Genomic DNA, 71,124 nt, shown 5'->3' on the forward strand with positions numbered 1-71,124 from the left:
TGTGGTTAGAAATACAGACTCGGGTGCCGTTCGTCCAGAAGTTACAGTGATACCCAGTCACATGTTGCTGGTCTGGAGCTTGGGGCAGCAGTGTGTGTTGTAGGGTATTGTCGGACTAAAGTACTGAGCCATACAAGAACATATGCTGTGTGTAAGTGTGCATTTGGTAAGTGTTAAAATGTTATATGTGTACTGGTAGTATTACAATTGTAGAACGAAGGTCAGGCTCTGCTTAATTGAATAAACCTTATACTCTTATTACCAACTTGTGTGGGGAAAAACTTTAGCTGAGGACTGTTTGGGTTGCTCTTCTCAGAGAATAGTTAGGGAGGCACCTGAATCGACCAATAATATGCAGAGTGGCCTCAAACTCATGCTGTGACTGTTGGCCTTCCCCAGATAGCCACCCGAGAGACTGCAACATATCCCACAGAGCCCAGGGAACGTCATTGCGGGCTTGAGAGGCCTTCGTGGCCGTCCAGTGCTTTAATTCCCTGCTGTATTTTAGAGCCTGTAATTCTTTAAACAGTTCCCCATATGTGAGTCGGTGACGGTATCCTTGCCGATTACCGTGACCCCCTCTACACGGTCCCTGAGGTGTATCTTGATTCAACTTCAAGGGATTGTTAGCAAAATAGCCCATTTTGATCATTTTTATAGCCTCAGCCTCTCCCACTTGTTGCTAGATAAAATGGAGGAGATCTCTAGCCCACGTGAACCGTCATTGCATGTAATGTGGATTTGGGGGATCAATTTGTTTTTGATCAGTTTGATTTTCAGATTTGTCCTTGCTCTTTAGCTGGCTAATTTCCGCCACCTTTTGTATTTTTCTTTATTTTGGGATGTTTCCCAGAATAGCGTCATTTTGTGAATGACATCCGCAAGCGGCTCCTTGGATCATACCATATATTTACGGTTTTATGCAACCCTGGGAGCAAATTTCCAATTAATAGTGTTGGTAACTGAATTGGCGTGTCTTTGTGCTTCTCACTGCCGTTGAGTAAAAACAGGTGCTGTATAGATTTGGATGCCCCCTGACTGCTGTCTCTATTCTACTTATTTTTCAAAAAAGATTCTCTGGTTTTATTTTTAATCTTGTTACGTAGAATTACATAGAATATACAACACAGAAACAGGCCATTCGGCCTAACTGGTCTATGCAAGCGTTTATACTCCATCTGAGCCTTCTCCCGCCCTTCCTCAACGAAGCCTATCAGCATAATCTTCTATTCCTTTCTCCCTCATGTACGTATCTAGCTTCCCCTTAAATACATCTATGCTATTTGCCTCAACAACTTCTTGTGGTAGAATGTTCCACATTCCCATCACTCTCTGAGTAAAGAAGTTTCTTCTGACTTCCCTATTTGGTTTATTGGTGACTATTTTATGTTGATGGCCCCTGGTTTTGGACTTCACCACAAGTGGAAACATCTTCTCTGTGTCTACCCTATCAAAAATTTTCATAAGACCTCTATCAGATTACCCCTCACCCTTCTTTTTTCAAGAGAAGAATCCAAGCCTGTTCAGCCTTTCTTGATAAGCTTTTAATTCTTGTAATAAACCATTTATTTTAATTCTTTATCGATGTCCGTTTGGTTTTCGATCCATCATCTTTTGTAGCATAACATGGTTAATCATCGTTCCCAGATAACAGTGGGGAGGCAGGAAGGAAGACGAAGGAGAAAATTGGGTATAGGACAGGGGATGATTGGTTAAATAGGTGTTAGTAATGCAAAGGGGGGGTATTGCAACAAAACAGGGTTGGAAAACAAATCCAACAAATATTCCCGCCATTTCCAGCACCTCGAGCGTGATCTAAGCATACCTTTTCCTCCCTCCACTTGACTTCCTGGTTCATTCCTCCATCACCGATATCAAATGCAAATGCGCTACATCAAATGCAAGGATTATTATTATTATTATTATCACCACCACCAACAGTTGCTGTCCTCTCCCTGGCACCTTCCCATGCCAGCACAGGAGATGCAATACCTGCCCTTTCACCTCCTCCCATACCACTGTCCAGGGCTCCAAACACAGATTTCAAGTGAGACAATGATTTACGTGAACTACTACAAATGTAGTTTACTGCATTTCCTGCTCACGACGTGGTCTCCTCTACATCGGGGAGACAAAACACAGATTGTGTGACCGATTTGCCGAACATCTCCATTCTGTCCACAAGCACAACCTGAGCTTCCGGTTTCTCGCCACTTCAACTCTCCCTCCCACTCGCACTCTGATCTCTCCATCCACAGTCTCTTATGCTGTTCCAATGAGCCACAGCGCAAGCTCGAGGAACAGCACCTCATTTATGTCAAGGAACTTACAGTTCTCTGGCCTCAACAACAACAACAAGATTGCATTTATAGAGCGCTTTCACGTCGGGAGGACGTCCCAAGGCGCTGGACAGTTGGGTCAGGACCCGAGCATTGGGGGGAAATGGTCAGGGTGAGGGGAGGGAAGGGAGGGAGCGAGGAGGGGGTAGAGAGTCGAGAGGGGAGCTGAAGGCACGGTCGAAGAGAAAGGTCTTGAGACCGGCCTTGAAGGAAGAAAGGGAGGAGGCGGCGAAGGCACTGGGGGATAGAGTTCCAGAGCCTCGGGGCTGAGAGGCTGAAGGCCCGGCCACCAATGGTAGGGCGGTTAGGGTGGGGGATGTGGAGCAGACCAGAGCCAGAGGAACGGAGGGTACGGGCAGGTAAATAGGGGGGTAATAGGTCGGAGAGGTAGGAGGGAGCGAGGCCGTGAATGGCCTTGTAGGTGAGGATGAGGATCTTGAATTCAATATTGATTTCAACAATTTCAGACCATAACAGCTCACCTTCTCCCACCCCCTCTTCTGTGACTATTACCACATCATCTGGATCCCAGACACATCTATTCTCTCTCTCTGGTCTGCCTATTTTGTTGCAATTACCCACCATATTTTGTTTTGCATCATTAACACCTCTTTATAACCCATCATCCCGTCCTCTACCCCATTTTCTCCATTATCTTCCATTCCCATGACTCCCCCCTCTCTGTTAGCCCTTAAAAGCCTCTCCCTCCCAACGTGCCCCAATTCTGATGAAGGGTCGTGGACCCAAAACGTCTACTCACTTTCCTTTCTCCATAGATGCCGCCTGACCTGCTGAGTGTTCCCAGCGACTTCTGTTTTTCTTTCAGATTTCCAGGACCTGCAGTATTTTGCATTTTATCTTAAAATTAGACCGAGTAGGCCATTTAGGACTGAAATCAGGAGGATATTTTTCACCAAAAGGTAGCGGAAATCTGGAACTCTCTGCCCCTAAAGGCGGTAGATGCTGAATTCATTCATATTTTCAAAACTGAGGTGAATAGATATTTGTTAAGTCAGGGTACCCAGGGATATGGGGCAAAGGCAGGTAATTAGACTTGAGGTGCAGATCAACCATGACAGAATGGTGGAACAGGCTTGAGGGGCTGAATGGCCTGCTCCTGTTTCTACGTTGCTAACCCTGACCTGGGAGTGTGGACGGACAGTGCAGAGGGAGCTTTACTCTGTCTCTAATTAACCAGAGGGAGAAAATGATGTTCTTATAATTCATATATTTATTTGAAAAGTTATTTTCGAGGTTGGAAGTATGACTACAATTTTGAAACAGGCACAAAAGACAGCAGGCGATAGAACTGCGTGTGTGTGTGTGTGTGTGAGAATGCACGTGTGAATGCGAGAGAATGCATGGGTGTGCACGTGTGCATACATGTGTTTGTGTATGAGTGTGCGTGACAATGGGTGTGTAAGTGAATGTGTTAGTGTGTGTATGTGTGAGCGAATGCGTGAGGGTGACTGTCTGCGTGCGTGTGTGTGCTTCAGATGTGCCTGTGAGACAATGCATGCGTGAGTGTGACTGTGTGCGAGAATGCGCAAGTGTGAGCATCAGTGTGACTGTGCGTGAGCGCTTGTAAGTGTGCGCGTGCAAGAGGATGTGTGTGCGTGAGTGGTTGGAGATAAAACCGGCAGTGGGGTTAACATCTCAGGTGGATTGGGACTGGCAGCACCAGGCACTGGCGTTCAGGAACACCCGGAGCCAGGGGGAGACAGAGTGGGAGCGGTTCCAGCCAGGGGGAACCCAGGCCCATTGCCAGAGCCGGACACACCGCTCCGGGTGGGGCATCAACGCCAGGTGCCGGCCATCGGCCGAGCAAAGCCCTGCAATGCCCAGCTCTGAGCCGTTGGGGTTCAGGGGGTAAGTTTCCGTGGGAGACCCCTTATCGTCAGCGTAGCGTAACGGGGCGAGAGATCCAGCCAGCACACGGCTCAGCGTGTCCGGGGAACGGAAAGACATCCGGCCTGCGGGGAGGAGAGAAAGTGAAAGAGACTGAGAGAGTGTGTCTGTCTATGTGAGTGAGACTGAGAGAGAGCGTATGTGTGTGAGAAAGGGAGACTGACAGTGTGAGAAGCGCTGAGTGTGTGAGAGAATGAGTGTGAGAGAGCATGTGAGAGGTGTGAGAGAGAGCATGTGAGAGGTGTGAGAGAAAGCATGTGAGAGGCGTGAGAGAGAGCATGTGAGAGGTGTGAGAGAGCACGTGAGGTGTGAGAGCATGTAAGAGGTGTGAGAGAGAGCATGTGAGAGGAGTGAGAGAGAGCATGTGAGAGGCGTGAGAGAGAGCATGTGAGAGGCGTGAGAGAGAGCACGTGAGAGACGTGAGAGAGAGCACGTGAGAGACGTGAGAGAGAGCACGTGAGAGGCGTGAGAGAGAGCATGTGAGAGGCGTGAGAGCGAGCCCGTGAGAGGCGTGAGAGAGAGCATGTGAGAGGCGTGAGAGAGAGCATATGAGAGGGGTGAGAGAGAGCACTNGAGAGGGGTGAGAGAGAGCATGTGAGAGGTGTGAGAGGGAAGTGTAAAAGTCTGACCTTCGCCGTGAGCGACCCAGACGCCCAGCGTGGAGCCCTCCATCCCCCTAAGCATCAGGCTGGGGCTGGGCAGCACTGACACTGACACAAAGCGAGACTCAAAACGGCCGGAGCGGTTCGGTGTCAATAACACTCCCTGAGGGAGAGCGGGTCCTGCCACACAGGGAGACAGACACAGAGTTTGTGTGTGAGAGAGAGTCAGCTGCAAACGAAGTTTAACAACAACAACAAATGACATTTACACAGCGCCTTTCATGTTGGGAGGATGTCCCAAGACGCTGGACAGTCGGGCATTTTCCGAAGAGGAGCGTCTTGAGACATTAACACACATTAAATGCAAATGTGTTTACAGATAGGAACCGGACGACAGAGAGAAAGAGAGATAGAGAGATAGAAAGAGAGAGAGAGAAACTGAGAAAGAGAGAAAAATAGAGAGACGGAGACTGAGAGAAATAGAAAGACAGAGAGGTAACGTGCCAGAGGGTGGACTCGATTCCCACACTCCAATGCCTGGAATGTGACGCGGGCTCGTCAACGGCAAATGAAGCTTAACGCAGATTAAATGCTGACCGGTAGGAACTGGGGCCAGAGAGAGAGAGAGGGGAGGGAGAGAGAGAGAGAGAGAGAGAAACTGAGAAAGATGGGAGTGATGGAGACTGAGAAAGAGAGTGAGATGGAGACTGAGAGAGAGAGAGAGAGAGAGAGAGGAAGCGGGAGGGAGATGAAGATAGTGACCTACCGTCCACGTTGCTGGGCTCAGCCTCAGTCTCGGGAGCCACCCAGCCCAGCAGGGCCAGCAGCTGACAGCCATTACACACCCCCAGAGAGAAGGTGTCCGTACGCGATCGGAAACTCCCAAACTGTGCCCGTGCTCGCGGGTTATACAGCACCGTGGCTGCCCAGCCTGTGGCCAGAGTCACAGTCAGAGAGTCACCGTCTCACACACACACAGCCCGACACGCACCCCTCACTCTCTCTCGCTTTGTGCGAGTGTGGGCAAGTGCGCGCGTCTCTCTCGCTCTTCTTTCTTTCTGGCTCTCACTCTCTCGCGCACGGCCTGAAACACGTACCCTCTGTCTCACACTCTCACGCACTCAAGTCTCTCTCACACTCAGTCTATTTGACATTCGCACATTCTCTCACACGCTCACTCTCACACTCACTCGCAATCTTATCTCACTCTCTCACACACACACACACCTCACGCGCTCCCACCTTTCGCTGACCCCAGGACGTCCGCGTAGCTGAAGCCCCCGACGAACACGAGACCACGGAACATGTCAAGCGTGATCGACCCGTGACACACGTCTGTCATCGTTACGTCCCAGACCTGAGAAAACACGCAATCAGCACACGCCTGCTCTCCTCTCGCTCACTTTCTCACGCTCCCCCTCTCTCTCTCTCTCTCTCTCTCTCACATTTCCTCTCTCTCTCACACTCCCCCCTCTCTCTTGGGCTCCTCTCTCCCTCACACTCTTCCCCTCTCGTTGTCTCTCTCACCTCGAATCCCGCCATGTACAGCGCGGCCGCCATTTCTCGGTCTCCATTGCTCCCCTCCTCGCGGATCACGGCGACACGGGGAGACACATCTCCTGTGTAACACACACGTGTGAGTGCTTTTTTTTTACTTGTGAGGTAGTGCCTTTGTTTGTGCGAGTGTGGGCAAGTGTGCAAGCAAGCATGTACGGATGTGTGTGCACAAAGGTATGTATAAGCCAGTGTGCAAGCTAGTGTGTACGTGAGTGAGTATGCGAGTGTGTGAGGAAGTGTGTTTGTGCACATGTGAGTGTGAGCAAGTGTGCAAGCAAGCATGTGTGCATGCGTGTGACCAAGCATGGGGATAAGCCACTTTGCAAGCAAATGTGCACGAGTGTGCAGGCGAGTGAGTGCGAGTGTGCGAATAAGAAAAGTGTGCGAGTTGGGGTGAGAGCAAGCGTGAGAGCGAGTGAGTGTGCAACTCACCGATGTGCTTGGGGGGCCGGGGGTCGTGCGCGGGGTCGAAGGAGAGGCTGTAGCAGGGTCCCAGCCGCTGACTCAGCCCTGCCTCCTCCTCTTCCACACTCCCCACGTCTGTCTGCAGCCGCTCCAGCAGGAAACTGGGCCGTTCCCACACATTCCGCAGACCAGAGAGAGGCTCCTCTACAATTGTCTGCCCGTCCACAGTCACACACACCTGCCGAGAGAGAGAGAGAGAGAGACTGAGAGAGACAGAGAGCCAGAGAGAGAGAGAGAGAGACTGAGAGAGACAGAGAGCCAGAGAGAGAGAGAGAGAGACTGAGAGAGAGACAGAGAGAGAGAGAGACTGAGAGAGAGAGAGACTGAGAAAGAGAGAGAAACAGAGAAAGAGAGAGAGAGAGAAGGTGGACTCAATTCCTCCAAGTCTCAGACTCGAGCAGAGCCTAATGGAGTGAGCTATGAATGGAGTGAGGTGGGAACAGAGTGAGACTTTGGTGAAGGAATTTGGTGAGAGTGGGAATTCGGTGCAGAGGGGAAGGAGGTGGTTATACTTCTGGGAATATGGAGAACCAATGTCCTTGCGGGGAGGTTAGCTGGTGCTGCAGGGGAGGGGTTAAACTAATTCAGTAGGGGGGAGGGAACCAGGATGTAATCAGAGAGGAGAAACAAGGAACAGCGAAGACTGTGAGAGACCAATAATTTGGGAAAAAAGAGTAGTTCAGAAAGAGGAGGGATCAGACAGGGGAGAAATGCAAAGCAGACAAAGGCAGTTTGGGAATGCAAGTGCGTAACAACAACAACAACAAGATTCCATTTATAGAGCGCCTTTCACGTCGGGAGGACGTCCCAAGGCACTGTACAGTTGGGTCAGGACCTGAGCATTGGGGGGAAATGGTCAGGGTGAGGGGAGGGAAGGGAGGGAGCGAGGAGGGGGGAAATGGTCAGGGTGAGGGGAGGGAAGGGAGCGAGTTGGGGGGAAATGGTCAGGGTGAGGGGAGGGAAGGGAGGGAGTGAGCGAGGAGGGGTTAGAGAGTCGAGAGGGGAGCTGAAGGCTGAAGGTCAAAGAGGAAGCTCTTGAGACCGGCCTTGAAGGAGGAAAGGGAGGAGGCGGCGAAGGCACTGGGGGATGGAGTTCCATCTGAGAGGCTGAAGGCCCGACCACCGATGGTAGGGCGGTTGGGGCGGGGGATGTGGAGCAGACCGGAGCCAGAGGAACGGAGGGTACGGGCAGGTAGGTAGGGGGATAGTAGGCCAGAGAGGTAGGAGGGAGCGAGGCCGTGAGTGGCCTTGTAGGTGAGGATGAGGATCTTGAATTTGATCCTCTGGGGGATGGGGAGCCAGTGGAGGCGAGCGAGGGTGGGAGTGATGTGGGCGCGGTGTCTGGTGCGGGACAGTACACGAGCTGCAGAGTTCTGAATGACCTGCAGTGTGGAGGGAGGTGCCGGGAAGGCCGGCGAGGAGAGAGTTCCCATAGTCCAGGATGGTCAGGATGTCATTGGTGACCTTGACCAGGGCAGTTTCTGTGCTATGGGCAGCACGGAAACCCGACTGAAGGGGTTCGAATAATGAATGGGTGGAGAGGAAAGAGCACAGCTGGGAGGCGACAACTCGTTCCAGGACCTTGGACAGGAAGGGGAGGTTGGAGATGGGCCGGAGATTGATAGCTGCGACGCATCAAGAGAGGGTTTCTTAAGGTGGGAGTGATGGAGGCAGTTTTTAAGGGAATGGGAACAGAGCCTGAGGAGAGGGACAGGTTGACGATGTCTGTGATATGTGGGGCAAGGAGGTGGAGCTGGGAGATAAGGAGTGGAGTGGGGATGGGGTCAAGGGAGCAGGTGGTGGGTTTCAGGGATAGGATGAGTTCAGTTACAGAGGGTGGGGAAACGGGTACGAATGTATGTAGGGGAGGATGGGTAGGAGTCGGAGTGTGGGAGGGGGTGGGTGGTGGGTGGATGTTGGAGGGGAAGTGACCGCGGAGCGGATTCCCTTGATTTTGGATTCAAGGAAATCCAGCATCTCCTCGCAGTGAAGGTTGGAGGAGATGACCTGCGCGGGGTGGCGGGGGGGACGGAGGAGTCGGGATGTGGTAGAAAACAGTAGCCTGGGGTTGTTCTTCGCCTCCAGGATTATCCTGGAGTAGAAGGACGACTTGGCCGAGGCTAGAGTGGAGCGGTAGATTTTGAGGAGGTCCAGCCAGATTTGTCGGTGGACCGTTAGGCCAGATTTGAGGCCGGTGCGTTCAGCGGCCCACACCTGGCTCTTCAGTGAGCGGAGGTGGGTGGTGAACCAGGGGGAGGAGTGAGAGTAGGAGACAGTACGGGAGGTGATGGGGGCAAGAGTATCGAGTGTGGAGGAGAGGGTGTTGTGGAGGAGGGTGAGAGGAGAAGAGGGGTCAGTGAGGGTTGAAGGCCAGAGGGAGAGGAGTTCAGAGGACTCCAAGGCAGCGGTTAGGGATTGTGGGGGTAACTTCTTCCAGGGGCGGTAGAAGATGGTGGTGGATCTGGTGGAGGTGGGGAGGGGGGTGGGGGTGGTGAAGGAGATGAAGTGGTGGTCAGAGACGGCCTTGTCGGTGATAATAATAATAATAATAATAATAATAATCCTTGCATTTGGTATAGCGCTTTTCACGTCGGGAGGACGTCCCAAAGCGCTTCACAGAACACACTGTAAAGTGAATTGACTGTATATTTGTGGGCGAACGCGGCAGCCAATTGCGCACAGCAATGTCCCACAAACAGTCGTAGATTGAAAATGACCAATTTAATTATTGTTTTGTTTTTTTGGAGGGAATATTATTAGGCTCTGTGTGGAGTAAGGAAACTTGCCCAAGGTTGATAGTGACATCCGAGACACTGAGGCCCCGGGTGATCACCAAGTCGAGTGGGTGGCCGTGACTGTGAGTGGGGGAGTTGATGTGGAGGGAGAGGTTGAGTGAGGAGAGCAGGAAAGAGAAATCTGAGGAGATGGAGCAGGAGGGGGTGAAGTGCAGGTTGAAGTCGCCCAGGATGATGAGGCGATCAGAGCAGAGGCAGAGAGATGTAAGAAGTGTCGAAATAACGGAGATGAAGGTGGGAGAGGTTTTAGGGGCCGGTAGAGGAGGAGGATTTTGAGTGAATACACAGATTATGACAAATAAGGTTGGTGAGCTGCAGACTCAAGTTACCACATCAGATTATGATGTAGTAGCAATAACCTATCATGGTTCAAACAAGGGCAGGATGTTACCAGCCCAGCGAGGAAAGGAAAATACGTAAAAGGAAACTTATAATGAATATCAGGTTCAAAATACATTAGAGAATCAAGCAGAATACAGAAAGTTCAGAGGAGGTAGAGAAATTGGATAGGATAAAAATAGATAGAGGAGCTACTTAAAAGATGAATAGTGCTAAATGGTTGTTTGGGACGTCCTCCTGACGTGAAAGGCGCTTTATAAATGGAATCTTGTTGTTATTGTTGTTGTTGTCAGACTAGAGGGAAATATACAGTGGGGTCTCCCAGGAGTCAGTATTGAGTCCACTGCTCTTATTGATATATGTGAATGGCCTGGATATCAATAGCAACATTTTGAAGTTTGCAGATGACACAATACTTGAGTAAACAGTGTGGAGGATACTGGCAGACTGCAGGACATAGACAGACTGGTGAAATGGGTAGACACATGGCAGATGAAGTTGAATAGAGAGGTGAGGCAATATGCACCAAATGGTAGTTTTAAAGGGGGTACAGGAGCAGAGAGACCAGGGGGTTCACATACACAGGTCTTTGAAGTGGCAGGACAGGTTGATAGAGCTGTTAGAGGCACAGAGTAGAAAAGCAAGTAAGTTCTGCTATCCCTTTATAAGTCACTGGTTAGGCCTCAGCTGGAGTATTGTGTCCAATTCTGGGCACCGCACTTTCGGAAGGATATCAAGGCCTTGGAGAGGTTGCAGAGATGATTTACCAGAATGCTACCAGGGTGAGAGACTTTAGTTATGTTGAGAGACCAGAGAACCTGGGATGGTTCTCCTTCAAGCAGAGATTAAAGGGGAGTTTGATAGAGGTGTTCAAAATTATGAGGGGTTTTGATAGGGAGAAATTGTTTCCATTGGCAAGTGAGTCAGTAACCAGGGCACATAGATTCAAGATAATTGACATCCTAGGGAGAGAGACAGAGAAAGAGGGTTACTAACCATAGCAGAGGGACCAGCTGCTCCTGTGTGTCCAAGAGTGAGACACCGCAAACCCACGTCCATGTACTGACACCGGACTCGCTCCTCATCCCCCGCTGACACCTCCAGGACCAGCCCCAGCTCCTCCGCAAACAACAGCTCCAACACTAACCACACACGTACACACACTCAGACATACACAGAGTAACGGAGAGAGAGAGAGAGAGAGACTGAGAGAGAGAGATAGAGACTGATAGAGAGACACAGAGAGAGAGTGTGTAACACAACAATAGGGAGAGAAACTGAGAGAGAGGAACAGACAGACAGACACACTCACCACTCTCGCCTTCGGTGCTGAAATCCACATTGACTCCAAAGTTGCCGGCGAAAGCCATCTCGAGCAGACAGACCAGGAGCCCCCCGTCACTCACATCGTGGCCAGCCCACAGAAGCCCCACTGTCACATAATTATAATTAACAATATTAATAATAATGTCAGAATTGAGCCAGCCCTCTGTGATGGTCTTGAGCCGGGCGAGTCCGCAGTATTCCAGGGCACTCACTGCTGATGATAGCACAGCCCGGCTGGAAGGGCAGACCAGTCACTGGGGGCAGAGAGTCATCCCACTCTGCTCCTGTTACCCTAACGGGTAGGGTGGTCCCAGCTGGACAAGCAGCGGAAAAGCTTGCCAGACAGACATATATGGCAAGCTTTGTGGTGTTGGCTGGTTGGAATCCAAACCAACCTACGCCTAATACTCCACAATACTCCAGCTGAGGCCTAACCAGTCACTTCCGGAATCAGGAAAGCAGGATTCGTCCCTCCAGATAAACATCTCTGGGATTTCCATGTGTAGGTGCGAGGCATGGAATTCTCAGTTTGGTTTGGGGACCACTGTTCAGCGCCTTGGGACGTCCTCCCAAAGTGAAAGGCGCTTTACAAATGTCATTTTAGAATGCATTGACACTCTTAAGCATCGTGATGGGTTTCCACGTGTGTCAGACACCCCAAAAAATGTTATGTTGTCTCTCTATGGCTACGGATGTTTACAGCAGTCAAATACCTGATAATGCCACCGGGTGCAATATCACACAATATACAGTCAGACATCATCACTCAGTGGCTCGATGTGCACTGCGCATGTCATACACACTTCCAGCCACAGCGACTGAGCCAGGCTGACACACAGCGACTGAGCCGGGCTGACACCCAGCGACTGAGCCGGGCTGACACCCAGCGACTGAGCCGGGCTGACACCCAGCGACTGAGCCGGGCTGACACCCAGCGACTGAGCCGGGCTGACACCCAGCGACTGAGCCGGGCTGACAGACTTAAATAGAGTCAGACAGAGATACAGAAGGAGACAGACTTACTTTGTAATAGTTTCTGTGTGACGTTGAAGCAGGAGCTGAGGTTTTGTGCATTGTCCATGTCAGGGCATTTGTCTCCCAGCTGAGAGAAGACTTGAGCGAGCGCTCCCCCACCCAAACGGTGGTGACCAGGGGAGATTGGGACATAGAGCAACACTCCTGCGGGGCAGAGGGAAAAGAGACAAAGAGAAAGAAACTGAGCGAATGAGGGAGAGACTGAAAGACAGAGAGAGAACTGAGACCGAGAGACTGAGAGAGACCTGGAGAGACAGAGACATAAACAGAACGAGTGAGAGACACAGAGAGACAGAGACTGAGAGAGAAACTGAGAAACAAAGAGAGAGAGATTGTAACCTTTCCCTTCTGGGTTTTTGAGGTCAGGGGTGACGGTGGCAGTGATGTCGGGACAGACAGCGTAAGCTGAGATCACCAGCGACCCTGTAATACAGAGAGACAGAGTGAGTGAGAGAGTGAAGGACATTAACGTGTATGTGGGGGGAGAGAAACTCTCTCCCCTGCCAACCACCCCCCGTTCCCCACTTTGATGCTGACGATATTGAACAGACTAGAGCTGTGCGAGTGGGAGCGTGTGTGTGTGGTGGGCGTAAGAGCACAGTTGACACTTGACCTTTCTCCACTCTCACCAAGTAGGTGGTATGTTCGATCGATCTCTGACCCCCTCCCTCCCAGTGTGCCACCTTGTCCCCTTCCCCAGGGCTGGACACTTACCAGGAGCTTTGACGGTCTGGGAGCCCACTCTGGCAGCCATGCTCAGGGAGTCTTTCCCACCGTCCAGAGCCACGCCGAGCTCCTGCATGGCCTGGCACATGGCCTGACACGCTTCGTACAGAGACGTCCCTTCCCCTGGCAGCTTGGCCGGCCACATCCAGTTCCCACTGCACTTCACGTCCTAGGGAGAGAGAGCGAGAGACAGAGAGATAACGACACAGAGAGAGAAAAGAGAGAAGACAGACAAAGAGAGACACAGAAAGAGAGAGAGAGGGAGAGACAAGGAAGGTCTTTAGGCGGGATTTCCCTTTCGTAAAGCCATGTTGACCCTGCCTAATCATGTTGTGATTTTCTAAGTACCCCACGATGACGTCCCTAATTAAGGACTGTAGAATTTTCTCTACCACCAATGTCAGACTAACTGGTCTATAGTTCCCCATTTTTTGTCTCCCACCCTTCTTAAATATCGGTATTATGTTTGCAATCTTCCAATCAATGGGAATTGGCGTTACGTTTGCGATCTTCCATCAATATCCCCACACACTGCCCTGATATCCCCACACACTGTCCTGATATCCCCACACAACCGTGATATCCCCACACACAGCCGTGATATCCCTACACACTGCCCTGATATCCCCACACACTGCCCTGATATCCCCACCCACTGCCCTGATATCCCCACACACTGCCCTGATATCCCCACCCACTGCCCTGATATCCCCACACACTGCCCTGATATCCCCACACTGCCCTGATTTCCCCACACACTGCCCTGATATCCCCACACTGCCCTGATATCCCCACACACTGCCCTGATATCCCCACACACTGCCGATATCCCCACACACTGCCCTGATATCCCCACACACTGCCCTGATATCCCCACACACTGCCCTGATATCCCCACACACTGCCGATATCCCCACACTGCCGATATCCCCACACACTGCCCTGATATCCCCACACTGCCTTGATATCCGCACACACTGCCCTGATATCCCCACACACTGCCCTGATATCCCCACACACTGCCCTGATATCCCCACACACTGCCCTGATATCCCCACCCACTGGCATGATTTCCCCACGGTCTCTTACCTTGAGGTGGGTGACACGGGCGAAGACCAGGTTGGTGAGGGCCTCGGCTACCGCCATGCGGGCCCCGGCAGCAGGGTTGATCATCCCCTTCACCGGCTGCTCCCCCAGTGCGGTGGCCCCACCAACCGTGTCGAAGTGCGAGAGTGCGACCACAGCAACGTCAGCCAGTGGCGTGTGCAGCGGCCCCACACACTGCTGCTGGGCCACCAGCCCTGTCACTGAGCGGTCAACCTGCTCAGAGAGAGGGCTATCAGCTCCCAGTCACGCACATAGTCATTCAAATTATTAATAATTATCATAATCCTTATTTCAGAACTTAAGAATTTTAGAAAATTCTTAAAATTCTGTCCAAAACCAAAAACAATAATAAATTGGTCATTTTCAATCTACGACTGTTTGTGGGACATTGCTGTGCGCAATTGGCTTTACAGTCAATTCACTTTACAGTGTGTTCTGTGAAGCGCTTTGGGACGTCCTCCCGACGTGAAAAGCGTTATATCAAATGCAAGGATTATTATTATTATTATAGACACACACAGCAGCCGCGCACACACACACACACAGCAGCCGCGCACACACACACACACGCGCACACACACAGCAGCCGCGCACACACACACACACAGCAGCCGCGCACACACACACACAGCAGCCGCGCACACACACACGTGCACGCACGCAGCAGCTGCGCACACATACACTCATACAGCAGCCGCGCACACACACACGCAGCAGCCGCGCACACATACACTCACACAGCAGCCGCGAACACACACATATATAACAACAACAACAAGATTGCATTTATAGAGCGCCTTTCACGTCGGGAGGACGTCCCAAGGCGCTGGACAGTTGGGTCAGGACCCGAGCAGGGGGGAAATGGTCAGGGTGAGGGAGGGAAGGGAGGGAGCGAGGAGGGGGTAGAGAGTCGAGAGGGGAGCTGAAGGTACGGTTGAAGAGAAAGGTCTTGAGACCGGCCTTGAAGGAGGAAAGGGAGGAGGCGCGAAGGCACTGGGGGATAGAGTTCCAGAGCCTCGGGGCTGAGAGGCTGAAGGCCCGACCACCAATGGTAGGGCGGTTGGGGCGGGGGATGTGGAGCAGACCGGAGCCAGAGGAACGGAGGGTACGGGCAGGTAGGTAGGGGGATAGTAGGTCGGAGAGGTCGGAGGGAGCGAGGCCGTGAATGGCCTTGTAGGTGAGGATGAGGATCTTGAATTCGATCCTCTGGGGGATGGGGAGCCAGTGGAGGCGAGCGAGGGCGAGGGTGCGAGTGATGTGGTCGTGAAGCCTCGTGCGGGACAGTACACGAGCTGCAGAGTTCTGAATACACATACACATACACACTCACACGCAAACACAGACACCAGCACACTCACAGGGCCACCAGCAGACACAGAGATCAGCACCAGCCCCCACCACAACCACCCGCACAATCTCTGACCCGCTCCGCCCTGGGCCACTCACTCACCTTGTTGGTGAGGTAGCGTTTGCTGGCCACACTGGGCAACCTCAGGACCCGAGAGAGCGCGTCACGTACACTCAGGTCTGCGGGGAGCGTCAGAGGGAGAAGGGTGGGCTTCATGCCATTCAGTACAAACTTCTGAACGAGAGAGAGTGAAAGGGAGAGAGTGAGAGTAGGAGAGAGACTGAGTGAGCGAGAGAGGGTGTGATGGAGAGAGAGTGAGGTAGACAGAGAGTGAGGTAGAAAGAGAGTGAGGTAGAGAGATAGAGTGAGGGAGAGAGAGGGCAGGAGAGAGTGAGGGAGAGAGAGAGTGAGGGAGAGAGAGTGGGGAGAGAGAGTGAGGTTGAGAAAGTGAGTGAGTGTATGAGAGACTGAGACTGAGAAAGTAAGAGAGAGAGGGAGAGAGACTTGCTCTCAGTTGTCACCTTCTGTGGCATTTTTCCAATCACCCAGTCCAGTTCCAGGTCCACAGGATGCCGTGTTTCACCGCATCGCGGGCTCGTGTCAGGCTCCCCGCTGCCCTCTGCCCCAGCCTGCTCTCTGTCATCCACAAGAACAATCTGACGGAGAGAGTCGTCGGTGAAGCTCTGAGACGTGCATGGGGTGCGTTGGTGCAATGTGAGCGCAAGGCGTTGTGAAGCTCCGAGATGTGCGTGCGCTCTGCGTTGAGCGCGCGGCTTCGTGAAGCTCTGAGATCACACACCTTGCCGTCACCGGTTATTTTCCCCACAAAGTCGATGGGACACTTCTCTCGCTCACACACACTCCGCAGGAATTCTCTGTCCTCGGCCCGGCTCAGTAGCGCGTTGCTCTCCTGATATTCTGCTCCCCATATCTCCATCACGCTCAGTGTGGGGTCTCCCACCTCAAGAGGAGAGCGAGTTACTTTACAGTAATAGCAACTATCGCCCCCCCCACCACCCCACCCCTCTCACACTCTCTCTTTCTCGCTATCACACACACTCACACACAATCTCTCGCACACTCCTTCTCTCACACATGCTCCCCATCTCTATCGCGCACTCTCCCCCTCTCTATCGCACTCTCTCTCTATCGCACACCCTCCCTTTCTATCGCACGCTCCCCCTCTCTATCGCACACCTCTATCTCTCTCTCTCTCTCTCTCACACTCTATCTCATGCTCTCTCACACACACTCTCTCTCACACAAGCTCTCACACACTCTCTTTCACACGCTCACACACACGCTCTCTCACGCACGCGCTCACACACACATGCTCTCGCACACACTCTCACACACACGCTCTCACACACGCCTCTCTCACACACACTCTCACACACACTCTCACGCACGCGCTCACACACACACCCCCCTCTCACGCACACCCCCTCTCACACACATACACCCTCTCTCTCACACACAGTCTCTCACAAACACTCTCACACAAATGTGCTCTCTCTCATACACACTCTCACTCTCTCGCACACATTCTCTCTCTCACACACACACACACACTCACTCTCACACTCTCAGTTACCTGGAATTTACTAGTATAAATTATCGCTCCTGCTGGCATACTCAGCTCCTTCAACACATTCCCTGAAAGAGAGAAAGAATGTGATAAGAGCGTGAGAGAATGAGTCTGAGAAAGAGAGGCTGAAGGAGAAAAAGACTGAGAGTTAGAGAGACTGAGAGACAGAGAGACTGACTGAGAGACACAGAGTGCAAGAGACTGAGAGAGCGAGACTAAGAGAATAACGGAGAGAGAGTGATACTGAGAGAATAAGAGGGAGAGAGACTGAGAAAGAGAGAAAGCGAGTCTCCTCTCTCACCATTGCCCCCCGCTCCCTGATCATGGATACTGCAGATAGGGTTCCCCCGGGATGTCTCGATACACGCTCTCACTGCCCGGTTCATTCTCTGCTCCATCTCAGGGTCTCCTCGCTGGACAGCTCCGAAATCCAGCTCCGCAGAGCTGTCCCCCTGGACCTGAGAGAAAGAGAGAGACTGAGAGCAAGACTGAGACTGAGAGCGAAAGCCTAGAGAGAAACTCAGAGTGAGTGACAGAGAGAGATTGAGAGAGACACAGAGTGAGAGAGAGAGAGACTGAAAGCGAGACTGAGAGAGAGACTGAGAGTGACACAGAGAGAGAGAGGCTGAGAGCGAGACAGAGAGAGACACAGAGAGAAAGAGAGAGAAAGAGAAAGACTAAGAGCGAAAGACGGAGAAAAAAATTGTGAGAGAGGGAAAAAGAGAAGAGGGGGATATATATATGAATATATATAGAAAGAGAGAGAGAGAGAGACGGACCTGAATAGATGAGGCAGCTCCTCCCCCCACTCCGATGCGATACACAGGACCCCCGATCTTCACCACGTCCATTGCTGGGCCACGGGGCGTCCAGAACCACAGCAAGGGCCACCCAAATCACAGCCGGGGAAATCGGGGCCAGACATCAAATTGAAATCAGGCGACAAATCAGGGAAGAAAATCAAAAATCAGGGCGAGGGACTGTAAGGATTCGGTTATTAATGTGTTAAGTATCATCCAAAATGTACAATGCCAAGGTAAGAAACAGACCCTGGACGAGATAATGCCAAGAAATTTTATTTCAGCCTGTCAATAATTGTTGAAATAACAGAAACCACATTGCAAAAGATGAAGTAGATGAAAGGTCATGAACCAACTGGATGAAGAGAGATCGATTCGGGAAGAGAATCAGAAGAGACAGGGAGTTGGAAAAATGAAGTTGCAAAGCATATTTCAGCTTCTAAAGAAGGAAGATCAAGACAAACACTTAGACAAATGTCAACATCGGTATTGATGCCCACTGACTGGCAACAATACAGCAGTACCTGAGTAACTTTTTGGTGGACATTAAATTAAACATTAAATCGGACATTACTCCTCCATCTCTTCCGCAACAGTTGGTTTGGCCAACCTTAATCGTTGTGAACTGTATCTTTTATCACCCCCTCTCAACTCTCTACCCCCTCCTCGCTCCCTCCCTCCCCTCCCCTCACCCTGACCATTTCCCCCCAATGCTCGGGTCCCGACCCAACTGTCCAGCGCCTTGGGACGTCCTCCCGACGTGAAAGGCGCTCTATAAATGCAATCTTGTTGTTGTTGTTGTTGTACATGAATACGTAAGTATTATTCTGTTGTATTCTTTTAACTACCTATAACCATTATTAATCTGAATTAATAAACCTTTTTTTAAGACAAGATTTATATCAGTCTTTACTTCACCACGGGGTTAAAATGAACATCTTACAAATTGCCACCCAAACCAGGGACCTTTTGCGCTGAAGTTGGACAACTACAAATTTTAATATTGTTTAGAAATTGAGTATTTGTTCCAGTTGACCTGTCACATTTTGTACAGTTGGTGGAGGATCAGAAAAGTATTCTAAATTCATGGACGATTCAATGAGAGCATATGTGGAGAAAAGGTTACCCAAACATGAGGAGGGACTAATGAGAGCTCAAAGAAATGGAATCTGCCATACAAAAAATACACAGTTTAGAGGGACGTACTGATTATTATCAATCTCAAACAGCTGAGCTAAAAGACATAGAAGGATTAAATTAATTCAGAGTTCGGAAAATTGCGAGTGGAACTAAAAGCGATGCAAAGCCAGACAGGGACAAGTCCTAGTGCCCCAAGGGTATGCCTCCAGACCAAACAGGGAGATGATTCATTGGCTCATCTCGAGGCACTCAAACAGTTAAGTCTGCGTAATACTTGTGAGGAGTTAAGAGAAAATCAAATTGCCCTTAACTCTCTCCACAACTCTTCGCAGCTCTCCTTGGCAGCACAAAAGTAGGATGATGCCGATTACGTGGGGTAACATAAATGAAGAGATTAATGGTAGTAGTGCCGGATAGTTAAAAAATGATCACAGAAACAAAGTATTAAACAAAGGAAATAAGAAGCTGAGGGGAGGGGGGGGATTGTTGGAGAGAGCTGGATGGGTTAATTGAGCAGTAAAGATAAACTAGCAAAAGAAAGAGATTCACGTGAAACTGATAATGTCAGAAATCACAGAGGGAAAACAGCGTAGGGAATAACAATAATCCTTACGATTGATATAGCGCCTTATCACGTCTTCGAGACGTCTCAAAGTGCTTCACAGAATATAATAATATAATAATAATAATAATAATCCTTGCATTTGATATAGCGCTTTTCACGTCGGGAGGACGTCTCAAAGTGCTTCACAGAATATACTGTAAAGTGTATATTTTGTGGGCGAAACATGGCAGCCAATTGCACACAACAGTGTCCCACAAACATTCGTGGATTGAGTGACCGAATTATTTTTCCTTTTTTTATTTTGAAGAGATTATTAATCCTGGAAAAGCGATCCGTTGATCGACTAACAACCGGATTCCTACTGACTGCTAGGTAAACAGAGGTATGTGGAGTAAGGAAACTTGCCCAACGTTTCGCCCTGCCTGGGAATCAAACCCAAGTCCTCTCACTTGCGAGGCACGTGTACTCTAACCACTGAGCTACAGGACTCCATCGGGAATCTAAAATCACCACAGTAAATCAGGGCTCGGATATCTAACATCAGAGCACCATCACAGAGGTCAGGCACTCACCAAGCTCCGGGGTCTTTTTCTGGACGTGTTCAGCCTCGATCGTTCCAATTCCCCCGCTGAACATTATGGGTTTAACCCACTCCCTCCGCTCACCCGTCGGCAAGCTCATCCCAAAGGAGCGGGCAAAACCTGGGAAAGAGAGAGAGAGAGACTGAGAGAGAGGGAAAGGGAGAGACTGATAGAGAGAGAGAGACTATGAGAGAAACAGAGATTGAGAGACAGATAGAGAGGGGGAATGGGGTGAGAGCTAAAAGACATGGAAGGACAAATTAATTCAGAGTTCGGAAAATTGCGAGTGGAACTGAAAGCGATGCAAAGCCAGACAGGGACGAGTCCTAGTGCTTCTGGGGTGGTGTTTAACCCTTTACCTGCCAGGACAGGTTCCCCAAATTTATTGCCGTAATCAGAGGCTCCGTTGCTGGCCTGGATGGCGATCTCCAGTGGACGGGCAAAATTCCCCGGATACGGGAATTCCTGATCTTCCCAGGGCTCCTCATGTCCTGTAATCACATGAGAGAGAGATTCCTCTATTGTCCCTCAAATACACACTAAGAGTCAGAGAGAGATCGCTCTACACGACCCCTCACACAAACACAGAACATAGAATCATAGAATATTACAATACGGAAGGAGGCCATTCGGCCCATCATGTCTGTGCCGGCTCTTTGGAAGGGCAACTCAATCAGTCCCACTCCCCCACTCTTACCGATATCCCTGCAAATATTTCCTCTTCAAGTACCTATCCAATTTCCTTTTGAAATTTGTTATTGAGTCTGTTTGCACCACCATTTCAGGCAGTGTATTAATAACTCTGTGTAAAAAAAATTCTCCTTTTCTCCCCTTTGGTTCTTTTGTCAATTATCTTGAATTTGTGTCCTCTGGTTACTGTCCCACCTGCCAGTAGAAACAGTTTCTCCCTACCTAGTCTATCAAAACCCCTCAAAGTTTTGAACACCTCTATTAAATGTTCCTTAACCTTCTCTAAGGAGATTCAATCCTAACTTCTCTGGTCTCCCCACATAACTAAAGTCTCTCATCCTTTATACCGTCCCTGTATCTCAACCACACACACACAAGCAGAGACATACCAGAGAGAGATACAGACACAAACACACAGACACCCACAGAGGCAGACACAGACAGAGAGAGAGATACACACAGACAGGCACACAGACAGAGAGAGAGAGAGAAATGCACACTCACACACAGACAGAGAGACAGACACAGAGGGTAGGGGAGCGAGGGCCGACTTACCAGGGTAGAGAAGATTACCGAAACAGTAACCGGCCGTTCCCGCGATCACATGTGCCCCGCGACCGGTCGCCTGGACATCGCGTATTCTTCCCCCCGTTCCGGTTGTCGCTCCACTAAATGGGGCGACACCTAAACACAGTGTTAACATCAGCCGCGCTCACAAATCTCAGAGTTTCACAACTCCTCGCACTCACACGGCGCAGCTCATCTCTCTCTCACCTGTGGGGAAGTTATGAGTCTCTGCGGTGAAGACTAGATGCCTGGTTGTGTGTCTCTGGCTGTAGTGACTGGCCTGAGTTGGGTTGTTGGGATACAGACAGGTCACAGATCTCCCTTCTATGGCACTGCGGGGTCACAGAGGGCGAGAGATTAGAAACCCATTCCACACAACACATGCAACAATATTAATATCCTCGCACATGATGCAGCGCCGTATCATGTCACCAAGACATCTCAAAACGCTTCACAGGATACACTGTAAAGCATCGTGGTGTGTCTTTTGTTGTTGAAATGAAGCAACCACTTTGCACACAGCAACGACCCCGTAAACTCACGGAGTGAGCGATTTTATTTGGGGGATTGTCGGCCACGACATCGGGAGAGAAACTCCCTTCTCTTTTTTTCCAATGGCGCCCCGGGAGATCTTTAACGTCCGCCATGAACAGGGCACGGAAGGGGAGTGAGTGCGGTTTAAAATCTCATCTGAAGTACGGCGTCACTGGAGGACAATGTGGCACTCTCTCTCTCTCTCTCTCTAACCCCAGCGCTGTGTTGGAGCATCATCTTAGACTGTGATTCCAAGTCCCTGACAGGGGGGACTCGAACCCACAACCTTCTGACTCAAGGCAGCTCACCTGCTGTTGTCTGAAAACTTTATGATGTTGTTGGTGTTGCTGTGATTCTGGGTTTTCATTATCTGATCGAAAAGACTGGCTTTCATTTCCTCACCATTAACCCTGAGCTGGCCTTTAAAAAACCAGTGTCGACTGTGCTCACTGCGGAGAGAAAGAGATACTGAGAGAGAGAGAGAGACTGAGAGCGACACTGAGAGAGAGTGAAAGAGAGACTGAGAGAGAATGAGAGAGAGAGAGAGAGAGAGAGAGAGCGAGAGAGGGGTGGGGGGGAAAGAGAGAGACTGAGAGGGTGGGTGAGAGAGATGAGAGAGACTTTGAGAGACAGAGCTAGAGCGTGTGTGAGAGAGAGAGAGAGAGAGAGAGAGAGAGAGAGAGAAAGGGTGGGAGAGAGAGAGAGAGAGAGACTGAGAGGGTGGGTGAGAGAGATTGAGAGAGAGACTGAGAAAGAGAGACAACAACAACAACTTGCATTTCTATATAGCGCCCTTTATGCCTGGTCGGTGTCCCAGAGCGCTTGACAAAGGTGGATCCCGATGCTGAGCCGGGGGGAGGGGGACGGTGATTGTAGCACGGTCGAAGAGGAAGGTCTTCAAGCGCAATCCAAAATGGGAGCGAGGGGGCAAAGCAAAGGGATTGAGTCAGAGCTCCACAGCTTCGGCGTAGTGGCTGAAAGCACGGCCACTGATGGTGGGGCGGAGGGTCTGGGGGATAAGGAGGAGGTCGGATCCAGTTGAGCAGACGCAGCAGGTAGTGGTGCTGGGAGAGATCAGGTTGGAGGGATACGGGGGGAGCCAGGGGGTGACAGATTTAAATACAAGAGTGAGGATCTTGAAATCGATCTGCTTTGTGACAGGGAGCCAATGGAATTTGACAAAGACTGGGGTAATGGAGGCACAGAGTTTAGTACGGCTGAGAATGCGGGCGGAGGAGTTTTGAATTAGTTGAATTTTCTGAATGGTGGAGCAGGGGAGACCAGTGAGGAGGAGGTTTGAGTAGTCGAGGCGGGAGGCGACAAAAGTAGGACAGAGAGAGACTGAGAGAGATAGAGAGAGTCTGAAAGAGAGAGAAACGATAACAGTTTGTTGAGAGACACATGCACACAGATGTATATGTCTCTCACCTATTGGATTGAGCCAGGTCGAAGCACTCCACGCTGGTTGGATTCCTCCTAATCTTCTGAAAGAGATTTGTGTAAAAGTCCACATCCCACTCATCAAACGCCAGACCTGAGATAGAGAGAGAGTGTGAGTGAGAAAGAGAGTGTGTGTAAGAGATTGTGAGAGAGACACACACACACTCAGACACACAGTTACCGAGCTGTTGGTTCGCTCTCTCGAGCGCCAGCTTCCCAGTCCCCACCACATCGATCTCGCTGACGGGAACCGGTTGAGCGCTGACTGAGAAGCTGGTGATGGGCTGAGCATAAACGCACTCCGTCATCTGGTCATAAAGTCTGGCCGTCATTCCCGTTCGCTCCCCCGAGCTCAGACACGCTCCCTCACTCAGCTGTGAGACACAGAGAGAGCGAGAGAGACTGAGAGAGAGGCAGAAAGAGACAGAGAGATTGAGAGAGAGAGGTACTGAGAGAGAGAGAGACTGAGAGACACTGAGACTGAGAGAAAGATTGAGAGAGAGTGAGAGAGATTGAGAGAGAAACTGAGAGAGACTGAGAGAGAGAGACTGAGAGAGGGAGATTGAGAGAGACCGCAAGAGAGAGACTAAGAGAGACTGAGAGAGTGAGAGAGAGAGACTGAGAGAGAGAGTGAGAGAGGCTAAGAGAGACTGAGAGAGAGACTGAGAAAGAGAGAAAATGAGAGTGAGAGACTGAGACAGAGACTGAGAGAGACAGACTGACAGAGATGTGGGGGGTAGGGAGCTGACCTGGATGAGGTAACGTCGAGAGCACTCGACACGATCGATGGCTGGGAGACCGAGAGAGCGACAGATTGAGACAGCATTGGTCGACCAGGCAGTGGAGAAATTTAACCTGAGAGAAAGAGAGAGTGTGAGACACACAGAGACACACACACTGAGATGCACATATACTCAGCAACACATAATAAACCTTGCATTTGATATTGCGCCTTATCACATCTTCGAGACTTCTCAAATGCGCTTCACAGGATACACTGTGTAGTGTAGTGACTGTGCATTTTTTGGGTGAATCGTACACTGAGGTGCACACACACACAGACTGAGATGCGTATACACACACACTGAGACACACGCAGACAATGAAACGTACAGAGATACACACACATAGACACACATGCACAGACACTGAGACGCACGCACACATTAAGACTCACGCAAACACACACTGAGACACACATATACATTGAGACGCGTGCACACACACTGAGATGCGCTCACACTGAGACGCACACACACGCTGAGGCACGTGCACATACACTGAGATGCACACACACACACACACAGGGACGCACACACTAACTGAGACGCACACACACCAAGACGCACATACATGCATTGAGACGCACATAAGCATATTGAAACGCACACACACAGTGAGACACGCACACACTGAGACACAGACACACACAGAGACACACACACTCATCGAGATGCACACACACACTGAGAAGCACACACAAACTGAGACTCACACACGCACACACACACACAAATGAACACACACTCTGAGAAGCATACACTCACCAGACGCGCAAACAACAACAACTTGGATTTATATAGCGCCCTCCACGTCGGACGGCGTCTCAGAGCGCTTTACAGTAACGGATCCCGGGGCCGAGCCAGAGGGAGGGAAGATGACCAAAGGCGCGGTCTAAAAGAAAGGTCTTCAGCAGAGGCCTGAAAATGAGAAGGGAGGGAGCGAGACGAAGGGAGTGAGGAAGGCAGTTCCAGAGCCTCGGGGCATAGTGGCTGAAGGCACGGCTGCCGAGGGTGGAGCGGAGGACTCGGGGGACGAGGAGGAGGCCAGACCCGGAGGAACGAAGGCAACGGGTACTGTTTTGAGGAGAGAGGAGGTCAGAGAGGTCGGGGGTGTAGAGGAGTGCAGGGACTTGAATACAAGGGTGAGGATCTTGAAGTCGATCCTCTCTGGGATAGGCAGCCGGTGCAGTCTGGCCAGGACTGGGGGGATCGGGGAATGGAGTTTTGTGCCGGTGAGAATGCGGGCGGCAGAGTGTTGAATGATTTGTATTTTATGGATGGTAGTGGATGGGAGACCGGCGAGGAGGGTGTTATAGTCCAGCCGAGAGGTGACAAAGGCATGGACCAGGGTTTCAGCAGCTTTTGGGGAGAGGTATTGGCGGAGGTGGAAGAAAGCAGTGCTGGTGAGGGACCGGATGTGGGGGAGGAAGGATAATTGGGGGTCAAACCTGATGCCTAGGTTGCATACGGGTTCGGAGAGTTTTAGGGGGAGGTCGGGTAGGTGGAGGAGGTGAGAGCCGTGAGATTTTAGACGTTGACGAGAGCCAAAGAGTATGGCTTCCGTCTTGTCAACGTTCAGCTGAAGGAAGTTTGCGCTCATCCAGCCCCTGAGGTCTGACAGACAGCTGACAGAATATCAGAGGACTGGGGGTCGCAAAGAGAGGTGGAAAAATAGAGTTGGGTGTCATCTGCATACATGTGGAAATGTGCCCCATGTCTGCGGATGACATCCCCAAGAGGGAGCATGTAGATCAGAAAGAGGAGGGGGCCAAGGATGGATCCTTGGGGTACCCGCAGGTGACCAGGTGAGAGTGGGAGGAGAAGCCGTTTGTGCAGATGTACTCCTAGCGGTTTGTGAGGTAGAACTCAGGCGAGTGCGGTCCCATTGAGGTGGATGATGGAGGAAAGGCGGTGGAGGATGGAGTGATCGACTGTGTCGAATGTGGTGGAGAGGTCCAGGAGGACAAGGAGGCAGAGGAAGCCCTGGTCACAGATGTCGTTTGTGACTTTCACAAGCGCAGTCTCTGTAATGTGGGCGGAAACCGGACTGGAGGGGTTCGAAGAGGGAGTGGGAGGAGAGGTGTGCGCGGAGTTGATTGGCAACAACGCGTTCTAGGACTTTTGAGAGGAAGGGCAGGTTAGAAATAGGGCGGTAATGGCTGGGGTTTGAGGGATCCAGGGAGGGTTTTTTCAGGAGGGGGGTGATGACAGCAGTTTTGAGGGAGGCAGGGACTGATCCGGAGGAGAGGGACTGGTTGATGACTTAGATATCAACACAGAGACTTAGACACACACACACACTGAGACACGTACACTGAGACACACATACACTGAGATGCACACACAGACAGAGACACACATACACAAACTGAGACTCACACAGAGACAACAACAACTTGCACTTATATAGCGCCCTCCATGCAGGATAGAATCTTAGAGTGGCTTAACAGTGGCAAAGCCTGACTCCGAGCTGGGAAGGTGAGGTGGGGGGAGGTGGCCGTAAGAATGGTCGAAGAGGAAGGTTTTCAGGTTTGAAAAAGGGGAGGGGGCAAGACGGAAGGATTGAGGGAGTGTGTTCCAGAGTTTCAGGGTGCAGCGGCTGAAAGCGCGAGCTCCGATGGTGGGGCGATGGGTGGGAGGGACGAGCAGGAGATTGGTGCCAGTCGAGCAGAGGCGCCGGGTGGTGGATTGTGGAGTGAGGAGGTCGGAGAGATAGGGAGGTGCCAGAGAGTGAAGCGATTTGAACACAAGTGTGAGGATCTTGAAGTCGATCCATTCAGTGATGGGAGCCAGTGGAGCCCGGGCCAGACCTGGCAAGATGTGGGTACGGAGTTTGGTCCGGATCAGTATGTGGGCGGCAGAGATCTGAATGAGCTGAAGACACATACATACACACACATGTACACACACACAGACTGACCGAGGTCCGATTTCCACCAGGAAGCTGTTGGGAACATCTCTCAAGGAGGGGTCGGTGCTGATAGCTTCTGGGTCAAAGGGGGAGGTGAAAAGCCATCGTAGCCTCTGTCTCTGCTCATCGCTGGGGTCCGTGGCCTCTGTTCCCCCAAAGCACAGTGTGAGAAACCCTTGAGACACCAATCCACTCCCATTAACCCTGCAAGCCAAAACCCTAACAGGTAGGGTGGTCCTAAATGGACAAGCAGTGGGAAAGTTTGCTGGACAGCACTATCAATGCCATACAATGTGGTCTTAACTGGTTAAGACTCCAGCAGTAACTCCAGCCTCAAGCCTTGTCTCTTGCCAACCTGCGCCTAATATTCTCCTGAATTTGGTAAGAGAGTCAGAGAAAGACTGAGACAGAGAGAGAGAGAGAGCAAAGAGAGAGTCCAAGAGTACGAGAAAGAGAGTGTGAGAAACAGAGAGTTCTCCAATCCAGACACAGAGACATACCCATGTGAGCGACCCTCAGTTTAGATTTTGGAATGGGGTATGTCGGGTAACAAATTCCACTTGCGTTGCCCCATTCCCCACCAGCCCACTCGCTCACACCCCCCACCTGCCTACCTGTCCAGTCCACATTGTAACACAACTCGAGGGAGACAGCCCTCACTTTCCCCGCCGGGCCACTTTCGTGGTGCAAGAGATGACTGCCTGGGTCCGTCGGCGGCAGGGAACACAGGCCCGTGTAAAAATGCAGGATTCCCATCTTCGTTTCCTGGAGGAAAAAACAACATAGAGTGAGATTGAGCCAGGACCAGGAATGTGGGAATTCATCGCCAAATGTATCTCGCTCCAAAAACAAAACTGCTGAGGTCGCTCTTTTTCTCACTCTTTCTTTCTCACTGTCTCTCGCTCTCGATCAATCTCTCTCTCTCTGAGACTGAGAGACTGAGAAAGACTGAGAGAGAGACTCAGAGAGAGTGAGAGAGAGAGAGACTGAGCCACAGGCTGACAACTGGGGTCAAAACTTTGGTTGCTTTAACATTTAAAATTACCAGAGAGCTTTTAGCTGGAGTCAAACAAGAGGGAAAAAATCGACTTGAGACAAGCGAGGGATCAGGGACTGTAACACGAGACAAACCGTGAAGGTTATCAGCAGTTTTTGATTAAACACAAAACTAGGTTAACCCCGTGATGGTCTGACAGTCTCTCATTACAAAACTGCTTGCACCGCACGCACGTCTCAGAGGTTTATAACAACAACAACTTGCATTTATATTGCGCCCTTCAGGCCGGATAGCGTCCTGGAGCGCTTAACAGTGGTAGAGTCTGACCCCGAGCCAGGGGGCGAGGGAGGGAGGGGGAGGTGACCGTAAGCACGATGAAAAATAAAAGTTGTTTAGGCAGGATTTGAAAGTAGGGATGGAAGGGGCAAGGCGGTGGGATTGGGGAGAGTTCCAGAGCTTCGAGGCGTAGTGACTGAAAGCACTGCCGCCGATGGTGGAGCGGAGGGGGCGAGGAACGAACAGGAGGTCGGAGCTGGCCGAGCGGAGGCAGTGGGTGGTGGAGTGGGGTGTGAGCAAGTCGGAAAGGTAGGGAGGTGCGATGGCATGAAAATGAGAGAGAGGATCTTGGGAGTTGATCCATTTGGAAATTGGGAGCCAGTTCAGTCTGGCAAGGACTGGTGTGATGGGGGTCCGGTGTTTGGTATGTGTTGGTATCTGGGCGGGAGTTCTGAATTAATCATATTTTATGTATGGTGGAGCTGGGGAGACCAGTGAGAAGGGGATTTGAAAAGTCCAGCCGGGAAGTGACAAAGGCGCGGATGAGGGGTTTGGTTGCTGTGGGTGTTAGCTATGGACGAAGCGGGCAATGTGCAGAGGTGGAAAAAAGTGGTCTTGGTCAGGGAATGGACGTGGGGGAGAAAGGAAAGCTGTGGATCGAACCTGCCGCCAAGATTGCGCATGGGTTTGGTGAGTCTGAGGGAGAGCCCAGAGAGGTTGAACAGTTCAGACCCGCAGGAAAGAAGACACTGATGGGAACCAAATTTGCTGCAGGAAATTTGCGTTCATCCAGGCCGTGATGTCTGTCAGACACACTCTGGAACTGCATCACACATTCCCTTCATCTCGTCCCTGCCTTTGCCTCCTTCAAGGCACGTCTCAAGACCCTCCTCTTCAACCATTTGGCCGCCATCCTACCCCCACCCTCCCCCCACCCTCCCTGATCACAACCACACAACCCTCCCGCTCAGGACCTAATCCCTGACCGTTCAGCACATTGGGACATCCACCAAAGTGAAAGGTGCTTTACAAATGTAATTTTGTATCGTATTGTACTCTGTATTTACGATGTAACTCTAAATTTACTCTATATTTATAATGTAACTCTGAATTTACTCTATAGTTATAATGTAGCTCTGTATTTACAACGTAACTGAATTTACTCTGTATTTACCTGTTGCTGAAGCTCAGGCTTTGTCTCCTGACCTCTCGCAGACCCACTTCCTGTCCCAACCCATGTGGATGTGACTGGAAGAAGCCATCTTGGTAAAGGAGCGACCATCTTGGTGAAGAAGCGACCATCTTGGTAAAGAAGCGGCCATCTTGGTGAAGAAGCGACCATCTTGGCGAAGAAGCGGCCATCTTGGTAAAGAGGCGGCCATCTTGTTGAAGGGGCGGCCACCTTAGATGCAAATGGTGTTTATCCCAATTGTGACAAATTAGTAATTAACAACAACAATGATAATAATCCTCACACCTGACTCCTCACCTTTCACACTTTCCTGAGACTCGTAGGTTGGAGAGAGTGACCGAAACATTAAGAGTTGGAAGGCGGAGGGAAGCCAGAGTTAATAATAATAATCCTTACATTTGATATAGTGCTTTTGATGTCTTCGACGTCTCAAAACCTTCACAGAATACTGTAAAGTTTGTTGCAATACTATAAAATGTTGCTGCATTCTCCCCCCCCCCCCCCCATCCCCCCTTTGTTCTGCAGTATTAACACCTCTATTCCTCTGCTTTGTTGCAATCCCCCCACTTTGTTTGGCATCATTAACATCTCTTTAACCCATCATCCTCTGTTCTCTACCCCAGTTTCTCCTCTGCCTTCCTTGCACTGCTTCCCCCTTCTCTGTTAGCCCTTAAAAGCCGCTCCCTCCCAACATGCCCCAATTCTGACGAAAGGTCATGGACTCGAAACGTTGACTCACTTTCCTTTCTCCATAGATGGTGCCTGACCCGCTGAGTGTTCCCAGCGACTTCTGTTTTTGTTTCAGATTTCCAGCATCTGCAGAATTTTGTCTTTTGGTTATTCTGTAAAGTGGATTGACTGTATATTTGTGGGTGAAACGTGGCAGCCAATTGTGCGTACAAAGGCCCGGCCACAAGGAGGAGGCTTGGGAACAACAATAACAACTTGCACTGATATAGCGCCCTTCACGCAGGGTAGCTTCTCAGAGCGCTTAACAGCCTGATTCCAAGCCGGGGATGTGGGGGAGGTGACCATAAATATGATCGAAAGGGAAGATTTTCGGGCTGGACTTGAAAAAGGGGAGAGGGGGCAAGGCAGAGGGATTGAGGGAGCGTGTTCCAGAGTTTCAGGGTGTAGTGGCTGAATGAATTTATCGTTCACACCATGCAGCTGGACCATCACACAACGCTAAAAATTAAGAATATAATAATCATAATCCTTGCACTTGATATTACATCTTTGAGATGTCTCAAAAAATATACTGTAAAATGAATTGACTTTATATATAGTGAATCGACGAGGAGGCAGAGGGAGCCCTGGTCGCAGATGGTCAAGATGTCATTAGTGACCTTGACCAGGGCGGTTTCTGTGCTACGGGCAGCACGGAAACCCGACTGAAGGGGTTCAAATAATGCATGGGTGGAGAGGAAAGAGCGCAGCTGGGAGGCAACGACTCTTTCAAGGACCTTGGACAGGAAGGGGAGGTTGGAGATGGGCCGGTAGCTTGATAGCTGCGACGCATCAAGGGAGGGTTTTTCAAAGTGGGAGTGATGATGGCAGTTTTTAGGGGAATGGGAACAGAGCCAGAGGAGAGGGACAGGTTGATGATATCTGTGATATGTGGGGCAAGGACGTGGAGCTGGGAGATAAGGAGTGGAGTGGGGATGCAGTCAAGGTGGGTTTCAGGGACAGGATGAGTTTGGTGAGAGGAAGAGAAATGGAGTGAGAGAGTAATTGAGGGAGTGAGTCTGTGTGCGAGAGAGTGAGAGAGAGGGGGAGAGAAGGAGAAAGAGAGTGTCCCTCTTCCCCGCTCTGTCCCTCTCTCTCCCTCACCCCCTCCCCTCTCTTTCTTCCCCTCTCTCTCCGCCTCCCCTCTTTTAATCCATCTCTCTTCCAATTAGCCATGCGGTTCACTGTGTGCAGCGGCAGGACCAAGTTACTAAGGACACGCGGTTGGTAAGAGATGCACTTACCTTCCTGACAGATTGCAACAATGGCCAGTGTTACTTCCACTCTTCGTGCTGCATCCTCCCAACTGCCGGCTCCTGCCGCTGCCCACCAGGGAGGGAGGGAGTGGAAATTGAAATGTTGACCTTGGGCCGGATATAGTCATTGGCCAGGCCAGCTGGCCCATGCTGGATGTGGCCCGCGGACCTTTCTCAAATAGGGAATCCGGCCCATGGCAGCTAAAAGGTTAGACCACTCTGTGTTGGGCTATTATAATACCGTATGTTAATATAAATATAATATACTGTATATCAAATTTTTACACAGGAAAACCCTATAAACAATATCATAGTTTACACAATGTAACTGGTAATATAATACCATATAGGCTATTATAAGACTATATTAATATAAATATTATACATATTACATATTATTACACAGGAAAATGATATAGTTAACAATATATATAAAATATACAGTTAATTCATTTTACAGTATATTCTGTTATTATTCAGTTGTTATTCATGAATTATTTAACAATAAATTGAAATGATGTCCCAAACCATGTCCCAGTAAGTGTAACTGAAGCCAAGAAAACATTAGAGAATGTAAACACATTAATTTAAATAATCCTTTCATTTGACACAGCGCTTTATCACATCATCGAGACATCTCAAAGTGCTTCACAGAACACACTGTAAAGTACAGTGACTGTGTGTTTTGTGAGCATAATAATAATTTGTTTAAATTAATAATAATTTAAATTTTAACAATAATTGAAATAATCATATAAAAAATCCTTACATTTGACACAGCGCCTTAGAATACATTAGAATATACAGCACAGAATCAGGCCATTCGGTCTAACTGGTCTGTGCCGGTGTTTATGCTCCACATGAGACTCCTCCTGCCCTTCCTCAACTAAGCCTTCAAGTATAACCTTCTCTTCCTTTCTCCCTCATGTACCTGTCTAGCTTTCTCTTAAATACATCTATGCTATTTGCCTCAACAACTCCTTGTGGTCACACGTTTCACATTCCCACTATTCTCTGTGTGAAGACATTTCTTCTCACTTCCCTATTTGATCTATTTGTGACTATTTTATATTGATGGCCCCTGGTTTTGGTCTCCCCCACAATTGAAAACATCTTCCCTATGTCTACCCTATCAAAACCTTTCATAATTTTAAAGACCTCTATCAAGTGAAAAGAGTCCAGTTATGTTCAGCCTTTCCTGATAGGTATAACCTCTCAGTTCTGGGATCATCCTTCTGAATCTCCTTTGCAACCTCTCCAGTGCCTCTACATCCCTTCTATAATGTGGGGACCAGAGCTGCACACAGTATTCTAAGTGTGGTCTAACCTAGAGGTTTACCATAGCTTCCCAATTTTCATTTCTGTCCCTCTAGAAATGAACCCCAATGCCTGGTTTGCTTTTTTATGGCCTTATAACCCTGGGTTGCTACTTTTAGTGAATTGTGTATGTGTACCCCTAGGTCCCTTTACTCCTCTATCCCATTTAGGTTTTTATTTTCCAGGATATATGTGACTTCTTTATTCCTTCTAGCAAAATGTACCACCTCACACATTATCATGTTACTTATTATTATGGGCAAAATAAAAATACCAAGGAGAATAATACTAATAATAATTCTTGCATTTGACAGGGTGCCTTATCACATCGTTGAGATGCCTCAAAGTGCATCACAGGATACGCGGTAAAGTGCAGTGATGGTGTTCTGTGGTTGATATAATAATTAATTTAAATAATAATTAATCTAATAATCATTTAAATAATTATAATAGTTCATTTAAATATTCATTTAAATCACAACAACAAATTACATTTGTATAGCGCCTTTCATGTCGACCCAAGGTGCTGGACAGTCAGGGATCCGCACCCGAGCTGGTGGTTGGGATCAGGAGGGCAGGGAGGGTAGTGCTAGGAGGGTGATGAAAAGCATGGTTGAAGAGGAGGGTCTTGAGACAGGTCTTGAAAGAGGCAAGGGAGGGGGCGAGGTCCTGGATAAGAGCTAACTTTCTCTAGTTGAACGTCAACAAGTCCTGATCAGCTCCCGTCAGCACCTCCACACCTCAGGTACTGGCAGCAACCCATCAATGGATGCACACTCCGCCTCACTCTCCGGGACCTTGAGGTCTTGTTTGATCCTCAACTGTCCTTTCTCCCCTACATCCATGCCATGACCTGCTTTGCCTTCCCCCACCTCTGTAACATTGCCCGGCTCTGCCACCACCTCACCCCTCAGACCGCTGAAACCCTCAAACGTGCCTTCATTACATCTAGACTCAACTGTGCAAACTTCCTGCTTGTTGGCCTTCCCGTCACTCAGAGGATAGAGTTCAAAATCCTTGTCCTCGCTTTCAAGGCCCTCCACGGCATTTCCCCTTCCTACCACTGTGACCTGCTAACCCCTTATCAATCTGTCCACTCGCTCTGCTCAGCAGGCTCCGGCCCGCTCAGCCGTGGCGGTCGGGCCTTCAGCCTCACTGCCCCCACCCTTTGGAACTTCATCCCACATTCCCTTCATCTCGCTCCCTCCCTTGCCTCCTTCAAGGCACGTCTCAAGATCCTCCTCTTCGGCCATGGCTTTGGTCACCCTCCTACCCCTACCCTCCCCGCCACCCCTTATGATCCCAACACCCCCATTGCTTGGGTCCATATCCCTGACTGTCCAGTGCCTTGGGACATCTCCCCAACGTGAAAGTGGTTATACAACTGTAATTTTGTATTGTAATAGTTAGGAACCCAATTGTTAGTCGATTGGAGGATCTCTTTTCCGAGGGTAATAATCCATTCAAAAAAATAAGTCATTTAATCCACGATTGTTTGTGGGACACTGCTGCCTCGTTTTACGCATAAAATATACAGTCAAATCACTTTACAGTATATTCTGTGAAGCGCTTTGATATGTCTTGAAGACATGTTAAGGCGCTATATCAAATGCAAGAATTATTATATTCTGAAGTGTATTACCTGTAGTTTGTAGTTGCAAAATGGCCAATAATGTTAGTGTATGTATTATGTATTTTATGCGTTGAAGTGTGTAACAGAACATTTGCTCTGGACACAGAGTACAAACCAGAGTAAGGTGCTATAGCAAATGCAACGATTATGAACCAAATTGTGTCCATGTTCCTTTGGGATGGCCTTCTGACGTGAAATAAAGCAGCTAAACAAATGTCATTTGTTGGTGGTGGTGGTTGTTGTTGATGTTCTGGATAATAATAATAATCCTTGCATTCGATATAGCACTTTACACGTCTTCCAGATGACTCAAAGCGCTTCACAGAATATACTGTAAAGTGAATTGACTGTATATTTATGGGCGAAACATGGCAGCCAATTACGCACAGCAGTGTCCCACAAACAGTCGTGGATTGAAGTTGAAGTGACCAATTTATTATTTTTTTCTTGAGGGATTATTATCAGGCACGTGGGTAAGGACAGGCACAAGTGAAAGAAAAGCAATGTGAAAAAGGACAGGAAGTCAGCAGAAAAGGCAAAGGTTGTAAAGAGCGATTATATTGTCCTTCTGGAGGAATTGGCACAGTCTTGTGCAGAAAACCTTTTGTTCCACAGCACCCGTCTTGACTATTCTTACCCTCCTTCAACCCTTTCCTCCCTCTCCCCTCTCTTTCTTCCCCGTATCCCTGACCTTAACCTTTCATGTTTTGTGCGGTTTTCATCAACGGCTCCAACCTTTATCTCGCCGGTATGTCACATACAGGAATTGATATGCATAATCCTCTCCCTTTCGATTTCTGTTCTTGCAAACCACATTTGTGCTCAGTCCTACCCCAAACTTCCCTTTGCTGGTATAGAATTATTTCAAGTTTGCCCGTCACTCTGAAAATTGTGAAGCCAACGCCCTTTTGAAGCAAGGTGCTCGGGTGGAGGGAGTGGAGGAGAGACATGGTGGTTTACCACTCTCAGGCTGAATGCCACCACTTCTGTTCTCACTTTTAAAATAATAATAATCCATGCATTTTGTATTTGATATAGCGCCCTATCACATCTTTGAGACTTCTCAAAGAGCTTCACAGAATATACTGTAAAGTGTAGTGTGTATGTTGTGGGTGAAAACCTCTTGTTGCGAACAATCCTGTTTCAGTTTATGTCATCTGAGTAGTGACGAGTAGTTAAAGGAGTATAACCAGAAGCTAATGGAGCACTGACAATAGTTTCAAATTTAAGGCTTATTATTATTTATTATTATAGATTTGGACATTGTTCTCATTTTAATTTGCTGGTTTACAAGGGCAAATGCTCACATTGCTAATGATTTGTGTACAATGAGGTTTGCGAGCATTTTAAATTGAGAAATGTAACACGTTTGATAGTTTTTAATGTAACCTTACTGTAGTTTTGATATAATATTAAAATTTGAGACATAATAGTTCAGGTGTATAATTTTGATTAAATTATGTCAAAGTTATGTGTTCAGTTACCGTGATCTGCAACAGCAGAAGGTAATGATGATAAGCAGAAGGTAAGCATATGATGATAATAATAGTACAGCTGGTGGCTGTGTTGCACTTATTATCTGAGGGGCCGACTACCCCACCATTGGCGGTTGTGCCTTCAGCTTCTCTGGCCCCACCCTCTGGAACTCCATCCCACAGTCCATTCTCCTCTCTCCCTCCCTTGATCTTTCAAGGCATGCCTCAAGACCCTCCTCTTCGACCATGCCTTCGGTCATTCTCCTATCCCCCACCCTCCCTGCCCTCCACCCCACCTGATCCCAGCCCCGAGCTCAGATCGAAATCTCTGACTGTCCAGAGCCCTGGGACGTCGTCCTGACGTGAAAGGCGCTGTGTAAATGGCATTTGTTGTTGTTGTTGTTGTTCTACAAGGACAGGAATGTGGGCTACTTCTACTCATGGTCTGCAGGTCGGGAGCGCTCTAGTGGTGGGAATACTGTTAACACATCCACAAATGTGATTGAGATTTGGGGTTTAATTGTGAGTATTTCAAGCTGTGTTGGTGAGATACAGATCTGACCCGACTTCCCAGGGGATATGATAACTGATCACTACTTTGCCCTTTATATAATCATTGACTGTGGAACTATAATAAAGGAAACAATTGTACACCCACTATTTCATCATTAATTAAATAATAAATACAGAGGTTCATTACACTCTATACACACACACACACACAAACAGTTTATCTCCTTCTGTCACACACACTCACGCATACGCTAACAGTCTCAGGGGAGATTTACTCTGTCTCTGACCTTCCCTCCTTCCTCACTCACACACAACAACAACAAAATTACATTTGTATAGCACCTTTCACATCGGGAGGATGTCCCAAGGCGCTGGACAGACAGAGTTACAGACTAGCTGGGGGTTAGGGTCGGGGAGGGTGGAGGGCAGGGGGGGAAGCAGGGAGTTTGCAAGCATGTCAAAGAGGAGGGTCTTGAAATGGGTTTTGAAGGTGGCAAAGGAGGGGGTGAGGCGGAGGGACTGCGGAATGGAGTTCCAGAAGGTGGGGGCAGAGTGGCAGAAGGCCCAGCCGCCAATAATGGGGCAAGTGAGGCGGGGGACATGAAGCAGGCCGCAGCCCATTGAGTAGAGAGAGCGAACAGGATGGTAGGGGGTTAGGAGGTCACAGATGTAGTGGGGAGCAAGACCATGGAGGGCTTTGAAGGTGAGGACGAGGACCTTGAACTGTATCTGTGTGATGGGAAGCCAATGGAGTTGGCCGAGGATGAGCGTGATAGGGTCACGGAACCTAGAGGACACGGGTTGCATGATCTGCAGATTGTGGAGGGAGGAGTTGGTGAGGCCAACAAGCAATGAGTTTACATAGTCAAGCCTCGATGTAATGAAAGGATGTATGAGGGTTTCCGCTACCTGCGGTGTGAGATAGTGGTGGAACCGGGCGATGTTGTGGAGGTGGTGAAAGGCAGAGCGGGTCATGGCACAGATGTGGGGTAGAAAGGATAGTTGAGGGTCAAACAAGCATACACACAAATAGTGACCGGTGTAGTGACTGTCGCTCGCTGCTCCACACCTCAGTTGGTGCGGACAGGTTGGGCACACACGAATCCCCTCGCGAAATTACAATAACCTTGCTCCCACTTCATGTCTGAAACAAAAAGATTTTCAGCAGTTACATACAATGATAGCTCGATCTCTCAGTCTCTCTCTCTCTCAATCTGTCTCTCACAGTCTCTCTCTCAATCTCTCTCTCAGTCTCTCTATCTGAGCCTCTCTCTTTCAGTCTCTTTCTCACAGTCTCTCTCTCTCGCTCAGTCTCTCTCTCTCTCTCTCTCTCAGTGTCTCTCCCTTTCAGTCTCTCTCTTACCTGTTATACTTGGCTTTATCCATGCACAATAGTTGGAGTCCTCGATATCCCTCCAGTTGGTGTACTTCACATCACTCCTATCTTGCCATCGAAATTCTTTCTGTGAACAGATTGACAAAGTCTTGAATGAGCAGAGAGGCAGCCCGTGTCATCGCTGAGAGCTATCACACTCACACTGCAACGAGAGGGAAATTATTATTTACAGTAACAATCCTTGCTTTTGGCACAGTGACGTATCATGTCGTTGAGATGTCTCAAATAGCTTCACAGGATACACTTGAAAGTGTAGTGTCTGTGCGTTTCGTGGGTGAAACGCGGCAGCAGATTGCACACAACAATGTCCTACAAACAGCTGCGGAGAGAGTGAGCAATTTTATCTGGGGGATTGTCGACCAAGACACCACCAACAACAACTAAAATTTATATAGTGCAGCTCACGCAGAGTGGAGTCCCAGGGCGCTTGACATGGAGCACGATGCTGAGCCAGATGGAGGGGCAGGTAACCGTAGGCAACAACATCCACTTGCACTTATAAGCGCTCTCCACCCAGGGTAGTGTCTCAGAGTGCTTACAGTGGCGGAGCCTGACTGAGCCAGTAGGGGTTGGGGGGAGGTGGCCATAAGCACGGTCGAACAGGAAAGTTTTCAGGTGGAACCTGAAAACAGGGAGAGAGGGGGCAAGGCTGAGGGATTGAGGGAGAGTGTTCCAGAGTTTCAGGGCATAGTGGCTGAAATCGCAACCTCTGATGGTGGGGTGGAGGGTGCGAGGGACGAGCAGGAGGCCAGTGCCAGTCAGCAGAGGCGCCGGGTGGCGGATTGGGGAGTGAGGAGATCGGAGAGTTAGAGTGGTGCCAGAGAGTGAAGGGATTTGAACACGAGTGTGAGGATCTTGAAGTTGATCCGTTCGGTGGTGGGGAGCCAGTGGAGCCTGGCCAGAACTGGTGAGATGTGGGTACAGAGTTTGGTCCGGGTCAAGTATGCCGGTGGCAGAGTTCTGAATGAGCTGAATTGTTTGAATAATGGAGCTGGGGAGATCGTCGAGGAGCGCTTTTGAATAAACCAGGTGGGAGGTGACAAATGGTCGAATGGAAAGGTCTTCAGAAGCAACCAGAAGATGGGCAAGCAAGGGCAAGGAAGAGTGTTTCACAGTTTTGGGGCATTGTGGCTGAAAACGTGGCCAACAATGTTGGAACCAAGGGCACAAGGGATATGGAGAAGGCCGAAGCCAGTCAAGTGGAGGCAGCGGGTTGTGTGTTGGTGTAATATATGTGTGTGATAAAGTGAATTGATGCATAAAATCCACGTTACATGCTACATTTGAGATTTACCATCCAGACAAAACAACAACATTACATTTTTATAGTGCCTTTCACGTCGGGAGGATGTCCCAAGGCGCTGGACAGACAGAGTTACAGACCTGAGCTGAGGGTCGGGGTGGGGGAGGGTTTAGGGCAGGGGTCGAAGCAGGGAGATCGAAAGCACAGTCGAAGAGGAGGGTCTCGAGGTGGGTCTTGAAGATGGCGAGGGAGGGGAAGAGATGGAGGGACTGCGGGATGGAGTTCCAGAGCGTGGGTGCAGAGTGGCAGAAGTGGAGCGAGCAAGGCAGAGGACATGAAGCAGGTCAATATCGCCAATAAGACTTCTCAAGTGCACAAAGTTGGTCCTCTTGAAATTTGGCAGTTTTGTTTGGGTTTTTATAACCTCACCAATCCTTGTGATGTCAAATACGATTGCATTGTGATCGTTGTTGCTTAATGCTTCCCCAACTTTATGTTGCTACACCTGTTCCAGAGCCTTGGCAAAGAAGGGCAGGTTGCAGGGGTCAAGGATGTTTTTTTTTGAGGAGGGGAGTGCTGACAGACATTTTAAGGGGGAGTGAAACAGAACCTGAGGAGAGCGACTGGTTGACCAACAGCGAGGAGCAGATGTGACGAGCAGCTAGGTGGGGAGGGATCTAGGCAGCAGGTGGTGGGAATCATCTGGGAGATGTTGATTGAGAGAGAGGTGGGAGTATTTGGGGCAATGGAGGGTAGAGAGGGGGAGTGGTACGGGCCCTGGTGGAAGGAGGGGGTGGTTAGATGGTCTGGGGGGTGCAGAAGGAGATGTAAGGAAGGAAGAAGCAACCAAGTGGATATTTTCAATCTTTGACAGTGTAGGACCTCTTCGTGCTTGAGGTGAGGATGGAGGCAGCTTGAGGGGGTGCGCAGAGGAGGTGATGGATGGTGGAGAACAGGGCCTTTGGGTTGTTTTTGGTTCACAAAATGGTTTTGAAGTAAAAGGCAGTTTTGGCCTGTGAGAGGGAGACGTGATCATTTTGGAGATCGACAGCTGGCGGTGGATTGCGATGCCGGATTTGTGCCATCTGCACTCGAGCGTCCAGGTTTTAGTTTTGAGGGAGTAGAGGTGACTGTTTTACCAGGGGGTGTGGGTAGATTTGGAGACAGACCTGGGTTTCAGGAGAGCAAGGGAGTTGAGGGTTGCAGAGACTCACAAAGGATCGCTGCGGGTGGAAGTCCAGAGGGAGAAGAGATCATGAGGGATTTGGGTAGAAGCTTTTGCCAAAGTTGGAAAAAGATGGTGAAGGGCTTCGATGAGGGTAGGAGAATGCAAGGGGTGAAGATGAGGAAGTGGTCTGAGATGGTCTTGTCTGTGATGGATATGTCGAAGATGTCAAGACCGTGAGTGATAATGAGGTTGAGTGGGTAGCCATGTTTGTGGGTCGGGAAGTTTATGTGGAGGGTGAGGTTTAGTGTGGAGAGGAGAGCAGTGAAGTCAGAGGAGATGGGCAAGGCAAGTTTAGGTGAAGATTGAAATAACTCATTATGATCAGGTGTTTAGTGCAGAAGCAGAGGGATGGGAGAGGAGAGGAGATGTTTGGGAAGATGGAACCAGGTGGTTTGGGAGCACGATAAATAAGGAAGATTTTGAAGGAGAGAGAAAACTCCCTTCTCTTTTCCCGACAGTGAGGTGGGAGATCTTTAATGTCCTTCCTGAATAGGGCACGGATGGGGAGTGAGTGAGATTTAGCATCTCATCCGAAGGACGGTGTCTCCGACAATGCGTCACTCTCTGTCCCCAGCACTGCACTGGAGCATGAGCTTAGATTGTGTGTTTCCAAGTCCAGACATGTGTCATCTTTATAAAACTCACAGATGTAAGAGTATCCATTCCAATCCAGGCTCCGTCTGCTAATCCAAACACTTTTGTGATCAGTTGAAATATAAATGAATTCTCTTTGCTTGAATGGATGGATACCAGATTCCCCTTTTCGTGGAAAGTCTTACACACCAGCTGCAGAAACAAAGTTAATAATAATAGTCCTTGCATGTGATAGAGTGCCTTATCATGTTGTCGAGATACCTCAAAGCGCCCTGCTCCCCCCAGCGCTGTGCTGGGGCGTCTGCTTAGACTGTGCGATACCAAATCCCTGACATGGGGCTCGAATTCACAACCCCCACTAAAACCGCAGTTTCCCATTGAGAGCGCTGCCGGCAAGTTTTTCCGCTGCTTCTCCAGCTAGGACCACCCTACCATACCCATTAAATATATATTATATGTATGTGTAGAGAGTTCTTGCCATTGCTCTTGAATAGCTAAGCAGCTCATGGAAAGCTTTAAAACACCGTCTTTCATTTTGATATGTCTTCCACTCAGTTGGGCACCGTTCCGGAGACCTCTTTCCCAGGCTTTGCTGGCAATTTGTCATGAGGAAAGCTTCGAATTATGAAAAATAAAAACAGTAATAATAATAATCCTTACATTTGATATAGCCCATTATCACGTCTTCAAGACGTCTCAAAGCGCTTCACAGAATATACTGCAAAGTGAATTTACTGTATATTTTGTGGGTGAAACGCGGCAGCCAATTTCAGACAATAGGGTCCCACAAACAGTCGAGGTTTGAGTGACCAAGGCATTATTATTTTTAGGGGATTATTACCCCCGGAAAAGCGATCCACTAACAGCCGGGTTCCTACTTACTGCTAGGTAAACAGAGGAATACAAAAACAACAACAACAACAGCGCTTAACAGTGGCGGAGCCTGACTCCGAGCCGGGGGAGAATGTGGAGTAAGAAAACTTGCCCAACATTTTGCTATACAAATGTAATTTTTTTGTTGTTGTTGTTGCCTGGGAATCAAACCCAGGTTCTTTCGCTTGCAAGGCGAGTGCGCTAACCACTAGATACAAGACTCCACAAGAATAACAACTTGCACTTACACAGTGCCCTTCACACGAGACAGCGTCTTGGAGCACTTAACTCCAGACTGGCAGAGCCTGACGCTGAGCCGGGCGGAGGGAAGAGGTGACCATAAGCATGGTTCTTGGAGTCTCTGACAATGCAGCGCTCTCTCCCCCCAGCGTTGTGCTGGAGCGTCAGCTTAAGCTGTATGATTCCAAGTCCTGATGTGTGGTCTGAACCCACAACTTTCTGACTCAGAGGTGAGAGTGTGAGTGACAGAGCCAGGCTAGCTTAAGAGTTCCTGATGGCGAAACGCTTGCGTAAGAGTTTCCTTGGTGGACAGGCTCACAAGTGACTATCCAACTCTCGCTTAACCAACACCTCTACCTCAGCTTGGGTCTGAGATAAGGAGTCCACATTCTCATCAACCTCTGTGGAGCTGAAAGGTCTCTCATTTCCAGTCTCAACCCACCTGAAGCCCCCCAGAGGGCAAATGCAACAAGCGACCAAACATCTGCCCTCAGCATCCTGCTGTCAGGAACAAAGTCTCCAGAAACAACAGTGGAGACACACTTTGTAAAAGGGCTCCCAGTCTTTCTCTCGCAGTTGCTGAGACGCCGTCCGGCGTGGAGGGCGCTATATTAAGCCAAGTTGTTGTTGTTGCTCTCTCTGATGTGTGGCCAATAGGAGGGACACCAGGTCTGTGTCATTGGCAAAGAAAGATATTGTGGTCAATTGTCCCGTTGCCTGGTCAGTCATTAACAACTCCAGAGCAGACAGACTCACAGACCCCAGGAGGTAAGAGAAGTTGCCACCACAGATCTCTAAAGGCCATTTAGCCCTGAAATGCAAGATGGATCGAATTGTGGGGGGAAAGAGCAGCAGAATGGGGATGGAGTAGAGAGCTCCAGTGTGGAGGGAAGGAGCGCTAATATACACACAACAGATGGGGTTGGGGGGAAGGAGAGCAGGGAAATGGGGTTAGAGTAGAGAGCTCCAGTGTGGGGGGAGCAAGCACCAGTATAGACACATAAGGTAGTGGTGAGTGGGGGGACTGGAGGGGAATGGAGTTAGAGTAGAGAACTCTTCACTCTTAATCTGGGCACTTGTCCACAATTTGACCCATTTTGCATTTCAAAGCCAAATGGCCTTTAGAGATCTGTGTTGGAACCTTGTGCTACCTCCTGGAGTCTGTGAGTCTGTCTCCTCTGCTCGGGAGTTGTTAATGACTGACCGGGCAAAAAAGCAGTTGACACCAGCATCTCTCTTTGTCAATGACACCAGACCTGGTGTCCCTCCAAAGAATTGGACACACATCAGAGAGAACAACTGGGAGAGAGAGAGAGAGAGAGAGAGACTGGGAGCCTAGATTATTTCATGAAGTGTTTAACTCCTGTCAAACCGAACATCTCCACAGCCCCCTGCAAACTGACAATGTCCCACTAATCCGCCGCCTTCAGCACATCTGGCTGGACCACATCAAAACCAACCGCTCTGCTCTCGCCTCGGCCAAATTGTCCTTCTACTCCAGGTTAATCCTGGAGGTGAAGGACATCTCCAGGCCCCTGTACTCCACCACCAACTGGCTCCTCTGCCCTCCCCGCCATGTTTCCCAGAGTCTTTCCTGCGACTCCCACTGCGAGGAAATGCTGGACTTCCTCGAGTCCAAAATCGAGGGAATCCGCTCAGCTGCCACTGTTCAGGAATTCCTCTCTCTCTTTCTAAGTGTCCTGGCTGACAATCTCCCAAATAAAATTGCTCACTCCATGACTGTTAGCGGGCTCGTCACTGGGTGCAAACTGGCTGTCGCATTTCGCCCACAAAAATACACATTCACTGCACTTTGCAGTGTATCCTGTGGTACGCTTTGAGATGTTTAGATGACATGACAAGGCGGTGTGTCCGACGCAAGGATTATTGTTATTATAACAACGACGACTTGTGTTTACACAGTGCTCTTCGCGCAGCTTCACAAAGTTGTTAACAGCGGCGGAGCCTGGCTCTGAGCCGTGGGGAGGGAGGAGGTGGGCCATAGTTTGGGAGCAATGAAAGATGCTATATAAATGCAAGTTACTGTTGTTGTGTCAGAAGTAGAGTGTTTACACCCGCTCACACACACAAACGCTCACACACACACACACACACGCACACACACACAGACACACACTCTTGGTTGATGTTCACCTGGTTTATGTTCCTCCACATCTCGGTGAATGTGGACCATTAACAAGACATTAAACGTGGTGTACCCGATCGCTGGACAGCGTGTTCTGTTCACACAAAAAGAAAGACTTCGACCGAGAACTGGGGGTAATCATTAACATCTGTCAATCAGTGTAAATTCCAGCTAACAGCCAAGAAGCAAGACCTCACCACCCCCTCTCCCTCAGCCACACACTAAGCTCTCTCTCCCTCTAGGTGTCTGAGACATGCTGTGCTTAAGAGTCTCAAATGATATCAATAATGTAATAATAATCTGTGCATTTGACATAGTGCCTTAACACGTCATCGAGATGTCTCAAACCGCTTTACCCCTCACTATTAAGGGGCAGTGCCTGTGTGTTTTGTGGGAGAAAAGCGGCAGCCAGTTTGGGCACAGCAACATCCCCGAAAACAGCCGCGGGGCTAGCAAGCAATTTTATTTAGAAGATTGCCGGCCAGGACAACAGAAGAGAGAGAAACTCCCTTTTTTTCCCCTCCATTACAGCACTGTGGGGGATCTTTGACGTCCGCCCTGAACAGGGCCTGGACAGGGAGTGAGTGAGGTTTAACGTCTCATAATAATAATAATCCTGCCATTTGATATAGCGCCTTATCATGTCTTTGAGACGTCTCAAAGCACGTCACAGAATGTTCAGAATAGTGAATTGACTATATTTTGTGAGCGAAACCCAACAGCCAATTGCACACAGCAGTGTCCTCAAGACAGTCGTGGATTGAGTGACCACAATTTATTAATTTTTTTTAAAGCAATTATTATCCTCGGAAAAGCGATCCAACAATCGACTAACAACCGGGTTCCTACTTACTGCTAGATAAACAGAGGCATGTGGAGTAAGGAAACCTGCCCAACATTTCATCCTAACATGAATTGAACCCAGGTCTCTCATTTGCGAGGCAAATGCTCTAACTACTGAGCTACAGGACTCCATCCAAAGGGCAGCGTCTCTGACAACGTAGCACACATCCAGCGTTGTGCTGGCACTTAGCCTGTGTGATTCCAAGTTCTGACGTGTAGCCCTGACCCTGGCTTAACTCGTCACCACCACTTAATTCATCACTCTGTCAGTATTCCAGCCCCATTTATTTATGTATTTATAAACTGCCTAACTCAGCGCTCCTAATACCTAGTCACTGAGCCATTTTTACTGTAGTGCTTTTCACCTCAGGAAGGCTTCGGCTTCCCAAGTCCAAGTGGACAGACTCTCTCCTTGAGAGATCATCTCACACCTGGAGAACAGTGTACAGCTCTGGTCAGCCACACTTAGGAGTAGATGTGGACAGCTCTGGTCAGCCACACCTGGAGTAGATGTGGACAGCTCTGGTCAGCCACACCTGGAGTAGATGTGGACAACTCTGGTCAGCCACACCTGGAGTTGATGTGGACAACTCTGGTCAGCCACACCTGGAGTTGATGTGGACAGCGGTGGTCAGGCTTTTATATAGTTGTTAATGATTGACTAACCTCTGGTGAACTTTGACTTCTAAAATATCCAGATAACAGCTTTGCCTTGACTTACTATATAGGTGTGTGTGTGTGTGATAGATCAGGGAGCTTTTCAAAGCAACACTGAGACTCACAGAGGTAAGGAACCAGACTCCACTTTAAGGCTTGTAACTACGCGCATTTGGACACTGATAATAACAACAACAAATTACATTTGTATAGCGCCTTTCACATGAGCAGGATGTCCCAAGGGCCTGGACAGTCAGAGATCTGTGTCCGAGCTAGTGGTTGAGATCAGAAGGGATGGAAGGCGGGGAGGGCAGGTGTAGGAGGGTGACCGAAGGCACTGTTGAAGACGAGTCTTGAGATGGTTCTTGAACCAGGCACGGAAGGGGATGAGGTGGAGGAACTGTGGGATGGAGTTTCAGAGGATGGGGGCAGAGAGGCTAAAAGCCCTCCTGCCAATCGTTGCATGGGCGAGATGGAGGATGCAAAACAGGCTGGAGCCCACTGAGCGGAAGGAGCGAACAGGTTGGTAGGGGGTTAGGCGGTCCCAGAGGTAGGGAGGAGCAAGGCCATGGAAGGCTTTGAAGAAGAAGATCTTGAACTGTATCCTCTGAGTGATGAGGAGTCAGTGGAGCCGGGTGAGGATGGGGTTGATAGAATTCCAGAGCCTAGTGCGGGAGAGGACACGGGCTGCAGAATTCCAGAGAATCTATAGTCTGTGGAGGTGATAAACAGGGTATTTGTGTAGTCGAGTCTGGATGTGATGAACACGTGGATGAAGGTCTCAGTGGCCTGTGGTGAGAGACAGTGCAATGTTGCGGAAAGGCGGATTGCTTCATGGCACAAACATGGGGGGGTGAAGGACATTTGAGGGTCGAACAGGATGCCAAGGCTTCACATCCATGAAGGATGATGATGTCAGTGCCCGAAGTCTGGAGTCACTAACGGGAGCCAGGCAGGAGAGCCTCAGTCTTGTTGACGTTCAACTGGAGAAAGTTAGCTCTCATTCAGGACTTGATGTTCGACAGGTAGTCTGTGAGGACAGCAGTGGTCCTGGAGTTGAGAGTGGAGGCTGAGTGATAAGAGTTGGGTGTCATCCGCGTATATGTGGAAGTTGACCCCACGTCTACAGATAATGTCACCAAGCATGTAGATATTGAAAATGAGAGGACCAACAATAATAATGCTTGCATTTGATATAGCGCCTTATCATATCTTCGTCTGAAAGCGCTTCACAGAGTATACTGTAAAGTGAAACAAAAACAGAGAGAGCTGGGAAAACTCAGCAGGTCAGGCAGCATCTAGAGAGAAAAGAAAGTGAGTCAACGTTTCGGATCCACGACCCTTCATCAGAACTGGGGCATGTTGAGAGGGAGAGGTTTTCAAGGACAAGTTGAGAAGCGGAGCAGGACAAGGACGACGGAGAAGACAAAAAACCCACAAAGGAGAGAATGTGTTAGTTGATGGGTTAAAGAGGTGATAGTGGCGTAAAACAAAAGGGGGGAGAAGAGGTGTTCATGGTGCAGAACAGGCAACACACCAGCTCTCTCTGTTTTTGTTTCAGATTCCAGCATCTGCAGTAATTTGTGTTTCGATACTGTAAAGTGAATTGACTCTGTATTTTGTGGGCAAAATGCGGCAGCCAATTGTGCACAGCAGTGTCTCACAAACGGTCATGGATTGAGTGGCCAAATTATTTTAATTTATTTTGAAGGAATTATTATCCCCGGAAAAGCAATCCGCCAATCGACTAACAACCGGGTCCCTACTTACTGTTAGGTAAACACGTCTGTCGAGTAAGGAAACTGGCAAGTGTTTCGCCCTGCCCGGGAATCGAACCCAGGTCCTCTCGCCTGCAAGGCGAGTGCTCTAACCACTAAGCTACAGGTGGGTGGTGAACCAGGGGGAGGAGCGAGAGTAAGAGACAGTACGGGAGGTGATGGGGGCAAGAGTGTTGAGTGTGGAGGAGAGGGTGTTGTGGAGGAGGGCGAGAGCAGAAGAGGGGTCAGTGAGGGATGAAGGCCAGACCCACCACCATCTTCTACTGCTCCTGGAAGAAGTTACTCCCACAATCTCTAACCGCTGCCTTAGAGTCCTCTGAACTCCTCTCCCTCTGGCCTTCATCCCTCACTGACCCCTCTTCTGCTCTCACCCTCCTCCACAACACCCTCTCCTCCACACTCGACACTCTTGCCCCCATCACCTCCCGTACTGTCTCTTACTCTCGCTCCTCCCCCTGGTTCACCACCCACCTCCGCTCACTGAAAAGCCAGGTGCGGGCCGTTGAACGCACCTGCCTCAAATCTGGCCTAACGGTCCACCGGCAAATCTGGCTGGACCTCCTCAAAACCTACTGCTCTACTCTAGCCTCGGCCAAGTCGTCCTTCTACTCCAGGATAATCCTGGAGGCGAAGAACAACCCCAGGCTTCTGTTCTCCACCACATCCCGACTCCTCCGTCCCCCCCGCCACCCCACGCAGGTTATCTCCTCCAACCTTCACTGCGAGGAGATGCTGGATTTCCTTGAATCCAAAATCAAGGGAATCCACTCCGCGGTCACTGCCCCTCCAACTTCCACCCACCCCTTCCCTCCCACACTCCGAATCCTACCCATCCTCCCCTACACACCTTCGAACCCGTTTCCCCACCCTCTGTCACCAACCTCATCCTGTCCTTGAAACCCACCACCTGCTCCTTGGACCCCATCCCCACTCCACTCCTTATCTCCCAGCTCCACCTCCTTGTCCCACTTCTCACAGACAACATTAACCTGTCCCTCTCCTCTGGCTCTGTTTGCATTCCCCTCAAAACTGCCACCCTCACTCCCACACTGAAAAAACCCTCCCTTGATGCGTCGCAGCTATCAAGCTACCGGCCCATCTCCAATCTCCCCTTCCTGTCCAAGGTTCTCGAAAGATTTGTCGCCTCCCAGCTGCGCTCTTTCCTCTCCACCCATTCACTTTTTGAACCCCTCCAGTCGGGTTTCCGTCCTGCCCATAGCACAGAAACCGCCCTGGTCAAGGTCACTAATGACATCCTGACCATCTGCGATCAGAGCTCCCTCTGCCTCCTCGACATATCGGCCGCATTCGATACGGTCGACCACTCTATCCTCCTTCACCATTTGTCCTCCCTCTCAAGTTTCAAGGCCCTGTCCTTGAGTGGTTTAGGTCGTACCTCTCCCACCGTCTTCATTTTGTTTCCGCTAACAACAACAACAACAACAAGATTCCATTTATTGAGCGCCTTTCACGTCGGGAGGACGTCCCAAGGTGCTGAAACGGCTTTTCCTCCAGCACCCGCACTGTCTCGTGCGGTGTCCCTCAGGGCTCTGTCCTCGGTCCCCTCCTCTTTACCCTCTATATGCTCCCCCTGTGGTGACATCATCTGCAGACATGGGGTTAACTTCCACATGTATGCGGATGACACCCAACTCTACCTTTCCTCCTCTACCCTCAACTCCACGACCCCCGATGTCCTGACAGCTGCCTGTCCGACATCGAGTCCTGGACGAGAGACAACTTTCTTCAGCTCAACGTGCGCAAAACTGAGGCCCTCCTGATTGGCTCACGTCAGCGCCTCCGCACCTCAGGCGCTGACACCATCAGCGTCCAAGGCTGCACTCTCCACCTCTCAAAGCCATCAGGAACCTCAGGGTTCTGTTCGACCCTGAGCTGTCCTTTCTTCCTCACATCTGCGCCACAACTGGCACCGCCTTCCACCACCTCCGGAATGTCGCCAGACTACGGCACTACCTCACCCCTCACGCGGCTGAAACTCTGGTCCACGCCTTCATCACCTCAAGGCTGGACTACAGGAACTCTCTCCTCGTCGGCCTTCCCGGCACCTCCCTCCACACTGCAGGTCATTCAGAACTCCCGCACCAGGCTTCGCGACCACATCACTCCCACCCTCGCTCACCTCCACTGGCTGCCCATCCCCCAGAGGATTGAATTCAAGATCCTCATCCTCACCTCCAAGGCCATTCACAGCCTCGCTCCCTCCTACCTCTCCGACCTACTATCCCCCTACTTACCTGCCCGTACCCTCCGTTCCTCTGGCTCCGGTCTGCTCTACATCCCCCGCCCCAACCGCCCTACCGTTGATGGCCGGGCTTTCAGCCTCTTAGCCCCTAGGCTCTGGAACTCCATCTCCCAGTGCCTTCGTCTTGCTTCCTCCCTTTCCTCCTTCAAGGCCGGTCTCAAGACCTTTCTCTTCAACCGTGCCTTCACCTCCCCCCTCGACTCTCTACCCCCACCTCACTCCCTCCCTTCCCTCCCCTCACCCTGACCATTTCCCCCCTGCTCGGGTCCCAACCCAACAGTCCAGCGCCTTGGGATGTCCTCCCGACGTGACAGGCGCTCTATAAATGCGATCTTGTTGTTGTTGTACAGGACTCCACAATGTTAACTCCAATGATGTTATTATCATAACAATAATAATGATAATAATCCTTGCATTTGACACAGCGTCATGTTGTTGAGATGTCTCAAAGTGCTTCACAGGATACACTGTAAAGTGCACTGACTGTTTTGTGGACGAAAGGCAGCAGCCAGCTTCTGCACAGCGATGTCCTCACAAACAGCTATGGAGCGAGCAAACGATTTTACCTCGGGGATTGTTGGTTGGGACATTGTGTAAATGTTAGCGTTGAAGTGTTGTCAGACAATTCTCTGGGATGAAAGGCGCTGTGCATCCAAGGATGCACACCCCACCTAACTAAGCCAGTCTGGAACCCTCGCGATTTGTTTGACCCTCAACTACGCTTTGTACCCCATATCCGTGCCATGACCTGCACTGCCTTTCCCCCACCTCCACAATATCGCCCGGCTCTGCCACTATCTCACACCACAGGCCTCATACACGCATTCATAACATCCAGGCTTGACTACACAAACTCCCTGCTTGTCGGCCTCCCCAACTCCTCCCTCCATCGGCTGCATATCATCCAGAACCCTGCAGCCTATGTCCTCTCCCGCACCAGGCTCCGCAACCCCATCAATCCCACCTGACTCCACTGGTTTCTCATCACACAGAGGATACAGTTCAAGATCCTGTTCCTCACCTTCAAAGCCCTCCATGGTCTTGCTCCCCCCTAGTTCTGCAACCTCTTAACCCCCTACCAATCTGCCCGCTCCCTCCACTCAGCAGGCTCTGGCCTGCTTCACGTCCCCTGCCATGCCCACCTTACCTTCTGCCGCTCAGCCCCAACCCTCTGGCACTCCATCCCGCAGTCCCTCAGCCTCGCCCCCTCCCTTGCCTCCTTCAAGATCCATCTCAAGATCCTCCTCTTCGATCGTGCCTTTGGTTACCCTCCATCCACCCCTGCCCTCCACCCTCCCTGTTCCAGACCCCCAGCTCAGGTCTCAAACATTGATTGTCCAGCGCCTTGGGACATCATCCTGATGTGAAAGGCGCTATACAAATCCAATTTGGTTGTTATAAATATAAGTGGCGAAGTGTTGTAAGAGATTTTTTTGAGGTGAAAAGCTTTCTCTTTCAGATACCTGATACGATGACAACATGGCAAACATGATGCGTTCCACATTTTTGATATTTTCTGCACACGTCCTCTGCATTGTGTCAGGTACTCTGAACTGGGTTGAGATGAGGAGATTGAGCACAAGTCTTTCCTACTGTGAAGAGATCTGAAACGGAGGGTTTTGGTCTAGGAATCAGAGCGAGGACGGTTTAAATTGAGATCAGGAAATGTTTCTCTACAGAGAAGGTGGTCAGAGTGTGGGACTTGGGAGTCGAGATAGATTGAGGTGTGAGAGGGAGATGGATACAGACTTTTAGAGTCATGGGATGGATTGAGGAGTGAGAGGGAGATGCAGTGAGACTTGGGAGTTGGGACGGATTGAGATGTGAGAGGGAGATGCAGTGAGATTTGGGAGTCGGGATGGATTGAGATGTGAGAGGGAGATGCAGTGAGATTTGGGAGTCGGGAATGGATTGAGGTGTGAGAGGGAGATGGATAGAGATTTGGGGGAGTCAGGGGATGAATTGAGGTATGAGAAGGAGAGGACAGATACTTGTCAATGCCATGAGGAGACATGAAAACTTTGAACAGTTACTGTCAAAATGAAACCCCTCTCTCTCTCTTTCTAGGCTTGCAAAGGCACTACCCGGGATTTGCAAGGGACAACTATCGTCCTCCTGTCAGCTTTTCGTATGGCTGTCTGTCTGGCTGGACCTTCTATCCTCCCACCGTCAGCTGCTATAAGTATGAGCCGGAGCCCATCCCCTTTTCTGCTGCCAAGGCAAGAACTGTCCTCTTCAACCTTCTTTCTCTGTCTCTCTCTCTTCTTTCTCCCAGTGAATCCATTATGAATCATATTATAATAACAATCATTATCCTTGCATTTGACACAGGGCCTTATCACATCATCGAGACAACTCAAAGATTGTGTGTTTTTGTGGGCAAAACACTGCAGCCAGTTTTCACACAGCAACGTCCCCGCAAACACCCATTGGAACAAGCAACCATTATATTTGGGGATTGTCAACCAGGATAGTGGGAGAGAGGGAGAAGCTCCCTTCTCTTTCCCCACCTCCCACACCACCCAACAGTCAGCCCGGCTAGGTTTCTCGCACTCTCGTCTCTGAGTTTGAAGATTGAGGGTTCAAGCCCCCCACACGTTAAAACTTGGAATCACACAATCTAAGCTTATGCTCCAGTGCAGCGCTACGGGAAGAGAACAACGCATTGTCGGAGATGCCGTCCTTCAGATGAAACAATAAACCTCACTCTCTTTCTGTGCCCTGTTCAGTTGGATGTTAAAGATCTCCTGTGGCGCTGGTGGTGGGGGGAGGGTGGGGAGAGAAGGGAGTTTCTCTCTCTTCTGGTGTCTTGGCTGCCAATCCCTCAAATAAAATTTGGCTACAATGTATTCAGGAGGTATAGGGAAGGAAAAGAAGAAGTGTGGGTTGGGGGGTGCCAATATTGATTAAAGACACGGTTAGGGCCCTGGGAAGGGACGATTTGCTAGAAAAAACAGAATCTATTTGGTTAGAGTTAAGGAGCAGAAAAGGAGCTGTTACTCTGTGAGGTGTATACTATAGACCAGCAAATAGTGGGAAGGAGATAGACGAGCAAATCTGCAAGCAGATTTCAGAAAGATAGAGGGATTGAGGTTAGAGGATAGAGGGATTGTAAGATATGGGGATAGGGCAAGTAAATGGAATTAGGTTAGAATATCAGTACATGATCTTATTATATGGCGGGGTAGGCTCGAGGGGCTAAATGGCCTACTCCTGCTCCTAAGTCTTATGATCTTAAAGATGCAAAACCAATAGAGTAGTGATAATGGGGGACTTCAATTATCGGTACATAGAGTGGGAAAATAACAGTGTAAAGGGAAAGGAAGGGGAAGGATTCCTGAAATGTGTTCTGGATAACTTTCTGGATCAGTATGTTTCCAGCCCAACGAGGAAGGAAGCAGTGCTGGATCTAGTCATAGGGAATGAAGTGGAGCAGCTTTCAGTAGGAGAGCATTTGGACAACAGTGATCACATCATTAGGTTTAGGCTACTTATGGAAAGGGACAAGGAACAGTGAAAGGTGAAGATATTTAACTGGAAGAGGGCTAATTTCAGTGAGTGAAAAAGGGACCTAGCCAAGGTGGACTGGAAAGAAAGATTGGCAGGTAAAACACCTAATAAGCAATGGGAAAACTTCAAGTAGGAGATAGTTTGGGGAGAGTGAAGTACATTCCCACAAAGGGGAAAGGTAGGGCATCCAAACCTGCCTGGATGAATAAGGAAATTGGAATTAAAATAAAACAGTAAAAGGAGGCTTATGATAAATGTCAGGTCCAAAACAGCAACAAAATTACATTTGTATAGCATCTTTCACGTCGGGAGGACATCCCAAGGCGCTGAACACAGAAAAACACAAAAAATATTCAAATAGAATATAGAAAATACAGAGNAAAACTAAAAAGGAAATAAGAAGTGCAAAGAGATTGTATGAGAAAAGATTAGCAGGTAACATAAAAGGGAACCCTAAGGTATTTCATAAGCATATAAAGAACAAAAGGTTAGTCAAAGTTAGGGTGGGTCCAATTAGGGACCAAAACGGAAATCTTCTTGTGGAGGCAGAGGGTATGGCTGACATACTGAATGAGTACTTTGCATCTGTCTTCACAAAAGAAGAGGATGCAGCCAATGCCACAGTATTGGAGGAGAGGGGAGAGAAATTGGGTAACATAGGAATAAACCAAGCAGAGGTACTAAAAAGGTTGTTGATGCTCAAAGTAGATAAGTCACCCGGTCCGGATGGGATGCATCCTAAGTTACTGAGGGAAGTAAGGGTGGAAATAACGGAGGCTCTGATCACAATCTACCAATCCTCCTTGGACACTGGGGTGGTGCCAGAGGACTGGAGGGTTGCAAATGTTACTCCTCTGTACAAAAAGGGGCAGAAGGATAAACCCGGGAAATACAGGCCAGTCAGCCTAACATTAGTAATAAGGAAACTTCTAAACGTTATAATCTGGGACAAAATAAATTTCCACTAGAAAAATATGGGTTAATAAAGGACAGCCAACACAGATTTGTTAAAGGCAAATCGTTTCTGACAAACCTGATATAGAGTGGGTGGTTGAAGGTAGTGCAGTTGACAAAGTTTATATTGATTTTCAAAAGGCATAAGACACTTCTAAGCAAAATAGAAGCCCATGGTACTAAAGGGACAGTGGCAGCATGGATACAGAACTGGCTGGGAGACGGAAAGCAGAGAGTGGTGGTGAGCGGTTGTTTATTTTGACTGAAAGGAAGTGTACAGTGGTGTTCCACAGGGGAAGGTATTGGGACCACTGCTATTTTTGATCTATATAAATGACCTGGACTTAGGTATAGGGAGTACAAGTTCCAAGTTTGCAAATGATACTAAGCTAGGAAAAGTTGTAAACAGTGCAGAGGTTAGTAGCAGACTGCAAGAGGACAAAGACAGACTGGTAAAATGGGCAGACATGTGGCAGGTAATAATAATAATAATAAACCTTGCATTTGATATAGCGCTTTTCACATCTTCGATGTCTCAAAGCGCTTCACAGAATAGACTGTAAAGTGAATTGACTGTATATTTGTGGGCTAAATGCGGCAGCCAATTGCGCACAGCCGTGTCCCACAAACAGTTGTGGATTGAAAATGACCAATTTGTTTTTAATTTTTTTTAAGAGGGGTTATTATTAGGCGTGTGGAGTAAGGAAACTTGCCCAAGGTTTCGCCCTGCAGGGAATTGAACCCAGGTATCTCGCTTGCAAGGCGAGTGCTCTAACCACTGAGCTACAGGACTCCAGATGAAGGTTAATGTGGAGAAATGTGAAATGATGCATTTTAGGAGGAAGAATGAGGAGAGGCAGTATAAGCTGGTGGTACAGTCTTAAAGGGGGTGAAGGAGCAGAGAGACCTGGGGCTCTATAAGTAAATATTTGAAGTTGGCAGGACAGGTAGATAAAGCTGTTAAAAAAGTATTTGGGATACTAGGCTTTATAAATAGGGGCATAGAATACAAAAATTAAGATGTTAGGATGAACCTTTATAAAACACTGAAACTATTTCCACTGGCGGGTGGGTCGGTAACCCAAGGATATCGATTTAAAATAGTTGTTAAAAGAAACAGAGGGGAGATGAGGAGAAAATTGTCACACAGTAAGTTGTTCAGATCTGGAATGCATTGCCTTGAAAGCATGGTGGAAGCCAATTCAATAACAACTTTTAAGAGAAAAGTAGATAATTATTTGGGGAGGACAAGTTTGCAGGGCTATGGGGAGAGAGCAGGGGAGTGGGATTGATTTGGGTAGTTCTTTTCAAAGAGCCGGTATAGACATTATGTACCAAATGGCCTCCTTCTATGCTGTATAATTCTATGAAACGCACTATAAAAATGTAATTTATTGTTATTGCTCATAAAAGGCAGTCACTACACTTTACAGTGTGTCCTGTGAAGTGTGTTGAGACGTTTAGATGAAGTGATAGGGCACTGTGTCAAACACAAGGATTATTGTTAATTGAGGGAGGCTAACACACAACCTGATGCCAGTTTTTACTGATTTTTGCAGAAGTCGTGTGAATCCTTTGGACATGGGGCCACTCTTTGCTCTATCTTCTCGAAGGAACTGAATATCTTTGTGTCAACCATGTTGAGAATGGTACAAAGAAAACAGCACACTGCCTGGATTGGAAACAGAAACTTCAATATGGTAAATGGCTTGCACACAGACTGACAAAATAAAATAAATATATCCTTGCATTTCACACAGAGCCTTATTACGTCATCAAGACATCTCAAAGCGCTTCACAGGACTCACTATAAAGTGCAGTGACGGTGTGTTTTCCGGGCAAAGTATGCACTCTGGCTCAACGCATTGTTGTACGAAAAGAGAAGGGAGGTTGTCTTCTTACCTGCTTCCAATCCTACATTCCCTAACCGTCCACACTTCATGGCCACCAACGGTTTCTCCTCTCCTCCGCACTGTCACATGTGGTGTCCCTCAGGGTTCTGTCCTCGGTCCCCTCCTCTTCAATCTATACATGCTCCCGCTCGGCGATGTCATCTGTAGGCAAGTGGTTAATTTCCAAATGTATGCGGATGACACTCAACTCTATCTCGCTGCCTCTACCCTCGACTCCAGAACCGTTGATGTCCTGGCTAATTGTCTGTCTGACATCAAGTCCTGGATGAGAGCCAATTTCCTCCAGCTCTATGTGGGCAAGACAGAGGCCCTCCTGCTGGGCTCCCACAGCGCCTGCTCACCTCAGCCGCTGACACTATCACCATTCAGGGCTGCACTCTTCACCTCACTGAGCCAATCCGAAACCTCAGTGTCCTTTTCAACCCTTAAATAACCCTTCAAACTCCACAGTTGTGCCTTGACCCGTTCCGCCTTTCCACGCCTGCTCAACATTGCGCGCCTCTGCCACTGCCTCTCATCACAGGCAACCGAGACCCTGATGCAGGCTTTCATTACATCCCGGCTTGACTACACTAACTGTCTGCTCACTGGATTTCCCAACTCTTCCCTCCACAAGCTGCAGATTATTCAGAACTCTGCAGCTTGTGTCCTCTCCCGCACCAGGCTACGGGAACCTATCACTCCCGTTCTTGCCCGGCTTCACTGGCTCTCCATTCCTCAGAGAATAGAGTACAAAACTCTCATGCTTACCTTCAAGGCTCCCCCCGCTTCTCCAACCTCATAACCCCATATCAACCTGTCCACTCCCTCCGCTCGGTGGACACCAGCCTGCTTCAGGTCACCCACACTTCCCACCCTACCATTGGCAGTTGGGCATTCAGCATCTCTGCCTCCACACTCTATCCCGCAATCCCTCTGCCTTACCCCCTCTCCTGCCTTCTTCAAGTCCAGTTTGAAGACCTTCCTCTTTGATCGTGCCTTCGGCCCCCATTCCACCCCACCCCATCTGTCCTCACCTTCTGACCTCAACACCCAGCTTGGGTCCAAAACCCCTGACTGTCCAGTGCCCTGGGACGTCTTTCCGATGTGAAAAGGGCTGTACAAGTGTAATGTGTTGTTTCCTAGTGTCCTGGCTGACAATCCCCCAAATCAAATCGTTCTCTAGCTCCCTAGCTGTTTGTGGGGAAGTCACCGTGCACAAACTGACTGCCGCATTTCATCCACAAAACACACAGTCACAGCACTTTACAGTGTGTCCTGGGAAGTGCTTTGGGCCGTCCTCCCTACGTGAAACGCTCTATATAATTGCAAGGGTAATAATAATAATTATTTCTATGTATGCAAAATGCTTTTCACTGTTTTGCCCTGTCTGTCTCTCACGCAGCTGGACTCTTTTCGCTCGATTGATACTTCACGAACGCACTTCAGGTCTTGGTCACCAGATTCCACTTCTTACTACGGTGACTGTGTTATCCTGAATGCAAGTAGGTTAACGTTCCATTTCATCTGTTTGTGTACCAAGATCTGGTCAGATCACACTTTGGGGACTTTGAACCTATATAGTCTAAGCTGACGCTCCATCACAGCGCTGGAGGGAGAGTGTGCCGCATGGTCACAAGCGCTTTTCTTTGAACAAGATATTAAACCTTACTCACTTGCTGGGCGATGTAGGGGGAGATAGAAGGGGGTCGCTCCCTCCACTTGCGGAGACATGGTGATATGTCATGGTGATATGACACGGAGACGTGATAAGGCACACAATATAATATTTAATAAAATAATGAAAATATGGTCGAATGATAATTTAATAAAATTCCTCCCTATTTACATTTAAATGTTTTTAATAATGATAATCCTTCCATTAATTTGACACAGTTTGTATTTTATCATTATTTTATTATTCAGTTATTTTATTAAACTTTAAAATCATTCCGCACAGAGGGAGGCCATTCGGCCCATTGTGTCTGTGCCGGCTCTTTGAAAAGAACTATCCAATTCAATCCCACTCCCCCGTTTTTTCCCCATAGCCCTGCAAATGTGCCCTCTCCAAATAATTATCTACTTCTCTCTTAAAAATTATTATCGAATCGGCTTCCACCAACCTTTCAGGCTATGCATTCCAGATCTGATAGCTCACTGTGTGATAAAATTTCTCCTCATCTCCCCTCTGTTTCTTTTAACAACTATTTTGAAATCGGTGCCCTTGGGTTACTGACCCACCCACCAGTGGAAATAATTTTTCCTTGTTCACCCTATCAAATCCCACCATCATTTTGAAAACTTCTATTAAGTCTCCTTTTAACCTTCTCTGCTCCAAGGAGAATAATCCCGGCGTCTCTCGCCTCTCCTGATAACTGAGGTCCCTCATTCCTGGTACCATTCTGGTCAATCTCCTTTGCACCCTCTCCAATGCCTTGACATCCTTCCTGAAGTGTGTGCCCAGAACTGAACACAGTCTCTCGCTGAGGCCTAACCAGTGTTTTATAAAAGTTCATCATAACTTCCTGACTTTTGTATTCTATGCCCCTATTTATAAAGCCTGGTATCGCGTATTTTTTTTTAACAGCTTTATCTACCTGTCCTGCCACCTTCAAAGTTTTACTTATATGAACCCCCAGGTCTCTGTTTCTTCATCCCTTTCAGATTGTACCATCAGCTTATATAGTCTAATTTTTCCTCCCAAAATGTATCATTTTGCATTTCTCCACATTAAACTTCATCTGCCACATGTCTGCCCATTTTACCAGTCTGTCTATGCCCCTTTGCAGTCTGCTACTATCTTCCTCACTGTATACTACTTTTCCTAGCATAGTATTAGCTGCAAACTTGGAAAATGTGCTCCCTAAACCCAAGTAATACTGACCCCTGGGGGACACCACTGCACACTTACCTCCAGTCAGAAAAGCAACCATTCACCAACACTCACTGCTTTCTGTCTACCAGCGAGTTCTGTATTTATGCTGCCACTGTACCTTTAATACGATGGGCTTCTATTTTGCTTACAAGTGTCTTCTGTGATACTTTATCAAATGGCTTTTGAAAATTCATATAAACTACATCAACTGCTCTACCTTCATCCGCCTCTCCATTACGTCATCAAAAAAAATCTCTATCAGGTTTGTTAGACACGATTTGCCTTCAACAAATCCTTGTTGGCTGTTCTTTATTAACCTATATTTTTCTAAGTGAAAATATATTTTGTCCAGGATTATAATCTCAAGAGGTTTCCCCACTCCGACCTGCTCCATGTCTCCCGCCCGACCTACCATCGGTGGCCGGGCTTTCAACCTCTCTGCCCCCACACTGTGGAACTCCATCCCACGATCCCTTCGCCTCACTTCCTCCCTCGCCTCCTTCAAGGTCGGTCTCGAGACCCTTCTCTTCGACCATGCCTTTGGTCTCCCTCCCGCCTCTCTGCCTTCCCTCACCCCTCCACCACCCCTCTGCCATGCTCGGGCCCCGACACCTGACTGTTCAGCTCTTTGGGACGTCCTCCAGACATGAAAGGCAATCTATAAATGTAATATTGTTGTTGTTGTACTGACATTAGTCTAACTGGCCTGTAGTTCCCGGGTTTATCCTTCTGCTCCTTTTTGTACAGCTGAGTAACATTTGCAACCCTCCAGTCCTCTGGCACCACCCCGTCCAAGTCGGCTTGAAAGACAGTGGTCAGAGCCTCTGTTATTTCCACCCTGACTTCCCTCAGTAACTTAGGATGCACACCGTCCGGATCGGATGACTTATCTACCTTGAACACCATCAACCTTTATAGTGCCCCCTTTTGGTTTATTCTTATCTTATCCAATTTCTCTACCCTCTCTTCTAATAATAATAATAATAATCCTGGCATTTCAAATCATGTTTTTCACATCTTCTAGACATCTCAAAGCGCTTACAGAATATATATATATAAAGTGAATTGACTGTATATTCGTGGGTGAAACACAGTGTCCCACAAACAGTCGTGGTTTGAAGTCACCAATTTTATCATTTTTTTCTTGAGGGATTATTATCAGATGTGTGAAGAAAGGAAACTTGCCCAAGGTTTTGCCCTATCGGGAATCAAATCCAGGTCTCTCGCTTGCGAGGCGAATGCTTTATCACTGAGCTACAGGACTGATACTGTGGTATTGGTTGCATCCTCTTAATAATAATCCTTGCATTTGATATAGCGCTTTTCATGTCTTCTTGAATCTCAAAGCACTTCACAGAATATGCTGTAAACAACAACAACAACAACAAGATTCCATTTATAAAGCGCCTTTCACGTCGGGAGGACGTCCCAAGGTGCTGCACAGTTGGGTCATGACCCGAGCAGGGGGGAAATGGTCAGGGTGAGGGGAGGGAAGGGAGGGAGCGAGGAGGGGGAAGAGAGTCGAGAGGGGAGCTGAAGGCACGGTCAAAGAGAAGTGAATTGTGAATTGACTATACATTTGTGGGCGAAACGCAGCAGCCAATTGTGCACAGCAGCGTCCCACAAACAGTCGTGGGTTGAAAATAACCAATTTATTATTGCTTTGTTGTTTGGAGGGATTTTTATCAGGCATGTGGAGTAAGGAAACTTGCCCAAGCTTTTTCCCCTGCTTCTGATGCTCTCCCTGTAGGATCTCAGCCCTTTTTTTCCCTTACGTTATGGATCCCAACATGGACCACAACTGCTGGATGTTTCCCTACTTTTGTAGAACATTTTTCACCCGTTCCATGATGTTTTCAACCCTTGCACCAGGGAGGCAACATGCCATGCGAGAGTCACATTTTTGGTTGGAGAAACACCTGTCTACTCCTTTCACCATTGTGTCCCCAATGACAATTGCATTGACACACTTCTCTGTGTCCCCCTGTGCATCCATTTTCTTTTGACTCCCCACCCCAGAGGTGTCATCACCCTGATGGGTAATCAGTACAGAGAACCGGTTTGCAAGTGCCACCTTCTCAGGGGATTTCTGCACTGCCCATCCCCTCTTCCTACCATGTTTGATGTCACCCACTCACTCTACTTTTGAACCCTCTGTGACTGTGGGGTGACCACCTCCTGAAACAATCATGAACTCTTCAGAAACTGTGAGCTCAAGCAACCAGAGGAACTTCCTACACACATGTCTGTCCAGGGCACACAAAGCATCCTGGAGTTGCCACATGGCACACATTGTGTATGCAACCAATCTCAGCTGCCCTGTCATATTCCCAGACATGTTTTATATTATTTTAATATAACTATTATGGGACTCGTGGAGTCCTGTAGCCCAGTGGTTGGAGCACTCGCTTTGCAAGCAAGAGACCTGAGTTAAATTCCAGGCAGAGGGCGAAACCTTGGGCAAGTTTCCTTACTCCACACAGAGCCTAATAATAATCCCTCCCAAACCAAAAACAATAATAAATTGGTCATTTTCAATCTACGACTGTCTGTGGGACATTGCTGTGCGCAATTGGCTGCCGCATTCGCCCACAAATATATAGTCAATTCACTTTACAGTGTGTTCTGTGAAGTGCTTTGGGACATCCTCCCGATATGAAAAGCACTATATCAAATGCAAGGATTATTATTATTATATATTTTATAATTATGCACTCTTTCCCCCTCTGCACCACATTCCTTAATAGAATTCTCATTCCGTTCCACCTCACTCAATTCCCAATTTCACCAAATTCCTTAACATAATTCTCACTCAGTTCCTTGCTCAGATGCTGGGCTCTCTGCTCAAGTGAGGCTCTTGGAAGTCTTCTCCTTTATTTTGGACTCAAACAAAGACACCCAGTTTCGACTAGTGAACAGATTGTTTAATCCCCAACACTTGGCCTATGATTAACTGCTAATTGACTTATTTGCCCGCTTGCATATAAAGTTGCCTCCACCTCAAGATAGATTTCTCAATCTTCTCTTGAATGAAACAGTTCTCTCTTGCTCTCTGGTATCTCTCTTGCTAAAGAATGCCCACCTTCACCAAATTCCTTAACAGAATTCTCATTCTGTTCCACCTCACTCAGTTCCTTCCTCATGCTGCTAATGTTATTTTATTCAATATTATTAATGTTATTTTATTCAATAATAAAACATGGCAAAACATTGGGCAAGTTTCCATTCTCCATACACCTCAGTCTACCTAGCAGTCAGTAGGAACTGGGTTGTTAGTCAATTAGCTGATCGCTTTTCTGGGTATAATAATTCTTTCAAAAAAAATAAAAAATTTGGTCACTCAATCCATGTGTGTTTGTGGGACACTGCTGTGCACAGTTGGCTGCCACATTTCACCCACAAAATGTAGTCAATTCCCTCAACAGTATATTCTGTGAAGCGATTTGAGATGTCTCAACAATGTGATAAGGCGTTATATCAAATTCAAGGAGTATTATTATTAATACTACTAGATAAATAGAGACATATGTGTGGAGTAAAGAAACTTGCCCAACGTTTCGCCCTGCCAGGGAATCGAACCCAGGACCTCTCACTTGCGAGGTGAGTGCTCTAACCACTGAGCTACAGGATTCCATTGTATAACGTTATGTTGTTATTTTCTTTCCCGCAGCCAAGATCTCAAAGATCCAGAGAGTCAATTGTGGAGATCATCACGGCTACCTGTGTGGGTATGTGCAGTGGTCCAGGTCGAAGCCAAGGATAGTGGACGGACAATGGGCCATCTGAGACTCCAGATATGATAGACCCCCGGGAGGGTGGGATTAATAACAGATTCTGACCTTGCTCATACCAGGCTCTGCACCCCCATCATCCCAGTCCTCGCCAGGCTCCACTGTCTCCCTCACTCTCAGCAGATCAATTTCAAGCTCTTCACCCACCAAACTGTTTGTGGGACACAGCTGTGAGCAATTGGCTGCTGCGTTTCGCCCACAAATATACAGTCAATCCACTTTACAGTATATTCTGTGAAGCGCTTTGAGACGTCTAGAAGACGTGAAAAGCGCTATATCAAATGCAAGGATTATTATTATTAAACTCCGCACGCCCATTGCACCAGTCCTCAGCAGGCTGCACTGTCTCCCTGTCTCTTAAGCCCCTCATCCCACAAACATCCATGGAGCGAGCAACCCATTTTATTTGGTGGATGGTCGGCCAGGACACCGGGAGAGAGAGAAACTCTCATTTCTTTTTCAACACTGCCATGGGAGATCTTTAATGTCCTCCCTGAACAGGGCACAGTGAGGTTTAATGTCTTGTCCAAAGGATGGCGGCTCAGACAATATCCCTCTCTCACTCCCCCACCCACACAGTGCTGCCCTGGAGAGCCAGCTTGACCTGTGTGATTCCAACTCCCACAACCTTCTGTCTCAGAGGCAAGAGTGCAGCAACTGAGCCACACTGTCACGCAGGGCTTTGGCTTGTAGGGTTAATAGGAGCTGTGTAGTTAGAATTTCATTCTCCCGCCCCCTCCCATTGTGAAACAAGATTTGGGTGTTTTTTTCCTACCTTGAAAATCTTCCCCCAGTTTTTTAGGGATTTTCCTGCTTCGCTCACCGACCGCTTTTTGTACAAGTAAATTACTGACGTGCAATAAAATAGAAGTCAGCATCCCACTCTCTTGTGTGTTTCGTCTATTTCTCATCCGCTCGCTCTAATTCTCCCTCCCAAATATTCAGGGAGGTGAGGAGTCATGTAGAGTGCAGGAGGAAGGGAAGAACGAGGGAGGAGAGGAGTCCAAACGTGTGTAGGAGGAAAGGAAGAGTGAGAGGGGAAATACAGAATTCTGTAGATGTAGGAGGAAGGGAAGAGCAAGCAAGGGAGATAAGTCCAGTAGAGTGTTGGAGGCCACTTTTACTTGTATAGTTCATTGAAAGATGTTTAGAGAAATGAAACAAGCCTGGTGATGATCTGGTTGCAAACATTGGGAACTATAGAAGCCAAGGAAGATAGGAATTGAAAGGAATCTTGTCAATGTGGCCCCCGATTTGGAAGATCGCCCATCCGATGGGAGTTTCCCAAAAAACAGCCAGCAAATCTGGGTCAGATAATGTTCTAGAAGGAATGTCAGGCTCGAATGTTTTCCTGGTTTTCTGTTAGTCCACACTGGTGCGATATCCTGAGGACAAATTCTGGACAAAAATATTTCGGGGATTGTCGGCATGGACACCAGGAGAGAGAAACTCCCTTCACTTTTCCAGCAGTGCCATGGGAGATCTTTAATGTCCTCCCTGAACAGGGCACAGTGAGGTTTAATGTCTTGTCCGAACGATGGCTCCTCAGACAATGTCTCTCTCTCCTCCCCCTCCAGAGGTGCCCTGGAGAATCAGACTAGACTACGTATTTCAAAGTCCCACAACCTTCTGACTCAGAGGCCAGAGTGCAAACGACTGAGCCAGGCTGTCACACAGGGCTTTGGCTTGCAGGATTAATAGGAGATGAGTGGATAAAATCAGAGTCTCCCATCCCATTGTGAAAGAAGACTTTGGTGTTTCTTTCCAACCTAGTCTTTTGGGGATTTTCCTGGTTCTCTCACCGACCATTTTATGTGCGAGTAAATTACTGATTGACGCAACGTGTAATAAAACAGAACCCAGCATCCCACCCTCTTGTGCATTTCATTTGTTTCACATCCGCTCACTCTGCATTCTCCCTCCCAAATATTGAGGGATGTGAGGAGTCCTATAGAGTATTGGAGCAAAGAAAGAGTGAGAGAGGGAAATAGAGTGCTGTAAAGCACAGCAGGAAGGGAAGAACTAAGGGAGGGAGGTGAGTCCAGTAGAGTGTTGGAGGCCACTTTTACTTATAGTTCATGGAAAGATGTTAGAGAAATGAAACAAGCCTGCTGATGATCTGGTTGCAAACACTGGGAATTATAGGAGCCAAGGAAGATAGGAATTGGAAGGAATCTTGTCAATGTGGCTCCCGATTTGGAAGATCGCCCATCCAATGGGAGTTTCCCGAAAAACAGCCAGCAAATCTGGGTCAGAGAATGTTCTAGAAGGAATGTCAGGCTCAAATGTTTTCCTGGTTTTCCATTATCAACACTGGTGTGATATTCCGAGGACAAATTCTGCAATATTGCTTCAGGTACCTTAAATTTACCTGACTCCTTACCTCCCTCTCTCACTCTTCCTTTCCTCCTACACTAGAGGATTCCTCACCTCCCTTGCTCTTCCCTTCCTTCTACACTCTACAAGACTCCGTACCCAGTGGATCTTGTTACTTTATTCCCAGATTGGAAGAATGAAATACATTGTGTTACTTTTCCTGCTTGTCATTTGTGATCACCTCCCCGGGTCTTCTTCTCAGGGTAAGTGACAAATAGTTTGTCTATTTAGAATGTGTGATTCCAAGACTTAACGTGGGGCGTGACCTGCTGACTACCCACTGCCGCTGCTCGACTAGCTCTGGCCACCTCCATGTCCCTCGTGTCCTCCGTACCTCTCCCTATCCACTGGCATCTTTTCCACCCCTTTAAAAATGGTGGTCTTCATCATTTCTATCCTTAAAAAAACCTCCCTGGACCTATTCCTGCTCTCAAGCTAGCACCCCATTTCCAACTTCCTTTTCCTTTGCAAGGTCCTGGAATGAATCGTTGTTTCCCAGCTTTGCTCCTACCTCTCCCACCATTCCCTTCACGAACCCCTCCAATCAGGTTTCCAAGCCGCCCACAGCACAGAAACAGTGCCTACGATCACCTTCCCGCTCACCCTGGCTCAGCATCAGGCTCCACCAATGTTAAGCACTCTGAGACACCGCCCAGCATGAAGGGTGCTATATAAATGCAAGTTGTTGTTGTTGTTGTTACTCTACATGCTCTGTTTACCTTGCAGTAAGTAGGAACCTGGTTGTTAGTTGATCAGTGGATCAATTTTCCCGGGGTAATAATCCCTTGAAAAAAAATTGGGTCACTCAATCCATGACTGTTAGTGGGACACGGCTGTCACAATTGGCTGCCTCATTTTGCCCATAAAGTATACAGTCAATTCACTTTACAGTATATTCTATGAAGCACTTTGAGACGTCTCAACAACATGATAAGGCACTATATCAAATGCAAAAATTATTATTATTATTGGGACGTCCTCCTGACATGAAAGGCACTATGTAAATGTCAATTTGTTGTTGTTGTTTATCTTTCTTCGTAGATGATCTGGGCATTCCCGCTGATATTGTCTTCCTCATCGATGGTTCAGGCAGTATTGGTCCTTCTGACTTTTCGATCATGAAACAATTCATTATAATAATTATGGAGAAACTAAGCAACACTGATGCCCAGGTACAATGTTAAATCCACTCACTGTCCTGTCCCCATTTTTGCTCTTCCCTTCCTCCTACACTCTACAGGACTCCTTCACTTTCCTACACCTTTCACATTGGGAGGATGTCCCAAGGCGCTGCACAGTCAGTATTTTCGACCCAAGCTGGGGATCGGGGAGGGTGGAGGGCAGGGGCGGAAGGAGGGTAACCGAAGGCATGGCGGAAGAGGAAGGTCTTGAGATGGATCTTGAAGGAAGTAAGGAAGGTGGAGGGACTGCTGGATGGAGTTCCAGAGTATGGGGGCATAGTGGCTGAAGGCCCTCCCGCCAATGGTGAGGTAGGGGACTTGAAGGCTGAGCGTAGGGAGCAGGCAGGTTAATAGGCGGATAGGAGGTCGCAGAGGTAGGGGGGAGCAAGACCACGGAGGACTTTGAAGGTGAGGACCAGGATCTTGAACTGTATCCTCTGTGTGATGGGAAGCCAGTGGAGTCGGGCGAAGATGGGGGTTTTAGGGTCACGGAGCCTGATTCGGGAGAGGGCATGGGCTGCAGAGTTCTGGATGATCTGCAGTCTGTGGAAGGAGGAGTTGGGGAGGCCGACAAAGAGGGAATTTGCATAGTCGAACCTGGATGTTATGAATGCGAGTATGAGGGTTTTGGCGGTCTGCGGTGTGAAACAGTGGCAGAACCGGGCAATGTTGCGGAGGTGGGGGAAGGCAGACCAGTCATGGCATGGATGTGGGGATAAAGGAGAGTTAAGGGACTCCCCAAAACTTTGGAACACTCTCCCTCAATCCCTCCGCCTTGCCCCCTCTCTCCCATTTTTCAAGTCCCGCCTTAAAACCTTCCTTTTTGACTGCTTATGGTCACCTCTCCCTCCCCAGCTTAGAATCAGGCTCCACCATAGTTAAGCACTGTGAAATGCTGCCCTGTGTAGTGGGCGCTATATAAATATAAGTTGTTGTTGTTGTACTGGATACTGGAGAGGTGCCTGGGGACTGGAGAAAAGCAGATGTCACTCCTATTTTTAAAAAAGGTAGCAAAAGTGATCCAAGAAACTACAGACCAGTGAATTTGACGTCCATTGTGGGTAAAGTTATGGAGACTCTTATTAAAAGTAAGATCATGGAGCATCTGGACACTAATAAAATGATAAAAGAGCCAATATGGGTTTATGAAGGGGAGACTAATTTATTGGTTTTCTTTTACTGTGGGACAAAATAGCTTGTCAAGGGTAAGGCAGTAATGTGTATATCTGAATTTCAGTAACAACAACAACAAGATTCCATTTATAAAGCGCCTTTCACGTCAGGAGGACGTCCCAAGGCGCTGCACAGTTGGGTCATGACCCGAGCAGGGGGGAAATGGTCAGGGTGAGGGGAGGGAAGGGAGGGAGCGAGGAGGGGGGAAATGGTCAGGGTGAGGGAAGGGAGGGAGCAAGGAGGGGGAAATGGTCAGGGTGAGGGGAGGGAAGGGAGGGAGCGAGGAGGGGGAAGAGAGTCGAGAGGGGAGCTGAAGGCATGGTCAAAGAGAAAGGTTTGAGACCGGCCTTGAAGTAGGAAAGGGAGGAAGCAAGGCGAAGGCACTGGGGGATGGAGTTCCAGAGCCTGGGGGCTGAGAGGCTGAAGGCCCGACCACCGATGGTAGGGCGGTTGGGGCGGGGGACGTGGAGCAGACCAGAGCCAGAGGAACGGAGGGTACGGGCAGGTAGGTAGGGGGATAGTAGGTTGGAGAGGTAGGAGGGAGCAAGGCCGTGAATGGCCTTGTAGGTGAGGATGAGGATCTTGAAATCAATCCTCTGGGGGATGGGGAGCCAGTGGAGGCGAGCGAGGGTGGGAGTGATGTGGTCGCGAAGCCTGGTGCGGGACAGTACACGAGCTGCAGAGTTCTGAATGACCTGCAGCTTGTGGAGGGAGGTGGCGGGAAGGCCGGCGAGGAGAGAGTTCCCATAGTCCAGCCTTGAGGTGACAAAGGAGTGGACCAGGGTTTCAGCAGCGTGAGGGGTGAGGCCTTTGATACAGTTCCTCATGAAAAGGCTGGTACTGAAAATAAAGAAAGCGGGAATCAGAGGAAGTATCTTGCAATGGATACGTAATTGGCTGACCAATAGAACCCAGAAAGTAGTAAACATTAAAATACATTAGAATACACTAGAATATACAGCACAGAATCAGGCCATTCGGCCCAACTTGGTCTGTGCCGGTGTTTATGCTCCACATGAGACTCCTCCTGCCCTTCCTCAACTAAGCCTTCAAGTATAACCTTCTCTTCCTTTCTCCCTCATGTACCTGTCTAGCTTTCTCTTAAATACATCTATGCTATTTGCCTCAACAACTCCTTGTGGTAGCACGTTCCACATTCCCACTACTCTCTGTGTGAAGACATTTCTTCTCACTTCCCTATTTGATCTATTTGTGACTATTTTATATTGATGGCCCCTGGTTTTGGTCTCCCCCACAAGTGGAAACATCTTCCCTATGTCTACCCCATCAAAACCTTTCATAATTTTAAAGACCTCTGTCAGGTCACCCCTTACCCTCCCCTTTGCAAGAGAAAAGAGTCCAATTATGTTCACCTTTCCTGATAGGTATAACCTCTCAGTTCTGGGATCAGCCTTGTGAATCTCTTATGCAGCCTTTCCAGTGTCTCTACATCCTTTATATAATGTGGGGACCAGAGCTGCACACAGTATTCTAAGTGTGGTCTAACCAAGGTTCTATCGAGGTTTACCATAACTTCCCTGGTTTTCATTTCTATTCCTCTAGAAACGAACCTCAATGCCTGGTTTGCCTTTTTATGCCCTTATTAACCTGTGTTGCTACGTTGAATTATGTATGTGTACCCCTAGATCCCTTTGCTCCTCTACCCCATTTAGGTTTTTGTTTTCCAGGATGTATGTAACTTCCTTATTCCTTCTACCAAAATGTACCACCTCACACTTTTCTACATTAAAATGTATTTGCCATTTAAATGCCCATTCAGCAAGTTTACTAATGTGTGGCTATAATTTGTTGCAGTCCTCCTCGGTATTAACTACTTCTCCCAATTTGGTGTCGTCTGCAAATTTTGAAATTGTGCTGCGGATTCCCGAATCCAAATCATTAATGTATATTGTGAACAACAATGGTCCCCAATACCATCCTTGTGGAACACCACTGCCCACCCCCTGCCAGTCTGAGTAGTTACCCTTTATCCCTACTCTCTGCTTTCTGTTTTGCAGCAGCTTTCTATCCATTCTGCTACTTTTCCCCTGACTCCACATGTTCTGACCTTATTCATTAGTCTATTATGTGGTACCTTATTGAACGCCTTTTGGAAATCTAAATATATTACATCTAGAGTCTTGTAGCTCAGTGGTTAGAGCACTCGCTTTGCAAACGAGAGACCTGAGTTCAATCCCAGGCAGAGGGCGAAACCTTGGACAAGTTTCCTTACTCCACACAGAGTCTAATAATAATCCCTCCAAAACCAAAAACAATAATAAATTGGTCACTTTCAATCAACGACTGTTTGTGGGACATTGCTGTGCGCAATTGGCTGCCGCGTTTGCCCACAAGTATACAGTCAATTCACTTTACAGTGTGTTCTGTGAAGTGCTTTGGGACGTCCTCCCGACGTGAAAAGCGCTATATCAAATGCAAGGATTATTATTATTATTATTATTATTATCTACCGCTTTACCCTTGTCTACTCTTTCTGTTACCCCTTCAAGGAATTAAATGAGGTTGGTCAAGCATGACCTTCCTTTTTGTAGTCCGTGCTGACTATTCCTTATTATATTTTCCATTTCTAGATGTTTTTCTATTACCTCCTTCGGTAAGGATTCCATTATCTTTCCTACCACTGCTGTTAAACTGACAGGTCTGTAGTTCCCTGGGCGTGTTCTATCTCCCTTTTTAAATATAGGTATAACATTAACTATCCTCCAGTCCTCTGGCACTACTCCCTTTTCTAATGAGTTATTATATATGTTTAATAGTGCCTCTGCTATCTCTTCCCTCGATTCTTTTAATGTACTCTTTTAATATCTTTTAATATGATGGTACGGGGAATGTCATTAAGCTGGGAGAATGTTACCGGCCGAGTTCCACAGGGGTCTATTTTGGGACCTCTTTTATTTAACTCATTGCTTGACAGCCTCCCCAACTCCTCCCTCCACAGACTGTAGTTCATCCAGAACTCTGCAGCTCGTGTCCCCTCCCGCACCAGGCTCCACGACCCTATCACCCCCATCGTTGCCCAATTCCACTGGCTTCCCATCACACAGAGGATACAGTTCAAGATCCTGGTCCTCACCTTCAAAGCCCTCCACGGTCCTGCTCCCACCTACCTCTGCGACTGCTTAACCCCTTACCATCCTGCTCACTCCCTCCGCTCAGCGGGTTCCGGCCTGCTTCACGTTCCTCGCCTCGCTCGACCCTCTATTGGCGGGCAGGCCTTCAGCCACTCTGCCCCCACCCTCTGGAACTCCACCCCGCAGTCCCTCCGTCTTGCCCCCTCCCTCGCCACCTTCAAGACCCATCTCAAAACCTTCCTGTTCGACCGTACTTTTGATCTCCCTGCTTCTCCCTCTGCCTTCCACCCTCCCTGACCCCGACCCCCAGGGTAACTCTTTCTGACCAGGGCTTTGGGATTTCGTCCCAATGTGAAAGGCACTATAGAAATGTAATTTTGTTGTTGTTGTTGTTAACATCCTCATAAATGACCTAGAGCTAGGAGTCACAACACAGCTACATTTGCAGATGACACAAAGCTAATGAAGGTGGTACACTGCAAAGAT

General features: G+C 48.7%; 3 protein-coding genes across 3 annotated transcripts in view; 1 reads left to right on the forward strand and 2 right to left on the reverse strand.

The window, feature by feature from the left end:
• Positions 1–3,484: 3,484 nt before the first annotated feature.
• On the reverse strand, positions 3,485–29,775 carry pfas (phosphoribosylformylglycinamidine synthase). Its single transcript, XM_007895021.2, has 29 exons — positions 29,593–29,775; positions 27,760–27,910; positions 27,155–27,290; positions 24,202–24,307; positions 23,634–23,826; positions 23,441–23,546; positions 22,321–22,461; positions 21,686–21,810; positions 21,467–21,595; positions 20,581–20,712; positions 20,213–20,341; positions 17,915–17,988; positions 17,437–17,593; positions 17,142–17,203; positions 16,347–16,508; positions 16,069–16,203; positions 15,650–15,781; positions 14,182–14,412; positions 13,081–13,261; positions 12,706–12,789; positions 12,355–12,510; positions 11,318–11,437; positions 11,002–11,147; positions 6,839–7,049; positions 6,377–6,468; positions 6,092–6,206; positions 5,616–5,780; positions 4,877–5,029; positions 3,485–4,312 (listed from the first exon to the last, which is right to left on the reverse strand). Exons 1-29 carry the CDS (start codon positions 29,758–29,760, stop codon positions 3,996–3,998), a joined length of 4,209 nt encoding a protein of 1,402 aa, XP_007893212.1. The 5' UTR covers positions 29,761–29,775; the 3' UTR covers positions 3,485–3,995.
• A 7,785-nt stretch (positions 29,776–37,560) lies between these two features.
• LOC103179642 (dromaiocalcin-1-like) lies at positions 37,561–44,332 on the reverse strand. Its single transcript, XM_007895020.1, has 4 exons — positions 44,262–44,332; positions 41,046–41,186; positions 37,897–37,996; positions 37,561–37,677 (listed from the first exon to the last, which is right to left on the reverse strand). The coding sequence occupies exons 1-4, from the start codon at positions 44,280–44,282 to the stop codon at positions 37,604–37,606; spliced, it is 336 nt and encodes a 111-aa protein (XP_007893211.1). The 5' UTR covers positions 44,283–44,332; the 3' UTR covers positions 37,561–37,603.
• Positions 44,333–65,070: 20,738 nt separating this feature from the next.
• LOC103179641 overlaps positions 65,071–71,124 on the forward strand; it is a 10,764-nt gene continuing 4,710 nt past the window's right edge. The window contains exons 1-3 of the mRNA XM_007895019.2: positions 65,071–65,172; positions 65,320–65,395; positions 66,234–66,364. Coding sequence (XP_007893210.1) covers positions 65,089–65,172; positions 65,320–65,395; positions 66,234–66,364 — 291 coding nt within the window. The 5' untranslated portion in view covers positions 65,071–65,088. The remainder of the gene's footprint in view (positions 65,173–65,319; positions 65,396–66,233; positions 66,365–71,124) is intronic.

The sequence above is a fragment of the Callorhinchus milii genome, unplaced genomic scaffold (genome assembly GCF_018977255.1).
Source record: "Callorhinchus milii isolate IMCB2004 unplaced genomic scaffold, IMCB_Cmil_1.0 Scaffold2, whole genome shotgun sequence".
Lineage (NCBI taxonomy): Eukaryota > Metazoa > Chordata > Chondrichthyes > Chimaeriformes > Callorhinchidae > Callorhinchus > Callorhinchus milii.

Coding starts and splice junctions, on each gene's coding strand:
- pfas (XM_007895021.2), bottom strand. CDS start 29,760: ATGGTCGCTTCTTCACCAAGATGGCCGCTTCTTTACCAAGATGGTCGC. Junction 23,547..23,633: donor GAGAGCGAACCAACAGCTCG/GTAACTGTGTGT, acceptor TCTCTATCTCAG/GTCTGGCGTTTGATGAGTGG. Junction 13,262..14,181: donor CCCGTGTCACCCACCTCAAG/GTAAGAGACCGT, acceptor CTCTCTCCCTAG/GACGTGAAGTGCAGTGGGAA.
- LOC103179642 (XM_007895020.1), bottom strand. CDS start 44,282: ATGTGGAGGAACATAAACCAG. Junction 41,187..44,261: donor TGTGGAGGAACATAAACCAG/GTGAACATCAAC, acceptor TTGTTTCTGCAG/CTGGTGTGTAAGACTTTCCA. Junction 37,678..37,896: donor GATAAAGCCAAGTATAACAG/GTAAGAGAGAGA, acceptor TTTTTGTTTCAG/ACATGAAGTGGGAGCAAGGT.